This window comes from Dasypus novemcinctus, chromosome 11 (assembly GCF_030445035.2).
Source record: "Dasypus novemcinctus isolate mDasNov1 chromosome 11, mDasNov1.1.hap2, whole genome shotgun sequence".
Classification (NCBI taxonomy): Eukaryota; Metazoa; Chordata; class Mammalia; order Cingulata; family Dasypodidae; genus Dasypus; species Dasypus novemcinctus.
The window spans coordinates 119,751,243-119,823,331 of NC_080683.1; positions in this window are offsets into that span (position 1 = coordinate 119,751,243).

Below are 72,089 nucleotides of genomic sequence, written 5' to 3' on the forward strand. Positions count from 1 at the left end.
CATCATCTTCTGAGTCAATGCTTATATTGTTATTTACATCATAAGGCAATAGGTGGATTGGTTTTTCTCTCTTAATATGATATTCTAGCAAAAGTGAGTCAGGCAAATAATCAAAAAATAGCTGATTTTTAGTATGTTAGCAGAGGCTACTGAGGCAGTTACTGAAAAGCCTTGAGGAGTAAATTTAGTTTATCCTGACTCCCAACATTTATCTGAAGTCATTGTCAAGTTGGTGGAAAGAGGTATTTTCTCTTATAGTGTTAGATATGTGCATTCATTTTTGTCTCTGGGCCATTTTCTGGCACCATGCATCAGGCAACCTAGGGGTCATTAGAAGCACCTTAGTGAGCAAGCTAGACAAAGAGCCAAGTTCAGATGGAGTTGACTGCCTTCCAAAGAGCCAAGTTCAGATGGAGTTGACTGCCTTCCATGGAGCCAAGTTCAGATGGAGTTGACTGCCTTCCATGGAGCCCTCAGGGTGGGCCTGAAGCAGCCATAAAAGCTTCAGTGTGCACACTCACGTGATCCTCAGAACAGCCTGAGGAAGGAGGTGGCTTCAGCCCTAGTTTACAGAGGATGGCACTAAGGCAACAAAAGCTTACACACAGGGCCGAGAGTGATACGAAGCCTGGACTCAAACCTGACCTCTGTCTCCTTCTACCATGGATAAGGAATCCATGCACTTTACATACCCTGCTTTCTCCACGTGGACAGGGGCTTCCACTCTAGAGAGGAAGTGACAATAAATAAGGAGATAAGGAAAAAAAATAGGATATGTTTGAAAGAAAATCTTAATTCTGAGCCTTGCAAGTGTTACCAATGCTGCAGATAATTAGGACTAGGACAAATAATTAGTTTCATTTGGAAAAAACCTCGTCCTATTGTCCAGTACAGGATGATAAGCCAGGTCATCCCCGGGCTCGTGCTATGACTTGAAGAGGTGGGTTTCTATCTCAGACTCTTAAAAGGGAGAGATCTGGTCACCTGGGCAGAAGTGCATTTCATCTCTTTTTTCTGCTTTATATCATTTTGCTCTGTGCAGTTTCTCAGGATGTGCAATCTTTGTGAAGAAGGGAAGTTGTCCTCCTTTTCCTTTAAAAGACATCTTTGGTATATCTACCCTCAACTTCACCTGAGCCCAGGCACCTCTAGGTGCAGAGAAATGGATTGGTTTACAAACATACTGGAAAGAAGTTTTCTTGGAAATATCTAAATATTTCTTTGCTGAATTCTAAATGCCATGAAAAGCAATTTTTATACTGCTTTTATGTAAGAAACAATAGGCTAAGTAGTACTGTGGTGACATGAGACTTCTCATTCCAGTATTTTTTTTTAACAAAATCAAAGGTGGTGGCGGACTTGGCCCAGTGGTTAGGACATCCTTCTACCACATGGGAGGTCCATGGTTCAAACCCTGGGCCTCCTTGACCCGTGTGCAGCTGGCCCATGCACAGTGCTGATGCGCAAGGAGTGCCGTGCCACACAAGGGTGTCCCCTGCATAGGGGAGCCCCACACGCAAGGAGTGCGCCCCATAATGAGAGCCACCCAGCATGAAAGAAAGTGCAGCCTGCCCAGGAATGGTGCCACACCCACAAAGATCTGACACCACAAGATGACACAACAAAAAGAAACATATATTCCCATGCCACTGACAACAACAGAAGCAGACAAAGAAGACACAGCAAATAGACACAGAGAACAGACAACTGGGGTAGGGGGTGGGGAGGGGAGAGAAATAAATAAATAAATAAAAATAAATCTTCAAAAAAAAATCAAAGGTTATAATTTGTATTTTTCCTCAGAGGAAAATATCAAGTGCTGGAGAAGACATGAATCAATAAGACCTTTGATGCACAAATTATATCACAGGTGGGTATCAAAATTGGAACACCCATCTTGGAAAACAATCTGGAATTATTTTATTAAACTGAACTCTGATATTTCCTTTGATGCAGTGATTAAACTACTGTAACACCCAAGAGAAATGAAACCAGGAGGAGATCCAAGATTTCAGGGATCTGAAAGTTATATAATATTAGGGTACTCATATAAAATAATACAAAATTATGAGTACAAATTAGGTACAGTTCTTTGGAAAAACTTCTTCAGGTGTGAAACTTAAAAGTAAGCTTTATGAACTTCCAGTTAACCTGCTATTAGTATGAAGAGACATCAGCAGAAGAAGAATGTACCTTACAAAAAAGCATGTTCTTAAATTTAATCCATTCCTATGTGTGTGAACCCATTGTAAGTAGGCTCTTTTGATGAGGTTACTTTGGTTAATTTGTGACCCAGTCCAATTAGGATAGATTTAATCCTATTACTGGAGTCCTTTATAAGTGGATGAATTCAGAGAGAGAGAGAGAAAGCCACAGGAAGCAAGGAACTAAACATCAAAGAAACCTGGAGAAAAGGGAGAGACCAGGAGACACCACTGTCTGCCTTGCCACTTGATAGATGAGCCAAGGATCACCAGCAGCCAGACCTAGAACGCCACAGCCACCCGGTAGAAAACTTAGGCTTGAAGAAGCCTTGATTAAGACATTTTCCTGACCTCAAAACCATGATGAAAAAGTTCCCTTTATTCAACCCAACCTATTTCATGGTATTTACTTCAGCTGCCAAGACACTAAATAAATCAGTTTGCATTTTCTAGAATTTTATGTAAAAGGAACCACATAGTACGTGCACTATCTTTATCTGGCCTCTTTCACTCAATGTAATTGTTTTGAAATTCATCCATGTTATTGGGTAAATTAACATTTTATTACTTATTGCTAAGTGATACTTCATTTTATGGATGCACCATACTTTATTTATCATTTCCTTGTTGATGTGAATTTGGGTGTTTCCAGTTTGTGATTATTACAAATAAAGCTCTTATAAATGTTCCTATATAGGTGATGTTGGCAAGGAAATCCTGGCCATAAAAGTAGGTTGGGAGTTTCTGATTCCTGGCCTTTGGGGAGGTTGGGGCAGCCAGGAAAGAATATATGCTTTCATTCCTCTTGTGTAAATACCTATGAATGGAACAGTTGGGATGCATTGCAAGTATATGTTTAATTTATAATGAAACTTTCAAACTTTTCCAAAGTGACTCTACACTTTCACATTCCAATAGTGAATGAGTGTTCTAGGTGGTCCAAATTCCCATCAGCACTTTGAATTGTCAGTCATTTTAATTATAGATATTCTAATAGGTATGAATAGTCCCGTTGTGGTTTAAATTTGCAATTCCTTAGTGACTGACAATATTGAACATTTTTTCAGGTGCCTGACATCCATTTATCATTTTGGTGAAATGTCTGTTCAAATCTTTGATTTTTGATAGAGATTTTTTTTCTTTATTACTGAGTTTTGCGAGTTCTCAATATGTTGTGGATATAGAATCTTTATGAAATCTCATCTGCAAATATTTCTCCCAATATCTGATTTCACTTTCTTAATAGTGATATTGAAGACAGAAGTTCTAAATTTTGATGAAGTTCAATTTATCTTTCTTTTTCTTTTTATAATCATACTCTTGATATCATACCAAATAAATCTTTGCTTAACACAGTCAAAATTTTTTTCCTAAATTTCTTCTAATTTTACAATTCTTTATTTTATATTAGATCTATGATTCATTTTGAGTTACCTTTGTATACTAGGTGAGTTAGAGATCGGCATTCATTTTTCCCCCACGTGGTTATCCAAGTGGCCCAGCACCATTTGTTGAATAGACTATCATTTCTACCTGTAATTGCCTTTGCACCTTTGTAAAAAATAAATTATCCTTCACTCTTCCACCAGGGGCTGGACTGGATTATTGATGCCCTTCTGAAGAATAGAGAAGGGAAATGAAAAAATATTAACTTTACAGTGGAGCAGCCTAGAAAATACTTCCTTGACAAAGAGACTAAATATATGCACAGGTATCATGTGGGTATCACAGAGGCCCTGATATGACCTGATGGGAGCACACCGACACCTCCTGGTATTCTAGCCAAAAAAACAATAGTCCTCATCAGACAAATGCAAACTGAGGAGCAATTTGCAAAATGCATGACCATTAATACTCAAAATTGTCAATGCCGTTTAAGACAAGGGAAGACTGAGTCGTCATTCAAAGTGGATGAAAGACAAGAGGCATGACAGAAAAATGGTGTGGCTCCTGGAACACAAAGAGGGCATTGGTGAAAAAACTGGTGAAGTCCAAATGAAGTCTGCAGTATGATTAGTAGCACTTTACCAGTGCTTTTCACAAATGTTACAGAAGAATATAAGATATGACATTAGAGGAAACTGAAATTTGCTGAACACATGGGCACTCTAATTTTTTTTGTATATGTGAAACTATTTGAGAATAAAATTTTTATTAAAAAATTAGACATCAGTCAATAGCAAATAAAATTAGTACTCCCATGGTGATAAGGACTGCAAATGAAAAGAACTGTGTTTCTGTTTTGTGCTGGGTGTGAGGATGCAAAGATATTTACAAGTCACTGTGGAAACATCAAGTAAAATACATGATAAACTTATACATGATGATGAGAAGGAATAGCAATGAAGCAGGGGTCAATCCAGGGAGGAAGAAGGAAGAGAGACATTTTTTGCTATTTCAGTAATATCTAAAACCTGGAATAGGTAAGAAAATCCTACGATGGAATCTGTAGAGACAATGAAGAGGGAACATATGAGAGAGACAAATTAAAAATGGTGACCTTTGTGATGGAAATTGTGTACCTTAAAATTCTGAGGACATTTGGCAGGGTCTTTGGTTACTATGAGAGCATATATGTCTTGTGTTAGTCATGGTAGTCAGAGTGGCTTCGAACTCACAGATCTCAGATCCACTCACACTGAACTAGCCATTGCCAGCCACCATCCACAGAGGTACTCTGTCAAGCAGTTGACTGGAGTATGAATGGGCACTCAAGTCAAGGGCATATGTATGTAGCCAAGTCCATGAAAGATGTGAAATGCTCTGTTTCAAAATTATCAGCTTAGCCAATGTGATTCCCACTTTTAAAAGTTTGGATAAAGATCTCCAAGAGAATGGAGAAGCCATCCTCAAAGACACAGATTCAAGGCCATTACTTGGATGGGAAGAGACTAGTCCTGATGGCCAAACTGAATAGCTGGAGAATGCATGAGTAACCCTCATCTGTGAGATGGAGAAAGATTCTGAGTAGAAATGTGAGAAGCGGGTTCAGATTAGAAAGACATGCATAGAGAGAGTAGCTGTTTCATATTGAAGATGGAGAGCAGATGGAGGGCCAACACTAGTACTCATTCTAATCCAGTCAGTTCTAGCTCTGGTTTAATTCCTACCCAGCCTTACAACAGCTCGCTCTTTCCTAAACTGAGCCAGCCTGAGGGAACCTCTGATCCTCCCAACCCAAAGAACACAATTGCAGTGTGTATGGGGGATATTAGAGTAGGTGGAGTAGTGAATGTGCTTGATAAGTTGATGGATATGGAATATGCTGTGGAACTCATGAGTTTCCACCACATACAAAGCACTGGATGGGGCTTTGGGAGGATGAAGGATGTTTACCCTCTTTTCTGCTCACTATGCCTACCACCTGCACAGTGGGAGTCGTGGTCGCTTCAGGATAAGATGTGAGATGTAAAATGTTGTAAGAGGAGTTCAAACCAGCAAACTGATAAAATAATATAAGAAATGTGGGCAATATGGAGACCACTTGGGACACTAATAAAGGAATGTCCACAATGTTCATAAAAGCTGCCTGGGAAGACATCATTGGCAAAGTGATACTTGGGGAAGTTCTTAAAACTGCTAGGTAAAGTCTGCCCCATGCATTCATTTGATCAAGACGGTTTTCCAGGAAGACACAGGCTGGGCAGGTCTTAGGTGTCTCCATATCGATGTTCAAAGCCATTCCAACATGCCTGATGGATGAGGCAGCCTTGATTGAGGAATTGCTGGCAAGGAAAGTGATCCTCTTAAAGGAAGGGAAGGGTTGAATTCTCTACCCCAATAAAGGTATGTTCTTATTCTTAATCCACATTCCTGTGGGCAGGAATCATTATAAATAGGACCTTCTAAAGATGTTATTTTTAGTTAAGTTGTGGCTCAATCAAATTAGGTTTGGCCTTAATCTGCATCACTGGAGTCCTTTATAAGCAGAAAAATCTTGGAAGTATTCAAAGAAGGGCACACAGTAAGAAGCTACAAGTCAGTGGAAACAGGAGGAGCAGACACAGGGAGAAGGACATGGCCATATGATTGAGGCAGAGGACAAGCCTAGGAGCCCCAAGACTTGCTGCAAGCCAGAATGAGAAGGCTACAGATTTTGGGGAGAAAAAGTGACTTTGATGGCACCTTACTTTTGGACTTCTCGCCTTCCAAGACATGAGCCAGTTAATTTTGTTAAGCCAACCTACTTTGGGGTCTTTGTCATAGCAGCTTGGAAATCTAAGACAGTGGAGCTGAGGCTGAAGAATGGCCCCAGAGCTGAGACCACACAAGAAGGCACCTGGCTATGGGCAGAGTTTGTGACTGATGGTGAACCTCTCCTGGTGGTAGTTCCTATAACCTGAGATCAGCAAACATTCTACAAAGGGAACTGTACGAAACATTTAGGGTTTCATATAGACATTTTTCTCATTTTCCTTTCTTTAAAAATACAAACCTTAAAAATATATAAAAACTGTACTATGCTAGCACAGCATTAAAACAGACCTCTGACCACTTGGGCACTTGCTACAGTTTGTTGACCTCTGCTTTCAGACTATCTCCATCCTAACTGAACTCACAGACCACTCAAAGATGTGGCACTGTGGACCATGACAACTCTGGCAAGGAGCACACACAAGTGAGCTTCATCCAGAAGATACGTGTCTCTTCCTTCCCTCTGGAGGAACTTCTGGGTCATGTCTTACAGAGGAGGAAGTCTCTGCACAGAACATCAGACTACTCTAATTTTCCCAGGTTCTGCAACAATTCCTGCAGTGATTCAAGGATTATGGCTGATCTCAGAACCTCTCTTGGCAAATCTGTAAGTCCCTTTGGGTTACCAAGGGTAGTGCTGAAGGCAACCAGTGGACTAGGTCCAGGAGTCCAACCCCAGCATAGGCAGGGAACCACACTGAGTTCCTGCTCCCTTGGACACAGGAGAGCACTGGAAGCCCTCACAGGGGTCCTGGGGCTCCTTGGGTGGGCAACGTGTGGGAAATGCTCTGTTTCTTCTCACGTTGGCCTCAGCATAGACTTGTATTTGTGTGTAGGACTCTATAGGGAGATTTCCATGGGTGGATTCATATCAAGTGCTGTCACTTCAGAATCACATGTTTGTGGGAAAATTTCTAGGCTTCTCTGTGCCCAAGGTCCTGCATATGCAGAGTGGTAATACAAATAGCAGCTGCTTTGTGGAGTAAGCATGCAGTGCTTAGAAAAGAGGTCAGAAAGAAAGAAAGGAATGGAAGGCTTAGAGGGGCTGGCACACAATAAACCCTCAGTGAATCAGAAGCATTACCGTGAGATAAAAATAAAACACCAGACATACTTAAACCAAAGGGGTAGCACTGGACTCCTTGGTTGGTGGCTTTACGGGTTGCATCGTGTCCCCTAAATGGTTATGTTGACATCATAACTCATGGCCCCTCAAATGTGACCTTGGAAATAGGGTCTTTGCAGATGCACATAGTTAGGAAAGGATCAACTGGAGTAGAGTGGGTCCTACTCCAATAGCCTAGTGTCCTTGTAAGAAGAGGGAATGGGGCACAGACACAGGCGAGGGGCCCTGTGGGCAGCAGCAGAGACGGCACAACACAGCTGCTGGCCAAGGAAGGCCTGGGCCGTCAGAAGCTTCGAGAGGCTGGAGACCCCTCCCCTAGGGGTTCAGGGGGAGCACGGCTCTGCTGACACTTGGAGTTCAGACTTGTGGCCTCTGGAAGAGCAAGGGAGTATGATTCTGTTGTTCAAGGCCCCCAAGCATGAGGGACATTGTTACAGCAGCCTTGGAGAACTGAGTGAACGGTCCTTGAAGGTTGCCGTCTTCACGTGTGATCTCGTCTCTCTTCTTCATCACTAACTATGCACATAAAATGAGCGCGGACATTGTTAAGGGCCAACCTCATTATAGATTTCTGAGATACCATGTAGGGACGATTGGAGGTTGCCTCGTTCATCCTGGATGAACACATCTTAGAATATCACATTTCATCGTGAGGCAAGGAGGGAATTCTCAAGAGCTCACACCTCCACAATCAAGGAGAATTTAGCTCCTGTTAGTGCAAATTAGAAAACACTTCTGGCAAGGGGCCAACAGCCATCCATCAGGAAAGTGATGCTGGATGCTTATTTATTAAATAAATCAAGTATCAGCTGCAGAAGCCCACATGTTACCTGTCATGTCGAACGTTTGCGGGAGGCTGCTGGAGCTGCTGCTGCTGCAGCTCTCGGCCACTCCAGTTGATCTGAAACAGAAGCAGCAGCCCTGCATGATGTAAGGCCACTTAATGATTAATTAGTGTCTCTCTCAGGCAGCACACAAGGACGATGTTCTCGCCGGAGAGTCATGATTAACTTCAGGGCTGCAGATATTGAAACAGTTACCTCGTAGCGATGTTCTGTTGGCAAATGGTATATTTAAGGATCATCATGTTTGGATATTTAATTGCATTGCCAGAGAGTGTTTGCTTCCTATTATCCTTAAAACAACATCATTATGGAAATCCTATAGGTGCTTATGGAAAAAAAAGATGTAAACACATGCAACATAAATGATGTATCAGTGTGTTTATATTCATGTATATGTATATATTCATGCAATTTTCTAGCTTTTGCTAGAAATCATTTGTAATATCTTTTTGAAGAAATCCAAGACATTTGGACATGTATTCTATCTTGAATTTTTTTCCTTATGAGGACTATATTCCAAAAGTATGGATAAATTAAAAAGTAAGAGGCAAGGTTACAATCTTATACCCAAAGTAGCTAAGATTGATAAAAAGAGGATTGGGTTTAACCACACATGCTAAAGGCCTCTCTTCACTCCCTCTTTAAATTATTTTCTTCAGTATGTTTGCAAATGTTTGGGTTGCTATAGACACAAATTCTAATAACCCTTATGATATTGAAAATCTGACATTGTGAAAATACATTATGATGCATATGGCTTGAGGGCATAGGGCGGTCAGAGGTGAGTTCATGTGGGCAGACTGTTAAAAAAAGTACAGGTCTTTGTTTTTCCACAAAGCTTGAGTCACCTCATTATTTCTAAAAATTTAATATTTGCTCAGGACCGCAGTACCGAATTTGGTGCTTTATTTGTGGCTTTCTATTTTTCAGTCATAGTGCAATGAAGATTTTTGTTCTTAATGCATCGGTCCTTTTTCCTTAATTGTGTGCAAAGAGAGTGAGTAAGGCATACTGAAAATATCAATTATCCCATCTTTGTCCTGGTATTACTATAAATCATTATTGACGAGATTCTGCTAGGTAATAGAGTGTTGGCATCTACGTGGAAGTGGAGCAATTGAGGCCACTTGGTGAATTAATGCAGAATCTTGTTATAGCAAAAATGATCGTGCCCTGAATTCAGACTTACACACAAATTCCCAGGGATGTGAGGGCTAAATGAGATGCTAAAAATAAAATGACTTTGAAAACCATATATTGTACAACTCTAAGATGACATTGTAACTGCTGAATACAGGGCATTTACTTGTAATTAAATTGTTATTTTACCTTATTTCTTTTCATTGTTATTGTAGTTGGTACCCTATGTTAACTGAGGGATTTATAAAACTTCTGTAACCAGATTCTTTTCTTGCCCCTCACTTACAGCCCATCTCCGTTCCTTTGCTTGTTATTGTAGTTGTTATCTTACGTTAACTGAGTGATCTATAACACTGCTGTAACCAAATGTCTGCCCTCATGAAGGACCCTTCATTTACAGCCAGTTGGTGCTAACCCCAGCTGGCTTTGATCAGTTTCAAGGCTGCTCTGGCTGCACTTGCACAGTCTCAATGAACTGTAATCAAAACATAACCAATCAATATATGTTTACTTAAATATCACCACTATCTCCACTTCCCTTTGTTTGAATCCCATAAAAACCCTAAGCTCTTTAAACTTGGGTAGACAGATTTGAGCTTTTCTTTCAGTCTCCTTGCTTGGCTGCCCTGCAATAAAACCCTTTCTCTTCTAGAAATCCTGGTTTCACAGCATGGACTTCGGTGCACAGCAGGCAACCAGCCCACTGCTCAGTAACAGTATCATCAGCATCTTCACATTATTTGTTTTCATTACTATTATTTTCACTTTACCTTATGTAGCAGTTTGGCATTATTTATGAATTCCAAAAATAGATACTGGATTATGTTTGTGACCTGGTCTTTTCCTCTAGGCATATTAGATAATATTAATTAGCAGTTTTCAGTTTTACTTGATTAAATAATGATTAAGGCTTTGATTGGGCCACATTGGTAGGATGTTGAGTCCTGTCCCCTTAGTGAGTGGTGACTCAAAGAGAAACCACACCACAGAGAAGGATGGTTAGAGTTTCGATCTTGGAGACTTGGAAGTAAATACACAGAGAGGCAGATACGTGAGGAAAGAGAGAAGGCTCCATTAGACACAGCAGAGGCCCAGGAAGTAAGATGAGCTGTTCTGCTGATAATCTATGGCTGACCTTGTGGAGAGAACAGAGCAATTGAGCCAGAAGAGGAATGAACCCCAGGAGAGAGATAAGACTTATCCCAGCCTACAGCTGATACTGGAAGAATCTGGGACCACGGAGCCTTAAGAGGAAGAGGAAGCCTGAACCCTGGCAGCCATTGGCAGCCATCTTGCTCCAACACATGGCAACAGATTTAGGTGAGGGAAGAAACTTAAGCTTTTTAATTTTTAATTTTTAATTTATTCCTCTTGTCTCCTCCCCTCACCCCCTGTTGTCTGTTCTCTGTGTCCATTCACTGTGTGTTCTTCTGTGTCCAATTGTATTCTTGTCAGCGGCACCTGGAATCTGTGTCTCTTTTCATTGTGTCATCTTGCTGCATCAGCTCCCTGTGTGTGTAGCGCTATTCCTGGGTGGGCTGCACTTTTTTTGCACTGGGTGGCTCTCCTTACGGGGCACATACCTTGTGCGTGGGGCTCCGCTACTCAGAGGACACCCCTACATGGCATGGCACTCCTTGTGTGCATCAGCACAGTGCATGGGCCAGCTCCATGTGGGTCAGGAGGCCTGGGGTTTGAACTGCAGACCTCCCATGTGGTAGGCGGATGCCCTATCCATTGAGCCAAATCCGCTTCCCGAAACTTAAGTTTTATGGATTGATAACTGTAAGCATCTACCCCAAATCAATACCCTTTATAAAAGTCAACAGATTTCTGGTATTTTGCACCAGCACCCCTTTGGCTGACTAATACACTTTATCAAATTGTCTCCAGAACCATAGTTAATAAACACACACATAATTTCCTTTTGTCTTTTCCAGGTGTCATATAGGTGGGAATCATAGAACATGTAGTTTTCTGAGACTGGCTTCTTTTTCAGAATGATGCAGTTGGGATTCATCCATGTTGGTGTGTAAAACAGTTGTTCATTCCATTTTATTGCTGAGTAGCATTCCATTATATAGAGGGATATTTGGGTGATTTCCAGTTTTTAGCCAATGCAAATAAAGCCATTAAAATGTTTACATTAATTTTTAGTATGGATATAAGATTTCATTTTACTTTGGTACTACCTAAGAGTCAGATTGCTGGGTTGTATCATAAGTGTATAACTTGTAGGAAACTGTCAAAATGTTTTCTAGGGTGGCTACCATTTTGCATTCCCACCAGCAATGCATGATGTTTCCAGCTGCTCCTTTTCCTACTCAGAATTTGTTATACTGTTTCTTTGATTTTGTCCATTCTAAAAGTTGTGTGATGGTATCTCATGTTTTTAATTTCATTATCAAAAGAAAAAAGTTGTTAAGCACTTTTCATATATATATATATTTGCCTTTTTAAAGTATCTCACTTTTTTGGGCAAGGTTTGAAATTTTGACACTTTTAATTGGGTTGTTTGCATTTTTAGTGTTGTGTTTTGGAAGATTTTATATATTCTGGGAAGTAAGACCTCTGTCAGATTTCGTTTGCAAATGTATCTCCCATTCTATGGTTTCTCTGTTCATTCTCTTAACATCTTTTTTGAAGAAATTATTTGATATTTTAAGATGCTGAATCTGCCCCTCTATAAACGTTGGTATCTCTTTTCATTTGCTCTAGTTTTCTTGTGTGTTTACAAGCATTTAAATTTGGCTGGACTCTGCATTTCTGAGTGTCTCCTGTTTTTTGATATTTCTGTGTGTGGGCTTAGCTGTCAGTGCAACATCCATATAAGGATAAGGTAGTAATTTGAAGAGATGTGACATACCTGAGATTACTAGCTAATATTTCTACAATACTTAATATATACTAATCATTGTGCTGAAATTTTAACTTTCAATATCTCATTTCATCCTGCAAATAATCCCTTGATGATAAAACTTAGTTTTAAAGAGGTCTAACGTGTAGCTGCTGTTTCCATCCCCAGTAAGTGGTAGAAGAAGAATTTGAGCCCAGGTGTTTTTCATTCAGTAGTAATTTATTGAGGGGCTGCTTTGCCAGGTGTTATTCAAGGATATGAGGATACATTCTTGTATCCTCATAGAACTTACTTTCTAGTAGACTCTGGAGCCTTCTGAATTCAGGCATCACATTATACCTCTGAATGTCTTCTGTCACATGAAAGGGACCTAAAACCCTCATGGTTCTCAATTGTATACTTTCTGGAGGATGATTCCTAAACACTTAAGGAACACTTCTTTGGTTTCTATTTCCCATCATCGTCCACTAAAATTTCTCATCTCAGTACAGTTAAAAAATGTCTGTATAGTAAACAAATCCTGCCTTGCCAGAATTTTATAGCATTGTTTAACACTCCCTCTGTATTATAGCATTATAAAGGGCTTGCTCTGTTTAAATATTTAAACTATGAGAGACCTAACTAAATTCATTTTTTAAATTTATATGAGATTTTTTAGTGTATCAAGGTCTAAAGTAATAAAATATTTTTTTTCTTTCCTTTAATCATGAAAAACATCAGAAATCTCAAAGGTAGGGAGTCATATGAAACCTAGAGGGTTAATTGAATGTTTTATGTAAATGACTAAGAAGAATGCTGCAAAAATGTAAGGCCAAATAAAGATACAGAAGTGAAATCACACGTAGAGTAATATAATCTCCTAGAATAAATAATACTCATGTTTAAAAGATGCCAGTGTCATGATGGAGGCTTGGGTGCCCTAGCTAGTTGCTAAGGTCTAAAAACAAATAAACAGAACATTGGTTTACCTCCTATCTAAGGTGTTAATTTCTTGTGTACAGAAGCAGCCTATGGTATTTCGGGACTTCAGTCAATTTTCTAGAACAGCAGTAGTATCAATGTCTTTCTTTGGAGGGGATATGCATTATAATCAAGAAAAGTGATAATCGAGGAGATGTTTTCTAATATAATTAAATTGAAATCCGGTCTCTCGGAACTATCATTCCTCATTTAGAAACTCAGTCTCTGGAAATTCTATTTTAGGGGTTTTAAAAATAAATTAGGAAAGTTGAATGTTCTTCTGTTGATAGATGCCCCTGAGAAGGGTTGAAAATGGGCAGGAGTCTAACGCGCTGCCTCTAAGGCTCAGCTCCGAGGGTCACGGAGCCGGTCCCTCTCAGCACGGTCAGGCTGGTGCTCGCTGAGCCTATGTTTTGTTTTCAAAAGGTTATATTAATGGTTGTGCTGGGGCCTTGCCACATAATATGATTTTTGACTGAATTTACAAGAAAGCTTACAACATTTTTGACATTCTATTCCTCCCTGAGAGCAAAATCTTCCCAAGGCACTCCTTCCTGAATGGTGTTTGATGTAGTTAAAACGATGTTATTTCCCAGGACTTACACGGTCACAGGCAAAAATTTGAGTCTGTGATTCCCAACACGTCACACTGAACATGCACTGAGTGAATCAAATTAATTATGAAAATAAACAAACATGAGAAAGTGGGCAGCGAGTATGGTTAACTGATTTTTAAAAACTGTAATGGTTTTGGCCCTGAAATATGTAAAATCTACCACCATTATTTAGAAGATCCCATGTCCCTGTTTTAATGGGCATATAATATCTAATGATCAAAAGTCCTACCTGGATTATATTTCATTATATTTTAAAATGAATCAATCCCATCATATTTGTACATATGAAAGGGAGTCAATTAATATATCTCAAACTAAGGTCATGCTGACTTGCCTAATAGTTAACATACTGCAATATTGCAGAAGTTACCATGAAATGCCATGCTCAAATATAGGAACATTTTTAGGTGATTCATCGTAAGAATCATTTCCAAGGGGTTCTGCTGCAGTCGACAATTTAAAAAAGATGGTCATTGCTCTTTAATGTAATTTTACAGCTTTCAAAAAGGAAAACATTTCTGTTAAATTTATCAGTAACCCTTCATCTCTGATCTGTGCAAGCCAAAGTCAAAACCTCAAGATTGAAACACACTGACTGACACGCCCTCATGTGCACACACACGTACACACATGCACACACAAATCAAAAAAGTGAGAGACGAGGCAGGCAGATTCTTTTCCTCCCAGTACTCTGCTCAGGAACAAATCCTCTGAGAAGAGCTTGTTTCTCTTGAACCAAGTTTCTATTTTCAACACTTTTGTCACATAGATCATATGAGGCATGAACTCTAAGAGTGTTCTGACTTCTTTTCTCTCTGATAATTCAATTGGAGCCACTTCTATTTTAGGAACTCGCTTGGTCACGTGTTTGGGATTCTACTATGCTTCAGGAGAATTTTCTGCTTCCCAGGGAACTAATTGGAGCTTTGGAGACCATTTGGATCTCATAAGGATGGGGTTTTCTTCCATTCATCTTCCATTGTGAATCATGAGGTTTCTTAATCTCTCTCTCTCTCTTTTTTTTAAAGATTTATTTATTTATTTATTTCTCTCCCCTCCCCACCCACCCTGGTTGTTCTCTGTGTCTATTTGCTACGTCTTCTTCTTTGTCCGCTTCTGTTGTCAGCGGCATGGGAATCTGTCTTTCTTTTTGTTGCGTCATCTTGCTGTGTCAGCTCTCCGTGTGTGCGGCTTCATTCCTGGGCAGGCTGCGCTTTCTTTCGCTCTGTGCGGCTCTCCTTATGGGGCGCACTCCTTGCACGTGGGGCTCCCCTACACGTGGGACACCCCTGCGTGGCAGGGCACTCCTTGCGCACATCAGCACTGCGCATGGGCCAGCTCCACACGGGTCAAGGAGGCCCAGGGTTTGAACCGCAGACCTCCCATGTGGTAGACGGGCGCCCTAACCACTGGGCCAAGTCCGCTGCCTCTTAATCTCTTTAATGTTGTTTAAAAGGTATTTCAGACTATGATAACAATTTTCTATTATCTAAAGTAGATTGCAGAAAATATTCCAGGTTAAGGAGTAGGAGTAAGAAATGAAAGAAAAAGGACATTTTACAGAATGAATCAGATCAGTTTTCTATTTCTCCAAAAGTTGCGATGACTTTGGCTTAAATAATCAAGAGACAGAATCTTTGGCCAACTTTTTTCCCCTTAAAAGTTAGCTGTTCCATTGCTGTGGTCTAGGGCTCCTGTGAAGAGAAGTTCAATAATTAGGGGGAAAAAAAAAAGAAAAAGATAGGATGTAGAATTTTTTCCAAGTCAACACGTATTCTTTATCTAACCTCTAAACCCATTGCTATATGCCATTTCCTAGTTAGGGACCCTGACATTACATTGGGCTTCAAATTTCAGGGAGTTCTGGATCACAGAGTGGTTCAACAATGACAACGGAGGAATACTGGTATAGGATACCATTGACAGGTGATATATGGCTGACAGGGAGCTGTACAGAACATATGTCCAGGGTGCATGGTAATGTTTGGATATACTCATAGTGGCAACAATTAAAAACCACAGCAGGGGGGGTACTGGGTTCCTGGCCAGTGGTGCTCTGTCGTGGTCCCTAGGGGAGCAGCGACAGTCTCCCAGGTGCAGCGGCAGGGACCGGGAGGGAGTGAGGGTCCAACAGTGAGCCCCTCATGCTAATGACTATGCTTGTGAGCTGAAAGCCTAAAATAAGAACAAGGCCTAGAGCAGCATTGTGCCTGGGAATTTCCTCCTGTCAGCCTTCATGTTACTCAAATGTGGCCAGTCTCGAAGCCAAACTCAGCATGTAAATGCAATGCCTTCCCTCCAGCGTGGGACATGACACCCGGGGATGAGCCTCCCTGGCAACGAGGGACCACTATCAACTACCAACTGATGATGCAACTGGAAAAGGACCTTATATGGAAGGTTCAATGCGGATCAGCAGAATATCCATGTCTACATAAAATAACATGACTTTAAAAGGCTGTTTGACCTAATGTAAGGGGGAAATGGAAAGGAAAAATGAGTTTAGATGGCTACAAGTCTCTAAAAAAGAGTCTGGAGGCTGTCAGAAGGATTGCCCTTATGCACAGCTGAGCAGAGTCTGAGAGACAGATAAAGCAGATACAACCCCCAGGTATTGGTTCCTTTGAGGACTAAAGAGACCCATGGGAGTTATGGTCATGGCCGATGGGGTTAACTACCAGGTCAGATGGCCCCTCTTTGGAAATGGTGTTTATGTGTGATGAATCTGGACTCAGATGGGATCTCTCTTCATAAGACTTTCATGCCAATGAGCTGGAGTTGCAGTTAGTGTTGGGGTTTAAGATATATCTAGGGGATTTGAATCTCTGGACTGACAATGTGATAGCCAGGTCCTGAGCCTCAACAGACTCCAGCACCTACAATCTAATTTATTGGACTCACCACACTCAGCTAAGATGGAGTTGAAGAAGGACAACCACCACACCATGGAGCCTAGAGTGATTACAACTGAAAGTGGGAGGATTGCATCCAGCATCCATGTGGAATCTGAGCCTCCTCTTGACATAGAGGTGCAATGGACACAACCAATCCAATGTCCACATAGAAAAGGTGGCATTGGATTGGGAAAAGTGGACATGGTGACTGATGGGTATGGGGAAAGGCAGGAAGAGATGAGAGGTGGAGGCGTCTTTGGGACATGGTGCTGCCCTGGATGGTGCTTCAGGGGCAATCACCGGACATTGTAAATCCTCACAGGGCCCACTGGATGGAATGGGGGAGAGTATGGGCCATGATGTGGACCATTGACCATGAGGTGCAGAGGTGCCCAAAGATGTACTTACCAAATGCAATGGATGTGTCATGATGATGGGAATGAGTGTTGCTGGGGGGGGGGAGAGGTGGGGTAGAGGTGGTGGGGTTGAATGGGACCTCATATATATATATTTTTAATGTAATATTATTACAAAGTCAATAAAAAAAAAAAAGTTAGCTGTTCCTATGAAGGGAACTGAAACTATATGTAACAAGCCTGTATGTGTATTAGGAGAATCAGGATGGATATGTCCTGATGTGGTCATTTAAACTTCTGACAAGTAAATGCTTTTTGTTAGGCACGGGGAGGAGGCTGCTGACATCACTGGCTTCTCTGGGCCTGGCTTCCGCCTGGAGCCTGAGCAGGACGTCACCGAGACGAACAGGATGCCCCACACTCTAGCATGTTCCTTCTGTGACATGGGCATGCAAGCGTCTAGATTACTGCCAATTACCCCTTGAGACTTTGTAGTAAACTGAGCATGGCACAAAACCTCTCGTGGGAGAGGGGCATCCAGAGGTTCTCCCCCTTCAGCCCTCATCAGTGTGCATATGCCATTTTCAGATTTACTTAATCCCTGCATCTACTGGGCAGCTCATCAGGAAGCAACCAAATGTCAAATTGACCATACACGTCCCATCCACAACCTTCCTGCCAACATGTGGCTATAAATGCACATTGTTTTAATATTTTTATAGGAAAAGCATTGGGTAGGTTTCTGATCAAATATTTTAAGACATGGGTCTTAAATGTCGATTATTCATCCGCATCCAGAGCAATTAAGGTGATTGTGTTTTCGTTTCTGCCGTAGATTCACTGTATAGCATGAACAAGAGAAAACACATCCATTTGAGAAGAGTGGGAAAAGAAATGGAAAGCCTTTGTTAGGATATAAATTATTGTTTTCATTCTAAACTTTAATGGTTTTTTTTTATTGACTTTGTAATAATATTACATTAAAAATATATATATATGTGAGGTCCCATTCAACCCCACCCCCCCACCCCCCCCTCTCCCCCCCCAATAACACTCGTTCCCATCATCATGACACATCCATTGGATTTGGTAAGTATCTTTGGGCACCTCTGCACCTCATAGACAATGGTCCACATCATGGCCCATACTCTCCTCCATTCCATCCAGTGGGCCCAGTGAGGATTTACAATGTCCGGTGATTACCTCTGAGGCACCATCCAGGGCAGCTCCATGTCCCAAAGACGCCTCCACCTCTCATCTCTTCCTGCCTTTCCCCATACCCATCGTCCACCATGTCCACTTTTCCCAATCCAATGCCACCTCTTCTATGTGGACATTGGATTGGTTGTGTCCATTGCACCTCTATGTCAAGAGGAGGCTCAGATTCCACATGGATGCTGGATGCAATCCTCCCATTTTCAGTAGTAATCACTCTAGGCTCCATGGTGTGGTGATTGTCCTTCTTCAACTCCATCTTAGCTGAGTGTGGTAAGTCCAATAAATCAGATTGTAGGTGCTGGAGTCTGTTGAGGCTCAGGACCTGGCTATCACATTGTCAGTCCAGAGATTCAAATCCCCTAAATATATCTTAAACCCCAACATTAACTGCACCTCCAGCACATTAGCATGAAAGTCTTATGAAGGGAGATCCCATCTGAGTCCAGATTCATCACACATAAACACCATTTCCAAAGAGGGGCCATCTGCCCTGGTAGTTAACCCCATCGGCCATGACCATAACTCTCATGGGTCTCTTTAGCCTTCAAAGGAACCAATATCTGGGGGTTGTATCTGCTTTATCTGTCTCTCTGACTCTGCTCAGTTGTGCATGAGGGTAATCCTTCTGCCAGCCTCCAGACTCTTTTTTAGAAACTCGTAGCCATATAAACTCATTTCTCCTTTCCATTTCCCCCTTACTTTAGGTCAAACAGCATTTTAAAGTCATGTTATTTTATGTAGACATGGATATTCTGCTGATCCGCATTGAACCTTCCATATAAGGTCCTTTTCCAGTTGCATCATCAGTTGGTAGTTGATAGTGGTCCCTCGTTGCCAGGGAGGTTCATCCCCGGGTGTCATGTCCCACGCTGGAGGGAAGGCATTGCATTTACATGCTGAGTTTGGCTTCGAGACTGGCCACATTTGAGTAACATGAAGGCTGACAGGAGAAAATTCCCAGGCACAATGTTGCTCTAGGCCTTGTTCTTATTTTAGGTTTATCAGCTCACAAGCATAGTCACTAGCATCAGGGGCTCACTGTTGAACCCTCACTCCCTCCCGGTCCCTGCCGCTGCACCTGGGAGACTGTCGCTGCTCCCCTAGGGACCACGACAGAGCACCACTGGCCAGGAACCCAGTACCCCCCCTGCTGTGGTTTTTAATTGTTGCCACTATCAGTATATCCAATCATTACCATGCACCCTGGACATATGTTCTGTACAGCTCCCTGTCAGCCATATATCACCTGTCATTGGTATCCCATACCAGTATCCCTCCATTGCCATTGTTGAAACACTCTGTGATCCAGAACTTCCCGAAATTTGAAGCCCAATATAATGTCATGGTCCCTTACTAGGGAATGGCATATAGCGATGGGTTAAACTTTAATGTTGACTCAAAAAAGTGCCATAGATCTGTTGGTCACTTATTTTGCTACTTTAAGACTCAAGCAAACATTTAGTGCCGTAAGCAAATTAACTGAGTGCTGTTCCCTTTGACCATAAATCTAGAGCCTTCAGAGTTCTGCAGCCTGGGGACCTCTGCTCATTTATTTTAGGAATAGAAGGTCTTTGGTGCAGTGACTTCATTCCCTTTAATCCAAACAATATTTTTCTTTAAATTAAGGACTGTGCTTTAATCAATAGGTTTGAGATATGGTGGCATTCATGGAATTTGAGAAGCTCATGAAGGGAATCTTATTTCCATTCCTAGTAATTTTGGGTCTTTTTATTTTACCTACCTCCTTTTGGTCACAATTATTTTTCAACCTACGTATTATAGCAGCAAAGTCTCCAAAGTACTTATGGGGAGATTTATTTGTAAGGATCTTGCTTGTATGACTGAATTGGAGAAAATAAATATGTAAATGTGCAGGTAGTTGAATACAAAAAAAAAAGGATGATTCCCTAGTATTGCCTTCGAATTCCAGGAAATCAAGAGGTGCTGATATTGAAAATGTGAAAAAAGTTAAGAGGTGCATCTTTTCAAGTGGTGATTCTGTCTTCTTGCCGTGACACATAGCAGATGGAGTTCACCCATGCCAAATCCCTCCCTGGCCTACCCGGATTGTGACAAAACTCAGAAAAAAATGGTTGCAAACTACAGCACAATGAACTCTCTCTCCTTTCTCATCTCTCTCCTCTCTTTCATGCACTCTTTTATTTTCCTTTTTGGTAGGGAGTTGGTGCAAGTTGTATGACATTCGACAAAGCATTTCTCTACTGATTTAACTTTTATCCATATTGTCCTTGACCAAAGTAAATTAAATGGATATGCTATTTAGTTTTTAAAATACTGAACTTAATTAAAGTTATTTTTTGTTTTCCCAACTTGAAATTCCACAGGTCTCATAAATAAGCCTGGCTTTTAAGTACTTGAATAATAAAAATGAGGAAACTTTATCTTACTGCTGACAATAATAATTTGACTATATGGATTTTAAGCAATAATTTAATATCATTCATAGCAGTTGTCTACTGTTTAGGACCTGACCTTTGACTGAGGAGTCTATTTCTCGGTCAAAGAACCCATTTCTTTAGTAAGGGCTTTTTAAAATTTACTCTTTCTGAACTCTTACGGCCGGCTTTTTTTTTTTTTGCTTAAGTTTAAAGTCAGAAAAGTAAATACAAGTAGATTCTTTCAAGTCAAAAATATGTGGTGGAAAACCCAACAATCTCTGGACACTTCAAAAAAAAAAAAAACCAACAAAGAATTTTCATGCCCCAGAACCTTTGGGTCCCTTGAAGAAATATGTCAGATGAAAAAAAGAAGCACTGACTAAATCAGTTATCAATTCAGTTCAATCTTACAAATGAATTAGTTTTATAGAAGATCTAAAAATGGAATCCTCGTTATGGAATGTGTCTGGTAGTCAAGACAAGGAATGGAAATTAGCAAGATGAAAGCAAAACTGACTTTAAGACTCAGAGATCCATCTAAAAAGTCCTGGACATGAAGTATAAGGATGAAAGTCATGTAAGAGAAATCACAGTGGGTGGTCATAGCTCAGTAAAGAATGTTCTCCATTCCCATGAGACAAAGACAAAGAAAATGGTCCAGCTGTCTGATGAGAGCACTATAAAAGGAGCTATATATTAATTGGTGATACAAATGGAAACTAGATTACCTTATTAAAACAAATGCAGAGAAATAGAGAAATATCTTAGAAACAAGATAGAAGAAATAAAAATCAATTTATAAAACATATAGAAAGACCTGGAAAATGGTATTAATTTAGTGATAGGCAAACGTATATAATGCCCTGATATTACAGAATTAGGAAACTGACAAAACTGATGTCAAATGACAGAAATATTCTGACATTAGGTAGACTCTATTTACACTTCCTCGTATATTTCTATAATACCTATCGTGAAGTTCAATCATGCATTTGATATTAAAGCTTTGTTACAAACAAAATTAGATTTGTTCCTTTTTTCATATGTGAAATTGTAAGTGCAACATTATTAGTTGAAAACAAGTGTAAAATGGTAATGGTTCTTAGAATATTTATTTTTTGTTCACAATTTTTCAAAAAAAACTTATTTACATTTGAATATCCTGTTAGTTTGGAGAAGACTACTTTACATTTGTTATGACACTCACCTTCCCTTTCTATCAGATTGATCTCATTATCCTCCACAACCCACGTAATCAACCTCAAAAGAATGTGCTCATGTTCTTCTATTTCTATGTAATAAAATACAGATATACACAGGTGCAAGTATTCACCTATACAAGTACAGCTTTTTTTCTGCCTTTGATTTCTAAAAAATTGGTTAATATTAGATGTACTTTGTGTCTAGGTTTTCTTACTCAGCAATACTGTGTAGAAAGTCCTCCAAGTCAGCTCATGTGGCTCTAATTAGAGCATTTTAATGGTACATAATGTTCGACTTTTTTCAATGGTTCCCCATTGATAGGGCATTCTCTTTGCCCCTTTCACATCCCTTTGGACATCTTTATACAGACAAATTTATAGTCTGTGGTTTTATTATTATGGGATGGATCCACAGTTGCATAATTGCTGGCTGAAGGACCTGTGGATTCTGATAGTTTAATTAAAATGACTTAAACACATCATGTCCCAAAATATCTTCACATTTCAAACAGCAACAGGTGCTGTCATTGTTTTTATTTTTTGCCACTTTAGTATACAAATACAGTAAGTGTTAGAATTTTTATTTCAGCTTCTATTTATATAATAGATATGGCTCCTTAAATTTTCATCTGTATTATGACTATTTTTCCAAATCTAAATATTGTCTATTGACTTCATTTTAGGTAAGTTGTGTCATAACACTAAAAAAAAATTGTTTGCCTTGCATGAAATTTTGGATTTCTAGTTTTAGTGAAAAATGCATAATCTACTTCTGAATTTTACTTTCTTCTAAAATGTCTACAGTGTTTTTTTTAAAAATTAGATTGTAAAATTCTTTCCTAAATTTTGACTTCTATACTGGTGTTTAAATGTGATTAAGGCAATAACCTATTTAGTCCTAGTTTCATAATTTGTAAAATGGAAATAATGAGAACTATCTCAGTGTTATTTTAAAAATCAGTGTTATTGTAAAAATTAAATATTATACTTTATGTAAAAACCACATAATTGACTTTAATAATTCTGTATAAATGATTATTATAATAAAGTAATAGGAAGGTAATGAGAAATCAGAAATAATTTTCAAAGGTATTTTTCAATTTTTATGCAGAGAATATAAAATTACATTATAATTTCAGAAGGCTATTTGGCCCATGATATATTTGCTGATCAACTTTTATATTGCTGCCTAGAGGATTTATGTTTTCTTTGAGTTTGTTCTAAAGTTATGAAGTTAAAACCTTGTTTACTTCATTTGAATTTATGATCCATTTAAAAGTCTTCTAAGCTACTTCAGTGCTCCCAGGCAGTGGTGAATTTCATGAGTTAATGATGCATTGGCTTAAGAGGAATTTCCTGTTTGTGTTTTGGGTGCTTTGCTGTTTTTGCAGCATGCCTCCAGTTTTGAGAAAGTTGCATGAAAAAGAAATGTGACAGTATGAGACTACGTACCAAAATATTTTCGGAACAAACTATCTAGTTTGTAAATAATTCAAATAATTTTTTCCAGGAAGCAAATATTTAAGAGGAAATGCAAGCAAAGCCTTGTTTGAAGGAATACATAAAGATCAATGCCTTCGTCACAGAACTAGCAAAACCTAGAAATTACTGCTCAGATGACTTCTTTCATGTTTTCTTCCTGACTGATCTAAATTAGAAAAAGAAATCTATAGAAAATTATCCTTATTATCAAGTCTTAATCTCCTTAGCATGCTAGTTATAATTTGTCCTCAACACACTCAATCCTCAACTTCCTTACATTCCCCTGTCTGTCATCCCCCAAAATCCCAGTCCAGTTGGGACTCTTCAAACTTTCATGCAGACACGTGCCAGTTCTGTGGCCTAGGATTCCCTTCTCTGCTCTGCTTGGCTTGAAAATGCCTGTTATGTTTTTTCTTCCCACCTTCATACAAGGTGGTTTCTCTGTGAAACCTTCAAGATGTTCTGCTCTCAATCATAACTCATTCCTCTCTTCTCCATGCTTCTTTGCTTTTTATATTTAGCTCAGATATAGTCTTTAGGTATGTCTAGTGAAAGATAGTGTTTTTAATTAGAAGTAAAACTTGTGCAGGCTATTGTTCCTCTCAGTGAGTGGAACTTTATGCAGAATCAGAGACTCACAGTATGAAATAACAACAGGATATCTTAGTAACCTCTCTTTACCCCCCTTCAAGTGGATGGGGATGAGAATGGGACAGTTTCTAGCAAAGCAGAAGAGTTACGGTTTCAGTTCCTGGCAATCTATATGCAGTTGTTTGGCAGTGGCAGCTGAGAACGGACAGCATGCTTGTCCTGATGGAGATTTGTCTGGAAAAAGATGGAATCTTTTCCTTCATCCAGAGAAGTTCAGGACCTTCCATCACTAAAGCTCAGAATCACCATCAGAGATTCAGGGGACAAGGATGGGGCCTGCTACTTTAGACTCACTTGGAAAGCGGCCTTCACAGCTTTTCTTCCCCTTAGAGGATCTGATTCTATTGGAGGTGATCAGCCAGAAAGGTCCAGGCCGGCTTCTCTTTTCAAGGGCAGCCACAGGGATGCCCACACATTTATGTGTGGAGTGTCCAAGAAAAAATAAAAGTTATTTTTAAAGTCTTAATTAAAGCCAAAACAGATGTACAATTTGAACCATCAACAGATAAATATACATCCAAACTCTAGTATCATTGACAGTATGATAACTCTAGTATCATAGATCAGACCTCATCTATTTTAGAAGCCTTTATAATGAGTAAACAAATATTTTATTAAGTAGTGTTTTCTTGAATTTATGAGTGTCTTAGAAGAAGAAGATTTTGTGAAGGGCATTATAACACAAAACCTTGTCATACTACATGTTGAAGTTATTACTTGATCACACATTTCTTCTACTAAATCAGGAGCTGCTCGAGGTCAGGGGAACTGGATAGAAAAGCACATGCACTTTGGTATTGCTTGGCCATGTGTTTAGCTACTACAGATATGACCTTGTACAAGTTCTTTAACATTTTGAGCTTTGTCTTGGTTTAATCTGTGGAATCTTCTGGAAATGATTCTGCATAGACCTGCCACATAGGAGGTGCCTGGTGCATGCTTGTGATGTGAATTCGTGGAGTAATTAATCAATTAACAGTTCTCTATATGACAGCATTTAGAGTGCTATTATTGGTGTCTGTGTGGTGGTGAGTACAAAGGGTCTACATTTCAACTTAAGCATATACTTTATAGAATCACAAAATGATGGCGCTGAAGATTGCTTAGAAATCATTCTAGGCCTATGAATTGCAAAAGTGAAGGAAGGAGGACATTTCAGAAGCTTTGCCTATTGGGTTCAAAATTTATTCACAAGCCACGTTACTTATTTCTCTCTCATTATACTATATTGCAATATTGTTAATTATTCTTTTCTTTTTCCCTATATGTATCCCCAAGGTAAAAATCACTTTCCCAGCCAGGTATCCCCATTTACAAATGATTAGACTCTAACCTGAGGTCACATGACACTTGGGGCCAGTAGGCTGTAGCCCCAGGCCTGTAGTAGAAACACTGCTTTTCTTATTGACCTTTAAGGCTTGGTGAGAAATATATGTGAGTAATGGGTGAAAAAGACAGGTGGGACAAAGACATACAAGGAATGAGAATGCAACTGAGAAACAAAATCAAGAGAATTAATTACTTTTCGAAGTAAATTTTGTCTCATTTGAAATTAATATCTGTGATTCAACGTTTAGTAGGTTCATGAGTCATAAGCTAGAGAATCAAGATGCACAGTGTAACTTCAGACCTTGAATGTTTATAGTTAGCTGGTGTCTGTAGGGTGGTTAATTTTTAAAAAAAGGGAACGGGAAGCCAGGAAGATATGTTTGCTGGCAGAAGCTTATGGAAAGAGGCTGTCTTAAAAGGAGCTACTTGTTTGGAGCAGGGAAAAGTAGCTGTAAAGACAAATATTGTCAGAGGGCAAACCTGTGGTTAAGTTCAGATGGCTGACCACGTCACCTTTGCAATCAAAGGAAGAGAGAAGACTAAGCAATTTTGTTTGAGAAGAAGAAAAAGGAACCATTTGTAGAAGGTTTATGAACTTGAGTGCATATGTTTAATGAAATTTTTAGCCCAAGAATAAATGTGGAAAACACCCCCCTTTCTGTCAACAGAGGGGAGGTATTTACTTGTCAGGAGCTTGGGGCTTTTGGTGCTTCCTCCAAGCTTCAACAAGCAGGATAGATGCAGAGAGGAGTCCAGAGTCCCCCTGGGTTGCATTGCTGCTATGCCTAGTGTCGTACTTGCCTGCTGGCTCTGATATATCAATGACATGCATTTTCCTATCTTCAGCTTTGTGGCTTGAAGGTCTAGTTAACTCCCTCTCTTGGGACAGAGAAAAGCACACTTAAAAACAAAGCATATTTAGATATTTTCCAAAATGGTTACTATGAGACCTTCTTCCTATTTTAAAATTTGAACCATACTCAATTTTATAAATGCAAATTTGCCAGTGCTGTTAACTGGAATCTATTTGATTTTAAAATTTTGCTATCTGACATTACATAAGGAGAGCTGCCTTATTATTTAACATAAAACATCACCATATTTTTACATCTAATAATAAATGATTTATCACTGAGAGAGTGTCATGATTTTTTTTTACATTACAAAATTGGATAGAATTTGAACTTTAATCCCTAAAAATAAAATGATTAGATTATAATGACTGTCTCATAAATTTTAGACAACATCCACAAATGGCAAATCTGTCATTGTGTGATTCAGAGCACCCAAACCTTTCTTTAGAATAATAAGGAAGCTGGAACTCTCCATTTTTTCCATTATGTCATCTTGCATGACATGAACACTGGAACAGCTCTGAATATAGTACTCTACGTTAGAAAGGGTGCCCAAATGGTAAGTGGGAGAGCCATGTTCTAGTTCTTTCAGGACCCTCTACCAACAGCTGCAAGGCTCAGGCAAATCACTTAACATCTATGAAATGTCATCACTTGTAAAATATAGGGGCTGGACTAAATGATCCCTCCAGATCTAAAATCAACTCTTCACATATCACCAGGCCAGATCTTTAAGGCTCCAAACTCAGAAACCTGGGAGCTGTTCCAGATGCCAGTCTAATTTATTTCTTCTCTACATCAATGCCATCCCCATTTCCAGTTAATTGAAGCAGGCCTTCGTCTTAGGCCTACACTGTGGCAATGGTCCCTCCTGAGCTTTTCCGTCACTTTGCTGTGTTGCTCGCCTCTAACAGTCCCTTGTAATGCTCCCTGAGAGCTTGCTGGAAAACAGAAAGCCCCATTGAAAGCAAAGGAATAGTTTCACCTGAATTCTTTAGCATCCTATTCAAGGCACTTCAGGTTCAGTCTTCCCTCTGCCTCTCTTTCTAGCCTCAATTCTCACCACTTCCTTACTTTAAGACTCAGTCACCTAGATATCTTTCTCCTCCGGTGCTTCAGTAACACTTTGCTGAAGGCACCAGGCAGGGCAAATCTTGACATCTTTGCTGAAGTTGCTTTCTCTGTCTGGGTCAGCCTGTTTCCTGTGATGGATCTCAGTGAAAACTCTCCCTTTTAAAGTTATTTTCAGCATCATCTGTTTACTCAGTAAGGCATTCTTGACCCTTTCCTCCCCTCCTTCCCCCCACCAACCCCAGGGTGGAATTGATTTCTCTGTTGTGCCCACTGCCTTATACCTATTTCATTTTATTGCTATATGTATAGCTAAGCATATGTAGATATGCATTTATGTCAGAGAGTAAGCTGATTTGTGATTAAAACTACATGAAAACTCATGAGGATTGCCTTTTTAACAGATATTGATAAATAATGTTACAACACCATGACATGATTGACATGATTGATATTTTATAAATTGTATTTTTGGTTTATGTATAGGTATAGTTATGAGATTTTAATATCAGAATCTGAAAATATTGGTGAAAATGTATATGGAGGTATGTATCTAATAATTAGAAATATTAGTGTTTTTACTTTGCTTCTATCGATGATATGGCATTATAAACCTTGAGAGATATTTGTCCTAGAACAGGTTGACAAGGGGGTTGATTTCCATATGAAATTGTTTGAGATTCCTTTATTATATGCTAATAAAATGGTAGATATAATGGCTTCCTGGCTGCTACTATATGTTTCCTAAAATCACTTGTATATGTGCTCATTTTATGATGATATATTTCCATGTTCTTGTTTTTAATCTAGACTCAAATTATCTTCCTACTTCCTTTCTTTCTCTTTTTTTTCTCCTGTAAACATTTATTAAGTGACAACTATGGTGCTTATTATTTTAGGAATCTGATAATCAAGCATACATACACACATGCTCACACCCAAAGGGTCTAGACTTCTAGGACTTTGTATTCTGAGAAAGGGAAAAAACATAAAGAAAAATTTATTTCACTATGATAATTAAACTACCAGAAGAACATGTGAAAATCTTTCTTTTACATTTACATTTTCATGGGATTTTAAGCCTAATTGAGTTAAACAGGCGGGCAAAGGGAAGGAGTCATTTCTGACAGAGTAAATAATAAATAGAAAGATCCAAATGTAAGAGGATACCACCCTCTACTTGTCTGGGGTACAGATTTTCTTCTGGGGAGAGGTAGGGCAAGAGGGAGAAAAACTGGTCAAAGTTGAATTTATGGAAACCCTTGGTGTTATATTAAGAAGGATTAGATCCTTATCTACTTTAAAGGAACAGGGATTCATTGAAAAAATATTAATGGGGAAAGGACATGTCAGATATGGTTTTAAATGGTTCCCTTGTTATGTAGTATGATGTGGAGATTGAAAACAAGAAGGATGACAAAAGGATTTCTATGGTAATTCAAGTGAGGCTTGATAAAGTCTCACATTAAGATACTTGTTACAGGAAATGAGAGAAGAGAAAGACTTAAGGGGTTTTTAGGAGGTAGAAATAGGATTTATAGTTATTAATTAGATGGAGGAAAGAGAGGAATCTAAGACAATATGCTCGTTTTGGTCTGAGGAGACTCTTTGGACCTGGGTACCGAAAAATAAGACAGGAAGTGATAGTAAAAAAATGAGAGCAGGATTGAGAGGATAATTTGAGTTTAGGTTTATTTATATTAAATTTGGCATTCTTTATGGCATATAAATCATGTTCAGAAGTAGGTTGGAAATATGAATCTGTGTCATTTAATATACTGTTTATCTTTGTGTAATAGACAGCCTACAATCTCTAGTTTGTAAGTCCATAGTGGCTTATTTTTCTCAGATAGCAGTAAATCAAGAGACAGGGAGGGAGCTGCTGGCATCATTCTGCTCTCCAATGATGCTAGCATTCCTATATCTTTCATTATCTTGACTTTATTCTCATTCTGGTCATCCCATGGTCACAAGGTAGCTTTTCTATTTGTATGCTACACTCACATGCTAAGCAAGATGAAGGACGGAAAGTCCTTGACTATGTTAGAAACAATTTTTTTCAAAAACTCCCTGCAAACGGGATAACTCACAAAATACTGGCATGGGGGATTGTGTTTGCCTACTCCGCAATGAAATAACCAAAACTGATGCTAATTATTTGTAAAAAAACAGCCATTTACAATCACCAGATATTGAATTATAGGCATATAGACAACATAGAAACATTTATTCAGGGAAATCTAATCAATCTTAGTAAGAAAAGCAGGAGTTAGTGGCACATGAACCATGACTTACTCTATTCCTAACAGCCCTTCTAGCTCAGCATGATGGAAGTTATACTCTGTGTGGATGGCCAGGAAGATAGGGGTTCCTCTCCCCACACCACTCCTAGCTTCAGGCAAGGTCTGCACTGTTTTCTGAGGAAGGACAGGCCACCAGCATTTCTCGTACTCCCCAGCACTGTGTTGGAGAGGCTAACTTTCATGAAAGTACGTTGGTTTCCTTCTTCCAACCCACCCTTACCTGGAGGGTAGAAGCTCTACCGTAAGGCTGATAGATAAAGAATACTAGAGCCTAAATTGCCCTCACCCCATCTCACCCGTAGAGTTTAGGTTCCCTGTTGGGAGAGGTGAGCTTAGAATACCAGACTGCTTCCCTAGCCCAGCGTCCTTCTCTTAGTAAAAGATTAGCTTCTCCAATAGCCATGGGACAACTGTCCCCATTCCCAACTCCAGAGATGTGGCCTAGAGATTTTGCCCACAGAGAGAGAAGGGCAGTAATAAAGACAGTTTCAGAGCTCTCCTGAGTGGAAATGAATTTATTTGGAACAGTTTCTGGGGAAGTTCAAGCCTAAGGATGCTCTCAGAAATAAGGTGGATTTTCACGTTAAGAAATTCAGAGAAGGCTTGTCGTTCCATCAGGAACAAGCTAAACAACAAGCCAACTAATTTAGCAGGGAGAACCAGGGTAAAAGACAGTTCAGAAGAGTCACATTGGAGTCAGAACAAAAGCCATCCCTGCCAAGGGAGTGGATTTAATTGGATCAGACTGTGGAATAACTTATGTCTCAGGGCACTGCCAAAAAAAGAGAGCAATACAGCTCAAGTAGTGAAGCCTAAGAACTGGGTGTGATATCAACAGAGGCAGACAGAATTAACACAGAGAGAAGGAATGAGATAAACAAAGAGAGTCCTGATAAAATCACTGTCATTCTAGGATGCCTAAGTATATGTCGAAGGTTAGGACTTCTGAGGAAAGACATTAGAGCTTTGCATTTTGAGGGAAATGGACTTCATTAATATAGTCCATCTTACTCACTAGAAAAAAAATGTGATTCACACACAGGAAAAAAAAATGCAGGCAACAGAAACTATCTGTAAAGGGCCTAGATGTCAGTCTTAACAGATCAAAACTTCAAATTAGTCATTATAAGTAGGTTCAAAGAACTAAAGGAAATAGTGGTTGAAGAAATAAGAAAGGATGATAATGTTTCATCAAATAAAGAATTTCAGTAAAAAAATAGAAATTATAAAAATAGCCAAAAGAAATTAATTAGATGAAAAGAACAATAACATGTTAAAAAAAATTCCCTAGAAGGACACAACAATGTATTTGAACTAGAAGTCATTTAAACCATTTTCTTCAATGCATTGACTTAAAGACTTTAGAGAGATTATACAATATGAAGAACATACTAGAGACAGAAAGAAGAAAAATGAACTGTGCCTCATAGAAATGCAGGACTCTATTAAATGTAATGGGAATACCAAGAGGTCAAGAGAGAGAGGAAAGGTTAAAAATAATACTGAAGAAATAATGGCTTACAGTGTCCCAATTTTTATGAAAATTTTAATTAAACATCCAAGAAATTCAAGAAACTCCAAATAGGAAAAATGTAAAGATGCATATATTGAGATACATCGCAATAAAAATGCTGAAAGCCAAAAGCAAAGGGAAAACAATCTTAAAAGCAGCAAGACACTAATGATTTAACATGAACAATAAGATCGACAACTGACTTTTGATCAGAAACACTAGATCCTGGAAGGCAGTAGGATGACATATTTAAGTGCTGAAACAAACAAACTGTAGCCAACCAAGAATTTTACGTCCAGGAAAAATATCTTTCAAAAGTGATGGGGGAATAAAGAAATTAACAGATAAGTAAATACCTGAGAAAATTTGTTACCTAGTAGACTTGACTTGAAAATAAATCATAACTTATGTTCTTCAGGTTGAAAGTAACCACAGACAATTATTCAAATATGTATAAAAAATAAAGAGCACTGGTAAAGATAGTTATGCACTTAGATAGTATAAATGCATATTTGTTCTTCTTTCTTCTCTTCACTGGTATGAAAACAATTTTATAAAATGATATGTTTGTAATTTTATTCTTGAATGGATAGCATATAGAAATGTAATGTATTTGAAAATAAGAGGAAAAAGGAGATTGTTGGTAACAAATCTGTATTAGATTATGGAAATCACAGTGAATGGTAAATTGAATCCATAAGAACAAATTAAAATAACCAGAAATGGTAAATAAGAAGGTTAATATAACAAATTCTACAAATATATATTTGTTTTTCCTTTCTTCTCTCAGATTCTTTAAAATACATGGAATTACATAAAATACTAATTATAAAATTGCTTAATTGAGTGTTACATGGATGCAATATGTATAAAAATAATAGCACCAAATGGGGGAGAAGGAATAGTTATGTAAGAGTAATTTTTCTTTATCTCACTGAAATTAAGTATAAATATGAAGTAAATTCTGAAAAGTTAAGATAGATAATTGAACAATATAGTTGGATATGTCAATAACTCAGTTTCAGTAATGAATAAGCAAGTAGACAAATGGATGAACAGGGATCTAGAAGACTTGAACAAAACTATAAAACCTAAGAGCTCTAATAGACTTAATAGCTATTGATAGAAAACTCCACCCATCCTCAACAGAAATGCATTCTTCTGAAGTGCACATTGAACATTTTCCAGGACAGACCATATTCTAGACCATAAAATAATCCCAAATAAATTTGCAATGATTGAAACAATGCAAAATGTGTTCTCCAACTAGGATGGGATGAAATTAGAAATATGTAAGAGAAAGAAAGTAGAGAAATTCAAATATGTGGAAATTAAAAAATACTTGCCTAAATAATCATTGGGTCAAAAAATAAATCACAAGGGAAGTTAGAAAATACTTTGGTAAGAATCCAATGAAAAACAAAATGTAACAGCATTCTGGGGTGTTGTTTAAGCAGTTTTAGAGAGAAATTTATAACTAAATTTCTATGTCAAACAAGAAGAAAGATTTAAAATCAATAACCAAAGCTTACATTATAAAACAAGAGAAAAGACAGGCAAAATAAACATAAAACAATCAGGAGAAGAGAAATAATAAAGATTAGATGAAGTAAATTAATTAGAGAATAGGAAAATAACAGAAAAAAAATCCATGTTTTTGTTTCCTAGGCTGCTGAAGCAAATAGCATGAAATGGTTTGTCTTAAAGAATGAGAATTTATTAGCTTATGGTTTAAGGCTAGGAAAATATTCAAATCAAGCCATCATCAAGGTAATGCTTTCTTCCCAAAGACCAGCTTCCGGGAATCCTTGGCTCTTCTGTCACATGGCAAGGCACATGGTGGCATCTGCTGATCTGTCCCTTCTCTTCCAGGTTTCACTGATTTCAGCCTCTTGCTTTTGTGGCTCTTCTCTCCATCTGTCTGAATTTCATTCTCTTATAAAGGACTCCAGAAATAGGATTAAGACCCATCCTAATTGGGCTGGATCACACCTTAACTGAAATAATCACATCGAAAGGTCCTACTTACAATGGTTCATGCCCATAAGAATGGATTACATGCTCTTCTGGGGATACATACAGCTCCAAACCACCCACAAATAGTTTTAACTGAAAAAGTCTAGAAATATGTCTTGCTAGTATTAATAGTTGCTGTGCTTAGTGGACAAATATTGGCATACTACTTGTTAGGACCATCATACAACTAGTTAGTGACACAATCGAAGACTGGAAAATTTGTGTTGTTCTTTAGATTATAAGAGTTATGCATGCTAATCTTTTATGCCACATTAACTTCCTAAAATCCACATGGGATCATATTAGTCTAGAATTTTTTCATTAAAACTGCAATGGTTATCTGAATTAATGTAAATTCTGTGGGCAGTCATTTGCCTGCCATAATATTGTTCTAACTTTCTTTCCAAAACTTGACTCCTGTTGCCCACCGTAGTCTCCCCATGTTTCAAAGTTATATTACCTGAAATTCCCCAAATTGTGAAGAATTACAGTGCTTTTTTCATGCTCTCTCTACCTGGAATTTGTTCTCTAACTCTCACCCTTCCATGTCAAAATTAGCTCTTGCTTTACAGTACACAACTGCTAATTCTACCATAGTGCATTTTCTTAAACCCTCAATCTTCTGTTTCCTCTATGCTTTATGCATGCTATTTTATTTGCATGTTTACATGGCCTTAATTTTCCTTTATCTTGGATTATGAGTATTTGAGTGACCTATTCTGTGCGACTATAGATGGCAAGCCCTGTCCTGGTCCTCATTCATATCTGTACCACCTAACCTTGCATGAGGAAGGAGATTACATTGAGCGAGCCTTATAGACCTATGATTGAGAGGTGTCAGACATATTTCTTGAATGTAATTTTGCATGATCACCTGTGCTATACCAAAACTCCAAACAAAACAAGTTTTGATGCAGTAGAAAGCAGTGCATGTGGAGGGAGAGGACATGCAAGCAGAGGGCTACTAAGGAACCAGAGGGACATCCAGACAAGGAGCATTAGTCATTCAGTGGACTGGGACAACATGTGAAAGTCATCTCATGAGAAACAAATTCAAAGGCTGATTACCCTATTTGAACTCAGGGGGTTTTGTGGAGCTCTGTTCATTTTCAAAATGAAAGGCTTCCAAACATGAGCTGCTGCAACCTTCAGGGATTAAACTATTCATGGCAGTGGAGTATAGAGCAGCTTTGAGCAAAATCCACCACTTGTGGTCAGCAGAGAGGATGCTGAGGTCTTGACCTTGTTTGCCTTGGGTACCACATTCAGTCTTCCAAATTTCAAAAACAGGAAAATTGTCAATTATATGAAGGTTTTAAAAATTAATTGATATCTGTCTTCTGGGATCAAATATTATGTCCAGTATTTTTCCAGTTGTTCACTGCTTCAAGAAATTATCGACAATGTACTATTTCTTAAGTGCTGCTAAATCTTGTATTTTTCCTTGCTCACAGCAGTGCTGGAACTCACATCTGGAAAGCTATAGCATGATGGGATTTTTAAAACACTATTCATTCTTTTAAAAAATGCAGCTGTAGTACTTACAGCACTACATTGATCTTCTGAAACCTAGGAAAAGAGAAACTGTTTAAAGTCACATGACAGGTTATTATTTTGGTAAATGTGAAATGTTTATCTGACAAACTTATTGAGTTTGATTTGTCTGCGTAACCCGAAGGCAAATTTACAGTCTATCACATATCCCTGTCCCCTCCCACCCTGACATCAACAAATGCACCATCTGAAAAAAAATAAAATCAAACAAACAAACAAATAAAAACCACCTGGAGTATTAAAGTGATTTAACTAGTTTGATTTATGTTAATGGTACAGAAGAGAATATTTTTTTAGTTTTCAAAAACATAACAGGCAATTGATGTGCCATATTGCAGTATGGTTTTAGCTATCAACATGTCAAGATTTAGTTTTGCTGTTAACATTTTACGATTTAGAAGGCTGTAAGAATATGTGCAGTGTAGCGACAGCACAGGCTTCATTCCCTCAGCTATATTTATTGGGCTCTAGATTTTCCCCTTTTTACAGAAGAAATTGAAAAAGAAAGAGACCAAGAGAGATAGATAGGCATCCACTCAATATATTTCATTTTCTTTATTATGTCATGTAATGAGAAATAAAGAGACAGAAAACTGAGTTCTTAATAGCCTATAGTCAGACCAAAGAGAATCCCAGACAGAGGAATCCACAGTATATTTTTATTGGTTTATTATCTCCAACAGATAACTTAACCATGTCAAAAAATGTACCACTTGAAGCCAGCCCTTCATCAATTACAAGAGTCCCAAGGTTCAGGATGCTCCATGCAGCTGCTGGATTAGGAATTCCTGGTGATGCTACCATTTATAAATGTAACATAGAAGAGTGGGTGGGAGGAAAAGGACCAGCTCCAGAGGCCTCTAATATTGTTCAAGTTTAACTCTACCAGTAGCTTCAAATGCAAAAAGGCAAGGCTGCGTAGCTGCAGCAAATAGGGCTAAATTGATGCATGAAGAGTCATACATAAAGAGCCATAAGGGAAATAAAAAATTAAGTCCTGATACATGTGACAGCATGGATGAAACTTCAAGAAAGCATGTTGAATGAAACAAGTCAAACACAAAAGAACAAATATTGTTTGTTCTCACTGTTTGGAAATAATTAGAATAAACAAACTCATAGAGTAAGAATGTAGGATATAGGCTACCAGGGAATGGGGTGGAGATAGGGAATGAGAAGATAAGGCTTAAAATGCACAGGTTCCCATTTGGAATGATGGAAATGTTTTAGTAATGGAAGGGAGTGATGGTAGTATAACATTATGAAGGTAATTAAAAGCACTGAAACATGTATATGAATGTGATTAAAAGGGGGAAATGTTAGATCATATACGCTGTAACAGAATAAACATTTTTTAAAAATCCACTGGACTACATTATTTAAACAGTGAACCCTAAGTTAAACCATGGAAATTAGTTAATAATACAATATAAAAATGTGCTATCATCAATTGTAACAAACGTTCCACACCAATGCCACATGGTGGTGGGGTGGTACACAGGAGTCCTATATTTTGTACATGAGTGTGTACATTAACGCGTAAGTTCTCTAATACAGAAAAATATTCCAAAGTAATTTGTTGCATAACTAGGGACTTAATCAGTAACATCAAAACAAGGCTTTCTTTGACTGATCATCATTTTCTTGCTGTATACATATCACTTAAGTCTGAGTTTGCCACTCCCAGGAGCACAGTCAGTATCTATATTTATGTAACCAGACAATCTCAAGCTCAATACCCAGAAACAAAGACTTTAGTTAATGGGATAGGCAGAATGTGCACACATACTTATTTCATGACCAAATAAAATACTACAGACTCAGCATACATTTTTAAATGATATTCCACAATGATCCAGATGGAGTTATTTTAAAAATAATTTTATTTAACAGCTTTTTGGAATGAAGGATTTTCCTTTTAAAACAGAATCAGCTATACATCAAAAAGAGAGAACATTATGTTCTTGGCTTTGATTTTCTTTAAGGAACTCAACATAAACAGAAGAAAGAAATTCTAGAATGTGCATGTTTTTTCCCATGCATTCAAGATTGAAGATTGGAGACATATAGACTTAGAGAGAGAGAATATTTTTAAATGTGTGCTTGTGTGAGTATATATACACACACACATTAATATACATATATACACATATCCATATATATATATATATATATAAGCAATGGAACCATCTAATGCATTATCACATGTAAAAGTTAATACAGATCTTATGAGCCAAATAATTTACTCCTTTCACTTTTTTTTTACACCTTATTCAGCATATGTAAAATACATTGCAGAGCACTTACATTATTATGGAAATGGCTACTTCAATGATTATTGTTTGAATCTTAAAAATGTTCTAACAATAATCAGGGGAACATGTAGGTGTGTGTCTGCTTATAGAGGAATGGGTGAGGGGATGGGAAGAAGAGAAGAGAGAAGGGGAAGAGAAGGGAGGGGAGAAGGAGAGAAGGGGAAAGGGGACCAGTGGAGAGAATAGAGGAAAAGGTGAAGATTTAGAATCAGGGGCTTATATTTTTAAAACATGAATGGAATATTTTCTCTCACATTGGGAGCACAATAAGCAGCAGAAAGTGTCAGCCTTCTTTTGGGAAGTCATTCCACCAATAACGTTACTGAATTTGGGGGTAAACATTGCTCCAATACAAGTTTAAATTTTACATGTCAGAACAAGTTAATCCAAGCATTGGCATGTTGATATTGCTCATCCAATCACTTCCTCTTTTGAGAAAAAAAAAAATTAAATAATTTTTTAAAAGGCAAAGGGCATCATCATTCTGGTTTTGAACTGTCAGTTCTACTTGACACTCTCTCTCACCCCAGAACCAGTGCATGCAGGGACTCTGTTCTCACTCAGGCCAGGGATGTCTGTTCAGCCCTTACGTAAGTGCTGCTATTCTTCCCAGGTGCTTGGAATGCAATTTCCCTTTCTTTTAAAACAGGAAATGTCAATGTCTCTTTTCCAGTAGCAGCATGACTTTGGTTGGTCCATAATTTATGAGCTTTTGGAGCATTGCAGTGAGGTCTTTTCCGTGTTTGTACAAAGAAGATAACAAATGTAAACGTGTCTTGCACATATCAAGTATTAAGCTAATATTCCACTTCAAAAACTTACAGAGGCAAACAGTGCTTTAAACAGCAGGGTTCCTGAAGGCTCTAGAGACATCCAGACACTACACGCAGGGCAGACATCCCCAAGAATTTGGCACCCAGTTAATGGACCTTACATTGGAGTATATGTTCTCCAGTGTATAAGAGTTAGACTCATTTATAATTTCCCTATACATGGCTCTTCTGCCTCTTTTATTTGAACATAGAATTAGCACTATACTTGTTAATTTTATGTCCCAGAGACTTAAATCTTCCATCTGTTTATATACCAGTTGAGCCCTGAATCTCAGCCGAGTTGCAACACCTACTCTCCAGTTCATTGGACACAGCCAGGACAACTAACAAGGAGATGATGAGCAACCCCCATCCCTAAAAACAGAAAGCGTCTACAACTGCAAGCAAAACAATTCCATCCATCTGCCCCATGGGGACTAAGCCCCCTCTCAACTGGAGTGGGCATCACCATCCCCAAATCCTCAAGATTAAGGAAGGAACAAACCTAAGGGGAAAATGCAACTATGAACTAAAGTAGATCTGATTATTCTAGGAATGGAAGAACTTGTGTCTATGAAATAAAGGTAGTGACCACCAGAGATTCTGAGGGGAGGGAGAAGGAAGAATAGGTATAACATGGGGGGCATTTTTGGAACATTGAATTTGTCCTGCATGATATTGCAATGATAGTTACAGGTCATTATACATTTTGTCAAAACCTATAAACTCACATGAGGCAAAGTGTAAACTATAATGTGAACTGTAGTCCATGGTTAGTAGCTATGCTTCCATATGTGCAATAAATGTTGTTAATGGGGGAAAGTGTGGGAAGGGGAGAGGGTAGCATATATGGGAATCCTCTATATTTTTGATGTAACATTTATGTAAACTAAAGCTTATTTAAAAATAAAAAAAGATAAAAGAAAAAAAAACTTACTGGGGACAGACAGGGTATAAATAAATTAAATAAACACAGACACTGCATGTTGGGCTCAATTGAAAATGATGCCCAGTGATGTCTATGTCCCAAAATAGTGACTCCCAGGTTCAAGGATACAGACTACTATAAAGTAAACCATCTTTCAAGTACAGGAATTAAATGCATAGCTGAAAAGATCTGTTATATTTTGCAAAGACGTATACAACAGTACATAAAATAGGTCATTGTTAAATTATTTACAAATGATAAGCCATTAGAAAACCAGTGTGGTATAAGAAAATATTATTCCAATGTAAAACAAAATTCTTCAAAGTGGCTATAATGAAGGGCCTAGCAATAGCCATTTCATAACAAGAATTCTATCTAACAGTACAGCAGCCCATAAAATGAAATTATGTCCTCTCAGTATATGTCAGTACTGATGATATCGAATCAATAACTGCTGCTGTCAAGCTCAGGTTGAATTTGTAGGGTGGGAAAACATGTTACACAGTTCTCCTATAAGATTTCATAAAGAGACATTTATTTTAAGCAAAATAATCTTTAAGAAGAATTAAAGAGTAGCAGTTACATTAAAATGAGTTATATTTTTAGTGACTAGAAATATTTCTAATGTACCTTGAAATAGACTGAATGGAAAATTGAAATACTTGAATTTATGTTTCAGTGACAGTTTAACAGATTTTATTTTCCTGTTTATATTTACATATTAAGAACAGAAAAAAAAGACATTTCCATGAATTATAGCCATTATTATAGTCAACTAGAAATATCAATTCTGGTATTTTTTGAAATTTCAAAGCAACAAATTTTTAAATCTATGCTCTTTTGTTATAACCAAGATCTTTAATATTTTAGTAATAATAATTAACAGTGATACTATTTGGTATTTGTGCAGAGCTTAACCATTTATAGTCCTTTTAAATAATTAAAATTATTGCATATATTCAGTGTTCGCTATCCACAATGTACATAGATGCATTATAGTCCTGTAAGTAAAATAAGAAACGAAGATGTTAAGAGTCTTGTCCACATTTAAAAACATAAAAAGTCTAGTGAGAATCAGAATTTGAAGCTGGTTCTTCTTCACTGTGAAATGCACATGCCTTCACCTCAAAGGCAGACTACATCCAATGTCTCCTTAGTTCTGATGAGGGTATTCCGCTAAGTCTCAAACACAAGTGCCCGTGCTTGGTCTCCATGCACTTGCTCACTGGATTCCACTGGCCAGGAAGACTCTGTCATCCTTGAGGGCCCAATAAAGTTCTTCTCTTTTGTTAAGGAAATGGCATTCAATGTCCTCAAGTGGAAATGTCTTCTGACTCTCATTTCCTGATGTGCAATCTCTAGGACAGTCCCCTTGCAACATATTGCAAAGCCAACAAATAGTTCTTGAATGAGAATAAATGTCTGAAGTGATATAGCTTTGGAGCTCCTCTGGATGAAGGTACTGGTAGATGGCTGATCTCAGTCCTTCTTTAGGCATAGCAGTATTGTATCTGAGAAGAAGTCTTGTATTTCATATAACAAGTTTGAGTAATAGCTTTTTCTTACATTTTACATTATTATGACATCAATCTAAGATTGACGGGAAAACAGATATATCTGAAACTCAAATGTCATGCTTTTTGTTGATAATAGTATCTTAGCTTTTTCAATCACATGACGCAAATCTGAACAATTCAGGTTATGAAGACATGCTCTTGAATGTCTCTTGAATATCTCCTGTAATCCTTCCCCTATCACTGCTTTAATTCTACCAAAACTATCATTTCTTTTCAGTTCTGCTGAAACATTGCCAGGAGAGTGCTTCTAGTTTTATTTTAGACTCCAATATATTGTCTAAAAAGATGTGGGAAATGAGCACCATCTGGTTCCAAACATTTAAGAACTATCTGCCATTTGGAAAAATCCAGGGTCTCTAATCTAGCAGAGGAGGTATTCTTTGACCCAGCTATTGTAGTATTTGTAAGTTTCTTTTTTCCCCTTCTCCTCATTCCAGTCCCTCTCCTGCCTCCTCCCAGAATAGCTCAATCTTGTTGGTGGCTTTGAAAGTGAAAAGCCATTTTCCAGAAAAGCCAGGGATGAGGCATTCCAAGCAGAAGAAACAACATGAGCAGAAGACAGTGGTTTGACATGGCGTGGTGTGGTCAGATAACTGACATTGTTGAGCGTCGTGTACAATGTGTTGAATGCACTTAGAGTGAACCTTTCCTGAACAAGGTGTGAGAAGAGTAATTATTCCTCCTTTGTATCATTTGATGTGCCACATAGTGTTGTATTTATTTATCTGCTAAAAAGTACCTTGAAGCTTTATATCTATTTTTGAAATTCTAAAACTTCACACAGCCTTTGTCTCCTAGCAGACACTTACTTGCATGCATCTTAAATTGTTGGACTTTTGAGAAATGATACAACAATTTCTGAATGAATTTCAAGACCTCAGATTAATGAAATTTTTAAGAAATGTCATGATAAAATTTTAAGTAAAACAAGATAGTGTATCTTGGTATTTCAGCAATAGCGATATATCTACAAAAAGGTCATACTGGACTTAATCTTTCTGATACCAGTGGTTGCAAGCACGGGAATGTCAATAAATATTAACTTTTTATGAACACAATTAAAATTAATCAAAGGCATATATTGAAAGTTGCTGTGTGGAGACCACTAAGTGGACACACTGCACAGTCCAAAGGAAGGGTGGTCCTTAATGAATGCCAGAGATGGGGGGCCATTTGCTATTCTATCGGGATTGGGGGGGGAGGAATTTTAAACTTTAAGTGGGAAGATTTTTTTTCTGGAATTCCTCGGTTTTTAGCCTTTTGCATTTGCATGAAAGCTTGATCCATATTTAGTGATCAATAAAAAATAGAAAATTAAAAGACAAAACAATATTGTTTAAAAAAATGTTCTGGATGTAAGCGTGTCTCCTGTGAAAATGGAGGTAAGGAGTTGTCAAATCTAATTTGGGGGTCCAACACCAAACAGGTCAAAATCAAGGGCAGAGGCAGGAGGCAGGATGTGTGTAGTAAGTGGGTATGAAGATGAAGTAAAGCCTTCTAAACAAATGATATCAAAGATCACATTGTAAACAATTTACTATCCACACTTTATAATTACAATGGACAATAGAAGCAGAAGTCACAGAATTAAAGCAGAATGAAACAGATCCCCATGTACATATAGGACATATGCACAAGTTATTTGACAAAGTGAAAAACATCATTTTCAGAACAACATGTAATCATAATTTTTTATAATACCAATAGCTTACCTTTCTTGGTGTCCAACAATGTTTGGCAAATACCTCAAATTTTATACTTTATAGTATGATGTAAATTTCCTTCACATCAAGTATAGAACTGTGTTTTATTGTTATGAAAATTATTGGATTAACACTCTTCTTTCTCACCATATGGGATGCTCCATGTGGGTAGAAGCAATGTCTAGTTGTTCTTATTGTTTTTTGCCACATGTCTGCCACATCCCCTGGCAATCAAAATGCTCATTATTTGTTAATACAATTTATCTATGGATATAAACTAAATTACCAATGAAATTTTAACAATATGGTGACTTTATGAGGATCTCTCACTTTCTTTATGTATTTCTCCATTGTTAAATTTCAACACAGAAATATTTATGTTTTACAGTCAACTATTTTATTAGTTAGAAATGTGCATCCTAATCTATAGATTGATAACCCACATTGGAAAAAAAGCTGCCTGTGACTGAAATTTTATTTTCTCCAAACATCCTTATTTAAAAAATTGTGATGGCTTAAAATAATAATGATAGTTGAGAATGAATTTGCTTTATTTTATAATTTTAATCTGGTAAAATTCTGAAATGTTCATCTTTGTATAATAAAGATAAGTTAAAAATCAGAAGCTGTGTCTTTTTCAGGCATGTTGTTATGCAAATGAGCAAGCAATGCTTTAAGAGCAAAAAGTGAACATATTATTTTGGAAACCTATAAAAAGTTCAGGTTTTGCTGAAGACATTCTTATTATGTTATCTTTTTATGTACCTAGTTCTACAAAGGATAGTACTGTTTATAACTCAGTTTATTTATTTTTAAAAGTATTATACTTCATTTTTAAACAATTTATAATAATTTAAAGAATACTTACATATATCATTAAATACATCAAATAGCATAGATGGGATTGTAAATGAGCAATTGATTTTTGCTTCCTCTCTTCCAACCCCCAGTCCAGTTACTTGGAGGATATAAAATTATCTGTTTTCTTTTTCCTAATGTCCTCTCTATTTAGAAAATAATGCTTGTACTGTAATATTTTGATTGTAGAAATTATCTATAATTCCTTTTTTGATAATTCAGAATATAATGCTCTTTACCCTCCAATTCAACTTTAGTTGTGCCCCTCTCTTTCTGGAGTGTTTCTTAAGAACATGGCACTGTTTTCAGCACTGTATAGATATCACTCCCTCAGTGAGGACTGCTATTATCCCATTTAGGAGACTAAGGCACAAGAGGCTAATGACATGCCAAGTGTTAGCAGCCAGCCCTTGTGGGGCCAAAGATGTTTGCTTGCTAGAGCCCTCTCTTCTAACCATCATTTCCTAATTCTTAGCATCCCATAAGTTCTTATTTTGTAAGATGAAGATTTCATTCAATAACCATTCCAACTACAAATATTCCTTCTGCAAATTTAATGTTTCCCTAGCATTGCTTTCAATCTTGGGGATATAGTAGTGAAGTCTTTCCCTTCATGAAGCTTTTATCCTGGGGGGGCGGGGATGGGGGCAGGGTATAGAAGGGACATTAATAGAGAGTACCTTAGCAGCTACACTAGGATGGCCTCTCTAAGAAGTTGACACTGAGCCCGAGCTCTGGACAGCAAGTAGATTCCTCTTAGGCAGAGGGCGGGGATAATTCTTAGGCAAGCAGGAACCAGCTGATGTGTTTCTGAACAGAAGGTAGTTGGTGTGACAGGGAAAGTGGGCTCATGGAGGAAGATGAGATCAAAGAGTGTTAGGGCTAAGTCATGCAATTCTTTGTGAGCCAGCTGTAGTAGAAAACATCAAGGGTCATGTAGGCCCTTATGCGCCTATAGTGCACACGGTTTTCTATATCTTATTATCTTCTTGCCTGAAGGATTTCTCCCTCTGAAGGGCTGGGTAGTCTGGAAGCACCAAGATTTTCACACCCCCCAAGAACAACTTTCAGTCAAGGAAAGATATATCTATCTCTTTATCCATCCAGCCATCAATCCATCATCTCTGTTGACCATCTATTTCATCTTCATTGCCTTAGATGGAAACATCTGAAGCATGTTCCTCATCATCTTTCAGAAGCCTCAGGAAGTCCAATCTAAGAAATTTGAGAATTTGGATTTTATTCTAAATGTTGTTAGGAAGCAATTAGAGATATTTTAGCAAGGATGCATCAAGATCTGAGTTACTTTTTAATTAAAAATGTAATCTGAGTTAATGATGCAATGTAATTATAGCACTTTTTAGTAAATGGATTGAAAAGGAGAGGCAGAGAGTGTTGTGAGGAGAATACTGCAATAGCTTAAGTCAATCCGACAGTAGATTGAACTAGCTCAATGTATATAAAAGAGGGAAAAATAAGAATTTCAATATGTCTTGAAAGCAAATTAACAAGGCTTACAGCTGGAATGGAATAATAGTGTGAGAGAAAGAAAGGCATCAGAAATTGATATTTTAGCTTGTTGGATGATGTTGCAATTTAAATAGGATAGGGAAGACTAGGAGAGGAGGTGTTTAAGAGGGTGAAACATCTCTCTTTTTTAACTTATGTTAAGGTTAGGATGCCAAATATTTGGGGAAAGAGATTTCAGGATGCTTCTGGAGCTCAGAGAAGTCAGTCCTGGTGATCTGTATTTGGGAATTACTGGCACACAGAAGGAGTTAATCTTTGGGGCCAGATGCATCACCTGAAGGAAGTATAGACTTCCTTCCTTCCTGAAGGAAGAAGAGTGATGGTAACAGAATGCCTTCAAAGAGAGTTGGGGTGCCTGGAAGGGGACTGGAAGAAAGGTTGGAGTAAGAAAATGCCTGGGTGAGAACAGCCTTTCAGCCAGGAAAGAAAGTTCAAGGAGCATTTGGAGACCTTGGGGCACCTGGGGGATGCCATTGGGCGTCTTCAAGCTCAGGCTGTCCAGTTAGGAAGAGAAGCCTGGTTGAAGAAGATTGAACAGTAACCCACAACGTGAGGTAGGGCATGGAAACAGGGATTTTCAACCTCCTTCAAGAACACTTGTGTGCATCTGTGTATGTGTGCATGTTTTTGAAGGAGAAAAGAGAAACGGGGACAACTGGTAGTGTACGAGGCTAGGGTGCAGGGAGAGCTTTTTATTTCCCTTTTAAGTTGGAACTTGGAAGACATTTGTATGCTTATGGAAATAATCTGATTTTAGAAGTCTATCTTTCCATTTACTTCCCTTTAATTTATCAACCGACCCAAAACATTCTACTTTCACAGTCTCTAAATTCATCATATTTACATTTTTACTGTTTAACTATAATGAAGTATTTAATGTCTTCAGGTTGATATTCAAAGCAAAACAAAAAACAAAATCATAAACTTCTGCTCATGTTACTATGACTTTATACTATTATTTACTTGACAAGTGAGTACTATAGTTTGACATTTCCTTTCTTTTCCTCTGGAGAATAAACTTGTGTTTTCTTAATTTTTTCCTCTTTTTGTCCTTATCTTTTATTCAGAAGAAATTATTTCACATTTTCAAAAAATACCAAGGAAGGGTTTTTCCTGACTTCTTTCCCCTTCACTGAAAAGGCAGCACAGATTCTGAAAAATAACACTGTTTTTATTCTACAATCACACAAGTCCCAAGGCTAATTAAGAATTCTAATATAGAAATACATTTCTTCAGAATTCTGAAGTCATTTTTTCCAATTTCTTCTAACTTAGATAGACAGAGAAAAACTGATAACTGATCTGAGGCCAGACTGCCTCTCACCATTATGGGTAAGAAGTGTTTGACTTTTCTCTTTTCTCTTTCCTGAAAGCTTTTGTTGACTTTTACTTCTCATTATGCTTTTTGATTGTTTAGACTTTATTTTATAGAACAGTTTTAGATATACAGAAAATTTGAACAGAAAGTATAGAGTTTCCATACACTGATGTTCCTCCCCCCAACCCTGTGCCCCAATGGTTTGCCCTATTATTAACATCTTTTTCCCATTAATGGACCAATTTTGATATATTATTATTAACTAAAGTCCATAGTTTGCACTAAGGTTGTGCAGTTCCATGGATTTTGACAAATGCATAATGTCCTGTATCCACCATTACAATGTCACACAAAACCATTTCCTTTTTTTCCTAAAAATCTATCAATCTCTCTCTGCCTATCCCTGAACTCATGGTGTCTTCTCAATGATGTAAATGTATAAATGCATAGTATGTGTACATGTGAATAAGTGATATGTACACATGTACAATTTTATCTATGTGAGTGAAAAAAATATGTAGTTGGAATCATGTGCTATGTATTTCAGATTGGCTTCTTTCTCTTAGCAGTATTCCTTTAAGATCCTCCAAGCCTTTTTGTAGCTTAATAAATAGCTCATTTCATTTTATCACTGAATAGTATTCTGTCATGTGGATGTACCACAGATTGCTTAACTATGCAAGTACTAAAGGACATCTTGGTTAATTCTATTTTTTCCTGATTATGAATAAAGCTATTATAAACATTCATGTATAGGTTTTTGCGTGGAATTAAGTTTTCAATTCAATTGGGTAAAATATCTAGGAACATGTTGCTGAATTGTATGTTAAACCTATGTTTAACCTTATAGGAAACTTCCTGTCTTCCAAAGGGGCTTTGCCACTTTGCATTTCCATCAGGAATGAATGAGAATACCTTGGCTCAATCCTCAACAGCATTTATTGCCATTAAAAATGTTTTTAGCCATTCTAATAGGTTTGTACCAATATTTCACTGTTGTTTTATTTTGCAATTCCCTAGTGACAAATGATATTGAGCATTTTTTCATGTGCTTATTTACCATTTGTTTATATTCTTTGGTGAGATGTCTGCTCAGGTCTTTTGCCCTATTTTTAAATTGAGGATGGGAATGGAGATTTCCAAACTCTTTACATGTCAGAGCTGAAACTAGAAGTCTAAACAATAGAGCTCATTATTTTCTTAAAATTTGACAATTATATGTGTTTTTATCCATTCATTCTTCTATGCACTCAATAGATTCCTTCAATTTGCATATTCATGTCTTTCATGGAAACTATTTTATTATTTTTGATTTGAAAATCTTCCCCAATGCTAGTCCATTTTCTCTTTACTGGAAGTCGTATTTGCTGAATGATGGCGCTTATGTATTAATCCTTCATGCCTTCCATCGCTTCTCTCATACTTTCCTCTTATGCTCTGCTTTCTAAGAAATTTCCTTGTATTTATCTTCATGTCCTATTTTTCCCAGTAATTATCTTATTCCGTAACTACCACTTATTCACAGAATTTTGTTCTTCTTTTGGGACTGCATTATCTCCTTGAATATTGGTTAAAATATAATATTTAGGTTGCTTTTTCTAAATATGCATAGTCTATTTTTAATCAGGAGTTCTTCATATCCTTATATATCTTGATCTCTTTCCTTCTCATTCAGGTTTTCCTGAAGTGCTTGGTGACATAGCTTTTTCTATCCTTATTGGGAAAATAGGAGGCAGTAAAAAGCTGATGGGGAAGATAATGGGTAGATGGCCTAGTAGGGAACTCCAGGACTCAGCCCCATGACCGGAACAACCATTGAACAGGTAGGAACTATCTAAAACAACTCTTTTAAAACTATGGAGGTCAGCAGAACACTGTACAGTATCCAGGGAAGATTGGAAGGAAGAGGCTGACAACTTAAGCTGAAGATCAGTAAATTGCTCTTACCACATTCCTATCCCCAAACTTTGTGGAAGGTTGTCATGGGGTCCAGGCCCTGGCTAGTTCATTGGTAACATGAAGGTATGCAAAAGTCCTTTTCCCCAAGACCAGGGGTAGGCACAGCCAATGTCTGATAATGGCTTTTGATTAGTGACTTCAGATTGCTGGGGGACCCTCTGAGGGTGGTTATTGTTCCAACCTGCCTTAGACAAAGGCGAGAGACTTAAAGATACTATGCCTCCTCAGGGATGTGGGGTAGAGTTAGTTGAAGGGTTACATTTGCTGGGCAGGTAAAGAAAGAACAGCTTTGGGGAGTTATGGAAGAAGTTCCTGATGCACATTCTGATCCCCTCTCCAGGGCACTTTGGAGTCCAATCTCTGGCCATGTTGCAGCTGGGAAAGACTGATTAGGGAAACTCCTCATCAATGTGCCCTCTTCCTCCCAGAACTTGCCCTCCAGGTGAAAATAGCAAGAGAAAACAAAAAGAGTATAAGAAACAATAGAGGAAGAGATTCTGGGACAAAGGCTGGCCTTCTTTAAATACTTATCAGATGAAGGTTTGTCTCCCAGGAAATAGAGGGGACATTTAAACTCCTGTAAACAGGGAACTCCAAAACAAGTAACTAGCACAAGCTCAGAAAAACAGTCTCATGCACACTGCATTAAACTTGGGCAGACTTCCTCATAGGAGGGCTGGTTACAAAATAAAGAAACAGACATCTCAGTGAATAAATCCCAGAGATAACATTTTAAAATATTCAAATGTATAGTGTATAATTAGAGTACAAGACAATCAAAGATCCAGGAAATGATCGTTAGTCCAAAGGAAGAGGATAAAAATTCAGCAAACATCAACAAGGAAGACATGAATGTGGACATACCAAACAAAGTCTTTTGAAAAAAAAGATTATAGAAACATTCAAGAGACTGAAGGAAAATACAGAGAAAAAGCTAAAGCATATCAGAAAAATAGTGAATGAGCAATATGAGAATTTAAGTAAAGAGATAGAAATTTAAAAGGAACCACTCTATTAGAGTTGAAGACCATAAGAAAATGAAAACTATCCAGGAGATTTTCAAGAGCAGATTGGAGTAAGCAGAGGAACTGGAAGTTGAGGTAATTGGAATAAATTACACCGAGGAGAAGAAAGAAAAAAGAATTACCAAAAACGAAAATAGCATAAGACACCATCTCACATACCAACATGCATTATTGGAGTCACAAAAGGAGTAGGAAGAGAGAAAGATGTAGAAGGAATATTCAAAGAAATGATAAAGAACTTTCCAAACTTAGCATAAGACACGAATATGCACATCCAAGGAACCGAGAGAATATCAAACAGGATAGACATGAAGGAAAATACAGCCCATCATAGATCGCTTACACTAATAAAATCAAAGGACAGGTGGGAACATGGCATCGGATTAGGGAGATAAGGCTTAGCACTCTCGTGAAAACAATGGAGAAAGAGCCAAAAACTGCCTGAGGGACCTGTTTTGGTGTCAGCATACTTGGGCAGTGCTTCACAACTCCTAGGAGGGGGAGAGACAGAAACAAAAAAGATGAAACAACCAGCTGTGAGTTACTAAACATCTTGTCCACTGGGAAGAGCTCCCCTCCTGCACCCCTGAGATATTCAGCCGGGGCAAAACCCCTGGTACATTGCAGCTAACTGAGAGGGGAACATATTTTCCTCCCTGCCAGCTGTTACAAGGGAAAAGGAATGGGGAGTCAGGGAGATTTTCTTCAGTGAATTCAACAGGGGAGTCCAATTTGAATCTTGGCTCTGACCAGCTGAGAACAAAGGAAAACCCAGAGAGATACACCTCCATGGAAAAGTGCACCAAAGACCGCCATCTGCTGGCCAGTATGGAACTACATGAACAGAAACTGCTTTTAGAGTTCTCTTTATTCCACCCCTGGGAGAAAGTCTGCACCCCACTAGTGAGTCCCTGCCATGATTGTGTTAACTTAAGCAGGGAAATTTTAAAAACTTGGGATAAATTGAACCAAATTTCAAAGACCTGTGAAAAAAATAATAACAATAGGCAAGAGAGAGAAATTGGCCATCAGAGTTAATTGACCAACATAACAGATGCTTAGAAATCAGCAAAAAATTGCAAGGCATACTAGGAAACAGGAAGAGATGGCACAGCCAAAGGAACACACCAAATATCCTGAAAAAATTCAGGATTTAAAACTATCAATTTTAATTACATAATTCTCCTAAATCAATATAAGGAAAGAAAATATGACTAAAGAGATAAAGGATATTAAGAGGAGGACACTGGGTGAGCATAAAGAAGAATTTTAAAGTCTCCAGAGAAAAGTAACAGACTTTATGGGATTGAAAGACATGATGGGTGAAATTAAAAACACATTACAGGTACATAAAGCTGATTTGAACTTCTTGAAGACAGAATTAGTGATTTCGAAGACAGAACATCTGAACTGGAAAAGACAGGAGAAGAGAAAGAAAAGAGAATGGAAAAAAATGTAGCTGGGACACAAAATGCAAAAGCATGCACATTATTGGCCTTCAAGAAGATGAAGAAAATGGTAAAGGAGCAGAAAGAATGGTTGAGGAAATAATGTCTGAAAATTTCCCTACCCTTATGAAAGGACATAAATATCAATATCAAAGAAGAACAATTGTGATGGTTAAGCTGTTGTGTCAACTCAGTCAGGTAATCATGCACAGTTGTTTGGTTAAGCAAGCACTGGGCTAACTGTAGCACAAGGACATTTATGGACTTTAATCACCATTGACTTTACTGCACTGGTAAATCATAGATAGCTGATTATAATTACATCAGTCAGGGAGATTGCCATCAGCAATGAGTGACATTTTATCCAATCAGTTGAATGCCTTAAAAGGGGAAGTGATTTCAGCATTGAGTGAGAATTTCCCAGCTCATCTTTGGACAGCCAGCGTCTCCCAAGACACGTCAAGACTCTTCATGGACTTTCATTGGAGCCCTTGGTTGCAGCCTGCCTGCAGAACCTGGGCTTGTGCATCCCCACAGTCATGTGAGAAACTCTTAGAAAATTGTGTACTATTGACAGATATATCTTGTTGATTCTGTTTCCCTAGAGCACCCTGACTAATAGTTTGGTACCAGGAGTGGGGTTCTTGAAGAACAGAATCTTAAACATGGGGTGCCTGAAGTTGTTCTGGAAGTTTTGCAATTGACTCTCTACCCTAATTAGACTCAAGGGTACTGATGACTCGGTTGCCAAAATGAAAAGGCTGCTAACAGTCCATGGCATGAGTTGGCAATTGAGATATGTAAAATATCATCACTGGATTCCCCTACTTCCACACTTATTAGAAGCAAGGATCTGGGAGAGAGTGTTTCCAACACCTTAACAGAATTTTGTGGAGTCAAATGGTATAATCATGTTGGCTGGCTCCTCCTAGATACTCTGGATACTGTTACAAAGGAAAGATGAGCTTAAAGCTTCAAATTTGAATCTTAAGCATTGCATGAATGATGTGAAAATTTCTATGTGTGATCTGAAAGAAAATCTTGTCTTCTGTACCTACAGGCTCAAAATATCTGAGAATCAAACTCAAACTCTCATTGTACAAGTAGCCGAGTTATAAAGAAAACTAAAATCTCAACTCCACAGTGAATCTTCAGTTAAAGTGAAGTCATTGATTGTAAAAGAATGGAATCCAGAGAATTGGGGTGGAGACATAAGGAATGATGATAATATTGGTGGAGACATTGGAAACCCTGAATTCTGCTGAGACTTTACCAGATAAGCCTGCAATGACCTTCCCTGTGGAGACCACATCTTGTCAACTTTGTATTATCCAGCCTCCAGCCTGCCCCAGGGAGTTTGAAACAACTTGCAGCCCTGGGGTGGGTACCAGCTAAACTGAAGCCTGCCCTGCCCAGCTTCTGGCCTGACCCAGGGAGTCTGGACTTCCTCCCAGCCCTGAGACACATACCAGCCAAACTCCAGCATGCACTACTGAGCCTCCAGTCTTCCCTGAGGAAACTGCTTTCCAACCCCTGCCTGAAGAGAGTAATCCTGTCTCATCAGAAGGAAATGCAAAGTAATTACTGTACAGCCTGGGGTAATTGATCCTGACTATTTACGGGAATAGGACTGCATCTCCATAATGGGGATAAAGAAGAATTTGCCTGGAATACAGGAGATCCTCTGGGTCATCTCCTAGTACTGCCATGTCCTATGATTAAAGCCAATGGAAAATTGCAACACCCGAATCCTAGCAGGACTAACAATGGCCCAGAATCTTCAGGAATGAAAGTTTGAGTGACCCCACCAGGCAAAGGACCATGGCCAGCTGAAACGAATGCTGAGGGTAATGGAAACCTGGAATGGGTAGCGCAAGAAGGTAGTGATAAATATGAACTTCGACTATGTGACCAGTTACAGAAATGAGGACTATAATGGTCATGAATCTTTCTTCTTTGTTTTATTATGATGATTGTATATGTACACAAAATGAATTTGTCTTCCCAAACTTTTTCCTTATCATATAACCAGTTGTGTAGCAGTTTGATATAGTTATAAATGCCAAAAATAGATATTGGATTATGTTTGCATTCTGGTCTGTACCTGGGCATGATTAAGTTATGATTAGGATTTTGATTGGACTATGTCATTAAGGTATTGAGTCCCCATCCCCCGGAGGGTGGGGACTCACAAATAAAAGCCCTGGCAAAGGACGGAGTTGAGGATTTTTGATGTTGAGGTTTTGATGTTGGAGTTTGATGCTGAAGCCTTAAGCAAGAGCCCCAGCAAGTAAGCTCACAGAGGAAAGAGAAGCAAGCCCCAGGAAGAGAGGAACCATGAGCCCAGGAAGAAGCAAACCCTGGGAAGAAAGGAAACCTGAACCCAGAGAGAAGCCAGACCCTGGAAGGGAGGAACCCAGGAAGCCTGAACCCTCACAGCTTTTGGGCCATCTTGCTCCAACACGTGAAAATAAACTTTGGTGGGGGAAGCAACTTAGGCTTTATGGCCTGCTATCTTTAAGCTTCTACCCCAAATAAATACCTTTTAAAAAAACCAACCAATTTAGGTATTTTGAATCAGCACTCCTTTGGCTGACTAATACAGAATTTGGTACCAAGGAGTGGGGAGGTGCTTTTGCAATTACTGAAATGCAGAAATGGTTTTATAAATGGATAAGGGGTATTTTTTGGAGGATTGTGAGATGCTTGGAAGAAAAGACCTACAGTGCTTTGGAGAGACTGGTAATAGCAATAGGATGCTAAAGAGAATTTATGATGCCTTAGAGGTAAATGATGAAACTATTATTGGAAACTGGAGAAAAGGTGATCCATGTCTTAAAGTTGCAGAGAACTTAGCAAGATTAACTCCTGGTATTTTATGGAAGGGAGAATTGAAAAATGGTGAGCCTGGGCATGTAGCTGAAGAAATTTCCAAAGTAAACCCAGAGAATGTGGGTTGCCTTCTGCTTGCAGCTTATAGCAAAATGCTAGACAAGAGAGATATGCTGAGGACTGAACTGTCAGGTACAAAGAAAGCAGAAACTGATACTGGAAATTCTAAGCCTCCGGAAATCAAGCTCCCAGATGAAAGTGTCCCATTGGAGGACTTAATTAAACTTGGAACTTGCAAATCAGGATTAAAGATGCAGTTATTTCAGGAAGACTTGTGGAAATCTTACTCTGATAGCTTGAACCCCTGCTTCTTGCATGACAAGCCAATAGACTTTTTGAGAGAGCTATATGAACAAAACCACTGTCAGCCTGGAATAAAAGGGATTAGGACATCACCTTGGGTCAAGAGAGGAACTCCACCCATGTGTGCAGAGAGGGTGAGTTTGTCCCAGAAGTTGAGGAAGATGGATGTTTCTATCCAATGTTCTGGGAGAGTTTTGCTGCCCCAGGGTACATAGAGGATAAAGCACATTCCCCAAGGATTAGGGCAGTTAAGATCAGTACCCCTTTGACTGACTAATACAAGTTATATCAGTTTCATATCATATTTGAGGATGTCAAGTTTGAGAGTGAATATTACCCAAGAACTTGCACCCTATTCTGTATGAAATTAATGCATTTCCAGTTGTATGCAGGAGAGCTGAACATTGTTAGGTAAAAAACATATATAATGTGCATGTCTATTATTGTTTTTACTTAGAGACAAAGTATGGTTTAAGGTAATATGTATGGTTGCTGAGTTAACAAGGGGTGAACTATGATGGCTAGTGTAGCAGTTTGATATGGTTATGAATTCCAAAAATAGATATTGGATTATGTTGGTAATTTGGTCTGTACCTGGGTGTGATTAAGTTATTAGAGCTTTAATTGGGCTACATCATCAGGGCATTGAGTCTCCACTCCTTTGTGAGTGGGGACTCACAGATAAAGGACATGGCAAAGAACAGAGTTGGGGTTTTGATGTTGGAGTTTTGATGCTGGAGTCTGATGCTGAAGCCTTAAGCTGGAGCCCTGGGAAGTAAGCTCACAGAGGAAAGAGAAGACAGCTCCAGAAAGGGAGGAACCCAGGAAGCCTGAACCCTTGTAGACATCAGCAGCCATCTTGCTCCAACATGTGAAAATAGACTTTGTGAAGGAAATAACTTATGCTTTATGGCCTGGTATCTGTAAGCTCCTATCCCAAATAAATACCCTTTATAAAAACCAACCAATTTCCGATATTCTGCATCAGCACCACTTTGACTGACTAATACAGTTAGGCTATTGTGTCAATTCAGCCAGGTAATTGTGCACAGTTGTTTGGTCAAGTAAGCACTGGGTTAACTGTAATACAAGGGCATTTATGGACTTTAATCACCATTGACTTTACTGCAGTGATAAATCATAGATAGCTGATTATAATTACATCAATCAGGAAGATTACCATCAGCAATGAGTGACGTTTTATCCAATCAGTTGAATGCCTTAAAAGGGGAAGTGATTCCAGCAGTAAGTGAGAATTTTCCAGCTTGTCTTTGGATAGCCAGCATCTCCCAGGGCTCATCAAGAGTATTCATTGGACTTTCATTGGAGCCCCTGGTTGCAGCCTGTCTGCAGAACCTGGACTTGTGCATACCCACAGTTACATGAGAAACTCTTAGAAAATTGTGTTCTATCGACAGATACATCTTGTTGATTCTGCTTCCCTAGAGAACCCTGACTAATTCAACAACACAACCCAGAAAGAATAAGCATGAATAGAACTACACTGACACATCTGCTATTCAGAATGACAAATATCAGTGATAAAGAGAAGATTCTGAAAGCAACAAGAGAAAAGCAAAGTATCATATACAAGGGAAAATCAATGATTAAGTGACAACCTTTCATCAGAAACCATGGAGAAGAGAAGAAAGTGGTATGATGTATTTAAGGTACTGAAAGAGAAAAACAGCCAGCCAACAATTCTGTACCATCGAAGCTGTCCTTAAAAAATTTAAGGGGAGTTCAAAGTCTTCACAGAAAACAAAACCTGATAGACTATGTTTCCGAAAGACAAGAATAACAAGTGATACTAAAGGGAATGCTGCAGCCTGAATGGAAGAAAACAAGGATGAGAGACTTGGAGAAGAGTGTAGAAATGAAAAATATTAGAATTGGTAAAAAGATAGACTATAGTACAATATGACAACAGAAAACCAAAGGTCAAAATGGATGAAGTAAGTAAGCCTTTACTGTAATCACATTGAATGTTAATGGCTTGAACTCCCCAATCAAAAGACACAGACTGATAGAATGGATTAAAAAATACATGAACTGTCTATATGTTGTTTACCAGGGACCCACCTCAGACATAAGGACACAAGCAGGGTAAAAGGGAAAGGTTGGAAAAAGATATTCCATGCAAATAGTAACTAAAAAAGACCTGGAGTTGTGATACTAATATTGGGCAAAATAAATTTTAAATGCAAAACAGTTATAAAGGATGAAGAAGGTCCTTATATAGTAATAAAAGGGACAATTCAACAAGAATAAATATTTATGCACCTAACTTCAGTGCCTCAAGATAAATAAGGCACACTCTAGCAAAGCGGAAGGAGAAATAGAAGTTTCTACAATAATAGTTGGAGACTTCAATCCACCACTCTCAGTATTGAATAGAACATCTAGACAGAGGATAAATAAAGAAACAGAGAACTTGAATAATATGATAAATGAATTAGACCTAACAGACATCTATAGAGCATTGCACCCCAAAAGAGCAGTATATACTTTCTTTTCAAGTACTCATGGATCCTTCTCAAGATAGAATATATGTTGAGTCACAAGACAAGTCTCAATAAATTTAAAGAGATTGAAACTATACAAAACTCTTTCTGTGATCATAACTGAATGACATGGAAATCAATAATGGACAGAAAAAGGGAAAAATCATAAATATATGGAGATTAAACAACACACTCTTAAACAATCAGTTGGTCAAAGAAGAGACTGCAGGAGAATTCAGCAAATGTATTGAGATGAATGAAAATGAGAACACAACATACCAAAACCTATGGACACCATAAAGGCAGTGCTGAGAGGGAAATTTGTAGCCCTACATTAAAAAAGAAGAAAGAGCTAAAATTGATGATCTGACCACCTGCAAGAATTAGAAAAAGAACAGCAAATTAATCCCAAATCAAGTCGAAGGAAGGAAATAGTAATTGAAATGAAATTGAGAACAACAACAAACAATAGAGAGAATCACAAAATCAAAAGTTGGTTTTTTGAGAAGATCAAAAAATCAACAAACCCTTAGCTAGACTGACAAAGAAAAAAAAGAAAAGACACAAATAAAATCAGAAATGAGAGGGGTGATATTATCACTCTCTCCATAGAAATATGATTCTATGAACAACTGTATTCCAAAAAACATGAAAATATAGATGAGATAGACGAATTCCTGCAAACACATGAACCACCTACACTGTCTTTAAAAGAAATAGGAGGCCTCAACAAACCAATCACAAGTGAAGAGATTGAAACAGTCATCAAAAATCTCCTAAAGATGAAAAACCTGGGACCAGGTGATCACAGGTAATCTACCAATCATTCAAAGATGAGCTATTACTGATCTTGCTCAAATTCTTCCAAAATATTGAACAGAAAAGAATGCTACAAAACTGATTCTATGAAGCCAACATCACCTAATACCCAAACCAGATGAATATACTACAGAAAAAGATATTTACCCACCAATATCGCTAATGAATATAGGTGCAAAAAGTCTCAACAAAATACCTGCAAACAGAATCCAAAAGCACATTAAAAGAATTATACACCATGATCAAGTGGGTTCTATCCCAGGTTTGAAAGAATGGTTCAACACAAGAAAGCAAATTAGTTTAATAAACCATTGATAAATTGAAGCAGAAAAATCACAAGATCCTCTTGATTGATGGAGAAAAGGCATTTGACAAAATATAGCACCTTGTGTTGATAAAAACACTCCAAAAGATAGAACTGAAGGAAGCTTTCTCAATATGGTAATATGCGTATATGAAAAACCTAGAACTAGCATTGTACTCAGTGGTGAAAGACTTTCACGCTGAAATCAGAAATAAGACAAAGATGCCCACTGTAACCATTATTATTCAATATTGTGCTAGAAGTTCTAGCTAGAACAATTAGACTAGACAAAGAAACAAAAGGCACACAAATAAGAAAGGAAAAAGAAAAACTATCATTCTTCAACGGTGACATGATCCTATATCTAGAAAATCCTGAAAAATCAACAACAAAACTATTAGAATTAATAAATGAGTTTAGCAAATTGGTGGGATACAAGGTTAATATGCAAAAATCAATAGATTTTCTATAGACTACTGATGTGCAATCTGAGGAGGAAATCAGAAAAAAATTCTATTTATAATAAAGACAAAAACAATAAAATATTTAGGAATCAAATTAATCAAGGACATAAAGGACCTGTGTTCAGAAAACTATAAAACATTGTGAAAAGAAACTGAACAAGATTTAAAGAAATGGAAGTATATTCTGTGTTCATGGTTGGAAGACTAAATATTGTTAACATGTCAAATTCTACCCAAACTGATTTACAGAGTCAATGGAATCCCAATAAAAGTCCCAAAAGTCTTTTTTTCCAGAAATCAAAAAATCAATAAACAAATTTATTTGCAAGGTTAAGGGGCCCTGAATAGCAAAAAATGTCTTAAAAAAGAAGAATGAAGTTGGGGGACTCTCACATCCAGACCTTAAAGCCTATTACTTAGCTACAGTGGTAAAAACAACATACTACTGGCATAAGAATAGACAGAATTATCAATGGAACAGAATTGAGAACTCAGAAATTGATTCTCACATCTACAGTCAAACTATTTTTGACAAGCCTGTTAAGCCCCCAGCTGCACTAGAACAGTTTATTCAACAAGTGGTGCTGGGAGAACTGGATAGCCATATCCAAAAGAAAGAAAGAAGACCACTACCTTACATCTTATACAAAAATTAACTCAAAATGGATCAAGGATTTCAATATAAATACAACAACCATAAAACTTAGAAGAAAATATAGGAAAATATCTTCAAGATCTTGTGGTAGGTGGTAGTTCTTAAACCTTATGCCCAAAGCACGAACAAACAAAGAAAAAATAGATAAATCAGCCCTTTTTCAAAATTCAACACTTTTACACCTCAAAGGACTTTGTCAAAAGGGTGAAAAGGCAGCTGATTCAATGGGAGCAAGTATTCGGCTCCCAGATTAATTCTATCAGATCATATATTTGATATATGATCTGATAGACTTAATCTCCATGATACATAAGGAGATCATACAACTCCGAAATAAAAAGACAAAGTATCTGATTAAAAAATGGGCAAAAGACTTGAAAACACAACTGTCCAAAGAAGCAATACAAATTGCAAAGAAACACATGAAAAAATGTTCAGCATCACTAGTGATTAGGGAAATGCAAACAAAACTAGAATGTGGTATCATTTCACACCTATTAGACTGGCTGCTATTAAACAGAAAACTGTAAATGTTGGAGAGAAAATGTGGAGAGATAAGAATGCTTATTCTCTGTTGGTGGGAATGTTGAATGGTACAGCCACTGTGGAGACTGTTTTACAGATCCTAAGGCAGTTGAAAATAGATTTGTCATGGAATCCAGTTCTACCATTGATAGTTATATATCCAGAAGAACTCAGAACAGTGACATGAACTGGCATCTGCATACCAGTACTCATAGCAACATTATTCATGATAGACAAAAGTTGGAAAAATTCAGGTGTCCATCAACTGATGAATGGCTAAATAAATTGTGGAGTATACACATGATGGAATATTATGCAATAGTAAGAAGAAATGCAGTCATGAAACATGACAGCATGGGTGAACCTGAAGGACATTATGTTGAGTGAAGCAAGCCAAACACAAAAGGGCAAATACTGTATGATTGTGTATTATGAAAGAAATATATTATGTGAAATATAAATGTATTAAATGAAATGTGAATGTGGGTAGAATTTCGTATATAAGACTGTTTTTCTTTGAAGCTGATAAACATAAGTTAATAGCACAAAATGAATATATCGGACCAAAAAATTATAAGAAGTGAAGAAAACCAGACAAAGAGTACTACATATTGTATGATACCATTTACATAAACTGTAAATATAAATAAATTTATGAAGAAGAAAGGAGTTTAGTGGTTATGTAGGTCTAAGGAAGGAATGCTAAGGGGTGTGGAGTCTCTCTTTTTGGAGTAGTGAAATTGATATAAAACGTTTGAGATGATGAATGTACAATGTTGTGATTATACTAAATCCCATTGATTATACACTTTGGTTAAAACAGCCAGAAACATCAGCTATGTATGGGGGGAAGCATACAGAGATTGAGAAGTGAGGAAATTTCTTGTTTGTTTGTTTGCTTGTTTTTTGTTATTATTATTGAAATAATGCAAATGCTTTAATAATGAGTGAAGTGATGAACACACAACCATGTGCTTATAGCAAATACCATTGATTGAATATTTTGGAATAATTGTATACTTTATTAATATATGTCAATAAAATTGATTTGTTTAAAAAATGAGATGGAATGAAAATGAAAAGATAAAAAATTAGATGAAATGGGGGGGAAAGCAAAGGACAAGGAGAAAGTTCTGAAAGCTGCAAGAGAAAAGCACCATGTTATGTACAAGGGAGATCCAATTAAACTAAGTATCAATTTCACATAAGAAACCATAGAGGCAAGAAGGAGTAGTTGCAATACTTAAAATGCTGAAAGAAAACAACTGCCAAACAAGCATTTTATATCTGCTGAGACTTTTTACAAAATGAGGGAGAGGTTAAGACATTCCCAGATAAGCACAAGCTGAGGGAGTTCATCACCAGTAGACCTGATTTACAAGCAATGCTTAAGGGAGTTCTTGAGACTGAAAGGAAAGAACACTAAGCCATGGTTTGAAGCTGCATAAAGAAATAAAGACCTGAAGTAAAGGTAACCTTTTGGGTAATTATAAATGTCCATATAATTATATTGTATGATATAGTATATATCTCCATTTCTTACTTCCTACAGATGCTATAATGAAAATACATAAAATATAATGATAATTATGTTTTTGAACATATAATATACAAAGGTATAAGTGACAATAAGAACAAAAAAAAGTTTGGGGACAGAGAGGGCTAGGGAAAGCATATGTTTGGCTATTAAAGTAAAGTTGGTATCAAACTAAATATGATTGTTCTATATTTAGAATGTTAAATTTTAATCCCATGTTAGCCACTTGGAAAATAGATGAAACACATATATCCAGATAGAAAAGAGGAGGCATTTGATATGCTATAACACAAAACATCAATTATATATAGAAGCACGTTTTAATGGAAGAATTACAGTTAAAAATGATATACCACTTACAAAGTCTTAATAGAAACAATGGCAGAAGAAAATATTGTATTATCAATAGTGACTTTAAATATAATGGATTAAACTCTCCAGTAAAGGGCAGAGATTGACAAAGTAGATTAAAAGATCATGAACCAAATATTTGGTATATGCAAGAGACACATCTTAAATTCAAAGATACAAGTGGGTTGAAAATGAAAGGCTGGAAAAATATACAATACAAGTAGTAACCAAAAGAGAGCTGGATTAGCTATGCTAATATCATATAAAATAGAGTTAATGTCAAAAACAGTTACGAGGACACAGATAGTCATTATATACTGATAGGAATGTCAATTCAACAAGAATATGTAGTAAGTATGAATATATGTACACCTTAAAGCACAGCCCCAAAATATATGAAGCAAACACTGACAGATTTGAAGTGAGAAATTGACAGCTCTATTAATATATCAATAGTAGGAGACTTTAATATTCACTGGATTGAACATACAGTCAGAAGATCAATTAAAAAAACACAAGATTTGTTTAATACTCTAAACCAGGGTTTCCTAACCAAGGTCCATGAGCTTGATTTGAAATGCAAAAAACATTATTCCTTGGATATGTGTTATTGTGGGGAGATATATTTATTTAATAATACACAGTAGTAAGATGTCTGTGGTTTTCACCAGACTTGCACATGAGTCCATGGAACAAAAAAGGTTAAGAATCCCTGCTCTAAACCAACTAGACCTAACTGACATTTCTAGAGCACATCACTCAAAACCAGCAGAATACATATTCTTCTTGAGTGCACATGGATCTTTCTTCCAGATAGGCTACATGTTAGGTCACAAAACAAGTCTCAATAAATTTAAAAATGTTGAAATCATACAATGTATATTCTCCAACCACCATGGAATGAAGTTAGAAATCAGTAATAGAAGGAGAAATGGAAAATACACAAATATTTTGAAATTAAACAACATACTCTTTAAAATCCAATAGGTTAAAAAGAAAATCACAGAGAAAATTAGTAAATATCTTGGGTCAAAATAAAATGAAAATATAACATACTAAAATTTATGGGATGCAGCAAAGGCAGTGCTGAGAGGCAAATTACGGCTCTAAGTGCTACAGTAAAAAAAAGAAAGACTTCAAATTGAGACCAAGTTTCCAAACTAGAAGAATTAAAAAAGGAAGGACAAACTTAACCCAAAGAGAGATGAAAGAAGGAAATAACAAAGATTAGACCAGAGAGAAATGATATAGAGAAAAATGATGGAGCGAATGAACAAAACCAAATGTTGGTTCTTTGAAGGGATTGATAAAATTGGCAAACTTTTAGCTAGATTGACAAAGATAAAATGAGAGCAGATATAAAGGACAAAAATCATAAATGAAAAGAGGAGCATTAATACTGACACTGCTGGGAAAAAAGGACTTTAAAAGGAAACTATGAACAACTGTACACCAATGAATTATGTAACCTAGATGAAATGGACAAATTCTTAGGAACACACAATCTAACTATACTGACTCAAGAGGAAATAGAAGATCTCAACAAACCAATTAAAAGTAAAGTGATTGAATCAGCAATAAAACCTCTTGACAAAGAAAAGCCCAGGATCAGATGGCTTCACAGGGAATTTTACCAAACATTCAATCAAACTCTTCCAAAATGTTGAAAAGAAGGAAAAACTCTAATTCATTTTAAGAGGCCAACATTGCCATCATACCAAAGCCAGATAAAGATGCCACAAGAAAAGAAAATTACAGACCAATATTACTTATGAATATAGATGCAGAAATACTCAACAAAATCCTAACAAACGTAACCCAAAAGTATATTAAAAGAATTATACACCATGATCAAGTAGAATTTATCCCTGGTATACAAGGGTGGTTCAGCATAAGGAACTTGATTTACACTAACAGAATGCAGAAAACAAAACCACATGATCACCTCAATTGATACTGAAAAGACATTTGACAAAATCCATGACTGCTTCTTGATGAAAAATATTTAGAACACTAGGAATAAATAGAAACTCTCTTAACTTAAAAAAAGCACATATATGAAAAACCCACATATAACATCCTACTTAATGGGGAAAGACTGAAAACCTTCCCTCTAAAATCAGGAACAAGGTAAGGATGACCATTGTCACTATTGTTATTCAACATTGTACAGGAAGTTCTTGTCCCAGCAAATAGGCAAGGAAAAGAAATAAAAGGCATTCAAATTGGGGAGCAGAATAAGTAAAACTTTTTCTATTTGCAGATGGCATAGTCTTATACACTGGAAATCCTGAAAAATCCACAACAAAGGTCCTAGAGCTAATACATGGATTCATCAAATTGTCAAGACAGGAGATCAACACCCCAAAATCAGTAGTGGTGCCATACACAGCAACGAACAACCAGAAGAAATCAAGGAAAAAATTCCATATACAATAGCAACTAAAGAATCAATTCACTAGGAAAAAATCTAACCAAGGATGTAAATGACTTTTTCATGGAACACAAAATATTGCTAAAAGAAATCAAATAAGAACTATATAAATGAAAGTATATTCCATGTTTATGGATTGGATAACTAAATATTATTAAGATCTGAAACCTACCCAAAGTGATTTATAGATTTCAACAACCTGTACAGAAATGGAAAAGCCAATAATAAATTTTTTGGAAGGCTAAGTTGCCTTGAATAGCCAAAGCCATCTTGAAAAAGGAGAATGAAGTTGGAGGACTCATACTTCCCCATCATAAAACATATTACATAGCCACAGTAATCAAAAGAACATGGCATTGGCACAAGCAGACATATAGACAAATAGAATCTAATTGAGAGCTCAGAAATCAACCTTCACCTTTATGGCGATGTGATTTTTGACAGGGAACCAAAGACCACTCAATTGGGAAAGAATAGTCTTTTCAACAAATGTTGCTGGGAAAATTGCATCTCCATTTGAAAAAAAAAAAAGGGAACTCTCCTACTTCACACTTTATATAAAAATCAACTCAACACAGATTTAAGGCCTAAATATATGGGCCAGACCTATCAGACACTGGGTAGGAAATGTAAAGAAGCATCTTCAGGACCTGGTGTTAAGGAATAATTTCTTAGACTTTATACCCAAAGCACAAGCAATAAAATTTAAAATAGAAAAATGGGAGCTCATCAAAATTAAAAACTTTGTTCCTCCAAGGTTTTCATCATGAAAGTAAAATGGCAACCTACACAATGGAGAAAATATTTGGAAACCACATATCTGATAAAGGCATACTATCAGAATGCCTAAAGAAATATTCCAACTTAACAGAATAAAGACAATCCTATTTTAAAAATGGGCAAAGGCATGCATAAACATCTGTTCAAAGAAAATATACAAATGGCCAGAGTACACTTGGAAGGATGTTTAACATCACTTACCAACAGGGAAATGCAAATCAAAACCACAGCGAGATACTATTTCATACCCAGGAGAATAACTGCTAATAAAAAAAATGAAAAATGACAAGTGTTGGAGAGGATGCAGAGAAATAAGAACATTCATTGATAGGTTGTGGTTATGTAAAATAGTGCATCCACTGTGGAAGACAGTTTGATGGTTCCTCCGAAAGTTAAGTTACTGTATGACCTGGCAATCCCTCTACTAGGTATATAGCTAAAAGAATTGAAAGCAACTTGAACAGATATTTGTACACTGATTTTCTTAGAAGCATTATTCAGATTTGCTAAAAGATGGAAACAACCCATGTGTCTGTCAACTGATGAATAGATGAACAAAACATAGTATGTATATACAATGGAATATTATTCAGGTGTAGAATGGAATGAAGTCCTGATATATATGACATGAATGAACCTTGAAGACATCATGCCGAGTGAAATAAGCCAGTCACAAAAGGACAAGTATATCATTTCGTGGATAAGGTATAATTTAAAAAGCAAACTCAAATCATCAGAATCTAGAATATGGGTTACCAGGGGACAGGATGGTGGTAGGGAATGGGAAGTTAAGGTTTAACATGTACTGACTTCCTGTTTGGAAAGATGGAAATGTTTTGGTAATGGATGCTCTTGATGGTAGCACACCATGGTGAAAATAATTAAAAGCATTGAAAAATACATATCTGGTTAAAAGAGGAAATATTAGGTTTTATATATGGTAGCAGAATAAAAATAAAAATTTAAATCCATGGAATCACACTAAACAAACAGTGAACTCTCAGTTAAATATGGACTATAGTTAATAATTCAATTTTGAAAATGTGATTTCATCAATTTTAAAAAATATTCCAAACTAATGCAAGGTGTTACTAATAGGGTTCTATATGGGAATCCTGTATTTTATGAATGATTTTTCTGCAAAGCCATAGCCTCACTAATAAAGTAAAAACAAAAAAGCTGATGGGATTTTTTTACATATGAGTGGGAATTGTTGACCAAATGATCAACTGTAGTACATCCATATAATGGAATATTATTCCACAATACAAAGAAATGAGCTATGCTTTATATTAGAAAGAAATTCAGTTGTTACTATGAGTAAACGCAAAATAACTGAATGTGAATGTCTACCACTGGCGTTTTCTAAGCACTTTTGAGATAGAAATATGTTTGATTTAGGGGGGCTGGAATGGAAGTGTACGTAGTCACAAGGTAGAACCCTCTTTTAGCAGGTGTTCTTTGGTTGAGAACAAAAAGTTATATAATTAGGATTTCAGTTGTTCCCTGTTTACAGCCCTTTTTGTCTGCTAGCCTCCATTATGATTGGAATTTGCAAGTTTAAGTTTTTCCTAAGTCTAAAGGGCAGATTCTCTAGCTTAACTCCCACTGTCCTGTTTGTTGTCCTTTAAAGCATTGTTAAATATATCTAAATATCCATATTTATATCTGTATCAACATCCATATCTATATCAAATCCATATCTATATCTGTATCTATATCATCTATATATCTATAACAATGAAAATCAATAGTGTGAGAATTAAATGAAGGAAATGGAAAAATTCATAGCCTAATAATATTTTTACTTGTCTTTGAAAACTTCTTAGAGTGATGAAGAGAAAGTAATATAAAACTAGTTGCTGACCAAAGACAGTTCTAAGCAAGAGTTTACTAGGTCTGAGATGACAGTGGAATAATATCATCTACACTGTGATGGTTAGGCTAATGTGTCAACTTAGCCAGGTAATTTTGTCCAATTGTTTGGTCAAGAAGCACTGGGCTAATTGTAATACAAAGACACTTATGGACTTTGGTCACCTGTCAGTTTACTGCATAGAAAGCTAATTACATCTACATCCATCAGGGAGCTCACCATCAGCAATGAATAGAGCTTTATCCAATCAGTTGAATGCCTTAAAAGGAGAAGTGATTTCAGCATTCAGAGAGAATTTCCCAGCTCATCTTTGGACATCCAGCATCTCCTGGAAACTCATCAAGGGCCTTCATTGGACTTTCATCAGAGATCCTGCTTTGCAGCCTGCCTGTGGAACCTGGACTTGTGCATCCCCACGGTCATGTGAGAGACTCTTATAAAATATCTTAATATTGACAGATATTGCCTCTTGATTCAGTTTCCCTAGAGAACCCAGACTAATACAGCTTGGCATCATGAGTGGGGTGGTTCTGGAGGGAAAAAGTCTTAAACATGGGATGTTTGAGGTGGTTCTGGAAATTTTGCAATTGGCTCTCTACTCTAATTGGACTCAAGAGTACTAATGACTTCCTTTCCAATAATGAAGAGGCTGCTAACAGTACATGGCATGAGATGGCAATAGAGATACACAAAATATCATCACTGGATTCCCCAACTTCCATGCTTATAAGAAACAAGGATCTGGGTAAGAGTGTTTTCTATCCCTTTACAAAGTTTTGTGGAGTTAAAAGGTATAATGATGTTGGTTGGCTCCTCATAGATACTCTGGATATGTTTACACAAGAAAGAGATGAGCTAAAGTCTTCAAACGTGCAACTTAAATGCTGCATGAATAATGTGAAGGTTTCTATGTGTGCTCTGACAGAATATCTTGTCTCCTATAGCCACAGGCTTGAGATATCTGAGAACCAAACTCGCACTTTCTTTATATGAGTATCAGAGTTACAAAGGAAACTAAAATCTCAACCCTGCATGGTTTCTGTGGTTTAAGTGAAGGCATTGATTGGAAAGGACTGGAACACAGAGGATTGGGATGGAAACATACAGGATGAGGATAATATTGGTGGGGATATTGATAGGCCCTAGTCAGCAAGAAGTAGCATTAACTCTAGACTTAATGGTAAGGCATTTGCATGAGAAAGGATGGGAGATAAATCCAACAAAAATACAGGAGCCTTCCCCCTCAGTGAAATTTCTAGGAGCATGTTGAGATATCCCTTCTAAAGTGAAGGATCAGCTGTTGCACCTGGCCCTTCCTATGTTCAATTTCAAAGTCTGAAAGTCATTCTTAAGAAGATGTTTTTTTCTTGGGGACTTTTGGAAACCCAACCTTTCCACAGACTTGCCCAATGGCCATTTCCTTGGTTCCATTCTCATCAAGCATCTGGGTGTTGACCAAGCTCCAGACCTCTCCCTCCAAGAGTGTAGGGGTAATTGCCACTCCTTACCCAATCTTTGGGTTGGAGTTTTAACACCCCTGGTGCAGTGATGTGAAGACAACATTGCCCCTAACCTTTGGCAAACAGGCTCACCATCTCAGAGCAATGAGTTGACCACCTGGCCTTCCCTAACCTTTGGGGGACGGTCCACCCCTTTCAGACCTGTGGGGTTCTGACCTTAACCGAGCTAATCCTTGGGGAATGTGCCCTGGGGTACCCTCTCTGTACCCTGGGGCAGCAAAACTCTCCCAGAACAACGGACAGGAACACCCACCCTCTTTCACTGCTGGGGCAAACTTACCCTCTCTGTACATATGGGTGTGGTTCTTCTCTTGGTCCAAGGTGATGTACTAATTCCAGATCTTTAGCTTCCATGGTTTTCTTCTTGAAGTCATTTCCCCTTCAATATCTCCTTTCCATGTCCCTTTTACTCCAGGCTGACAGTGGTTTTGTTCATACAACTCTCTCAAAACATCTGTTGGTTTAGCATATAGGAAGCAGGGGTCCCAACCATCAGACAGTAAGATTTCCCACAATTCTTTCCAACATAACTGCATCTTCAATCCTCATTTACAAGTTCCAAGTTTAGTTAAGTCCTCCAATGGGGCACTTTCATCTGGGAGCTTGATTTCCAGAAGCTTCGAATTTCCAGAATCAGTTTCTGTTTTCTTTGTATCCAACAGTTCAGTCCTCAGCATCTCTCTCTCATCTAGCATTTTGCTACAAGATGCAAGCAGAAGCCAAGCCACATTCTCTGGATTTACTTTGGAAATTTCTTCAGCTAAATGCCCAGGCTCACCATTTTCAAATTCTCCCCTCCCTGAAATACTAGGAGTTAATCTTGCTAAGTCCTCTGCAACTTTAAAACATGGATTGCCTTTCCTCTAGTTTCTAGTAATAGTTTCAACATTTACTTCTAAGGCACCATAAAAAGTCTCCTTAGCATCCATATTGCTATCAACAGTCTCTTCGAAGCAATCTTGGCCTTTTTCATCAAGCATCTCACAATTCCTCCAAAAAATACCCCTCACCCATTTATAAAACCACTTGTGCCAGTAGGGCATTGAGCCCACACACTTTGGTGGGTGGGGACTCACAGATAAAAGGCATGGCAAAGAATAGAGCTAAGGGTTTTTGAGACTGGAGTTTTGATGTTGGAGTTGAATGTTGAAGCCTTAATTCGGAGTCCTCGAAAGAGAGGACCCCAGGAAGCCTGAACCCTTGCAGATGTCGGTAGCTATCTTGCTCCAACATGTGGAACTGACTTTGGTGAGGAAAGGAACTTATGCTTTATGGCCTGGTATCTGTAAGCTCCTACCCCAGATAAATACCCTTTATAAAAACCAACCAGGTTCTGGTATTTTGCATCAGCACCCCATGGCTGACTAATACAGAATTTGGTACCAAGGAGTGGGGAAGGTGCTTTTGCAATTACCAAAATGCTGGAACAGTTTTGTAAATTATAAATGAAGCACATTATCAACTTTTCATTGAGATGTGGTCCCTTCAAAATAATCAAAAACCCTGGTGTGAGGAGGGGGAATCCAGGTATTCTGAATTCTATCTTGTCCCAGGCATTAAGTATGGTTTAAGATAATGTGTATGGTTGCCAAGTTAACAAGGGGTGGAATGTGATGGTTAGACTAATATGTCAACTTTGCCAGGTAATTTTGCCCAGTTGTTTGGTCAAGCAAGCACTGGGCTAATTCTAATACAAGGCCATTTATGGACTTTAGTCACCTGTGAGCTTACTGCATAGATAGCTGATTACATCTACATATGTCAGGAAGATTGCCATTAGCAATGAGTGACACTTTATCTAATCAGTTGAATGCCTTAAATGGGGAAGTGATTTCAGCATTCAGAGAGAATTTTCCAGCTTATCTTTGGACATTCAGTGTCTCCTGGAAACTCATCTAGGACTTTCATTGGACTTTCATGGGAGCCTGCCTGAAGAACCTGGACTTGTGTATCTGCACAGTCACATCAGAGACTCTGATAAAATCTCTTACTACTGACATATATCTACTATTGATTTAGTTTCTCTAGAAAACCCTGACTAGTACAGAACTCAAATTAAGACTGTGTCATGAGCTATGAGGAGGCACAGAAGGGAATCTGTAAAGGTTTTCTATTGTGAGCTGTAGAAGGGAAGGTGACATCCCTACTACTAGTAGGGAAATTCAATATATTGTATGTTTTGTCAGATAGCAACTTTGCTTTCCAGAGTGTGTGAAATATGCATAACTTAGGAAAAAACACATCTAAATGGGGAGAAGAATTTGGCAGGCAACACAGTGGACTCTTAAAGACATTTTGATGTCAGGGTTTTGCTTTGCAGGTCATGGTTACATTGATAATACAGTGTAAACCCTCATCACTCCTCACCATCACCACCATCACTGTCCTTACCCTTCAACCCTCTTGAGTCTCTTGTGAACAGAATGCTGGTAACCCCTCACTTCCAGATAAAGCAAAGATCAAACCAAAGTTAAGAAAACTGTTCCCTTGCCAACCTGGCACTTCAATGAAAGAATTATTATTTGAAAAAGTTTAATATCTGTAAACCATAGAATTCAGCACTTTTAGTACCTACAGGGTTCATCTGGGTCCTCTCTTTGTAGGGACCAACTTCCCACCTCAGATCTTCCTCCTTCTCTCCATCCACATTCTTTTCCTGTGTTCTGGTTTTCCCATGATGGGCTGGCTGCTTTTCAAAATAAAATGATGAATGTATATAACTAATTTCCACTGAAGAAGTAGCTGCTTACCGTGTTCCTCTGCCAGAATATTTGGTACTTTGTCTGGGGTTTTCAGGAATCACAGTTTCTTCACTTAAAGGAATGCACTGCTAATGATAAAGCAGACATTGTTACTGGCCAGAAGTCTGTAACATCTTAGAGTTGCTCTGAAAATACTTTCTAAGCACCTGGGAGTTGAGTTGGGAGGATTTCTCAGCTGTAATGTATAAAGCACTTCATGTCATAATTAATGCTATGCATAAATCTCGCCTAAGCTAAAGTTGAATATTGTTGATTGGTATTACAATTTCTTGGGACATTTGCCTTACTCTTCCTATGTTTAAAAAAAAATACCTACAATGACAATAAAACTAATTAGGGCACAAGAGAACTAATCCAGGCCACTAAGGAAGCAGTTGATGCCACTCCCCATGTGCATGTAAAGAGTCCCTCTAAATGACAATTTGGACCACCTATACATACTTCTGTGGATCATCGTACTCAAGAGACAATTAATTATAATGGCATATGTTTTAGAATTTCAGTCTCTGGCTCAGAATACTGATTATAGGAGCCCAGGTCAAAATGAGCTTGGAAATGGATGTGAACCCAAAGCAGCTAGAAAGAGCCTGTAGGGATTGGTGTCCTAGAACTGCATACACTCCTGGCCAGGAACTCAAGGAAGGTGGAGGAGGAGATCCAGGTGGAGTTGCTGAGACACCAACTAAGACGGCAACTCTAACCAGGAACCATGCCAGGCAGGGACCTTAATTTGCTAGGGCAGCCATTGCAGAGCACCACAAGGCTGGTGGTTTAAAACACAGAAAAGGATTGTCTCCCGGTTCTGGAGGCCAAAGGTGTGAAACCAAGGTGTCTGCAGGGCTGCGCTCCCTCCAAAGTCTGTAGGAAGCATCTGCTCCACGGCGCTCTCCTGGCTTCACGCGGTGGTTGCTGGCAGTCCAAGGGGTCCTCTGCTTCAGATGTAAAATGACGTTCTCCTTTTTGTCTGTGTGTCCAAATTTCCTTGTCTTCTGATGACTCTGGTCATATTGGATTTTCAGCTGACCCTACCCCAGTTTGGCTTCCTTATATAACATCTTCAAAAGCTTTATTAGCAAATAAGGTCAAATTCATAGGACCAGGGTGTTACAACTTGAACCATGTCTTTTGGGGGCCATGACTCCATCAGTAACAGAAGGGAACTCCATCAAAATGCAGTTGCAGCTTTGCTAAGCTAAAACAACGCAAAGCCTCTGCAGCTGGTAAAAATGAAAGTTGGCAAAATGGCCCAAGAAGTGCCTTCTCCCATATGTATGCCGTGGCTCCACTGAGCAGTAGCTGAGTAATTAAAATCTCACCATCAGAAGTGTCCTGATTTGAGCCCTGCTGGCGATCTCAGCTGTGAAGTCAAGCACGGTTCTTTTATTGCATCGCATCCTGTGAAATCCTGCACGTGACCAGCAGCCCGCGATTCTTTGATGGCCTAGCAATGAAAATATACATTTTATAGCTCTAAAATGAATAAACACACACACACACACACATAAGCTAATAAGCCCTCCCGCCATCTCCCCAGCCCTTCTCTACTGCTTTTGTGTGTGTGCACACAGAGCTCACGGCCTACGGCAATACCATAAATTACCTCAACGTTAAAGAGAAAAATGTTTCTGGGTGAGTGTATTTAAGCCAAGTACCGTGAGAGAGACAGACAGGACACATGTGCAAATGAAATGAAAGGAATTCGGTCTTGATCTAATGGCTTCATTGATTTTTCCTAAGCAGGATGGTAATTGCCTGCACAGGAACCTACATAACGCGAGCAGTAAGTTGCAGGCGTTATTGTGGTAAGTGACTCTGGTATTTGTAGTCTATATGGAAATGAGCTTTGTGCTTTGACTTTATGCATGAGGCTCGGACCCCCTGGGTGTCCGGGGGGGACCAGGCCCAGCTGAGTCCTTCCTCTGCAAGGCCGAAGTCTGACAGCCACGATGTGACCTGCTCCAGCTCTAGGCAATGAAGCGAGCTCTGCTCCGGGGAGCTCTGGGGGAGCCGGGGCCCTGGCGAAGCCGTCCACACCGCTGGAGGCAGCAGGCCAGGGGAGGAAGGCACTACGATGCTGAGCACCTCTCTTTACAGATTTGTTTACC